The sequence below is a fragment of the Serinus canaria genome, chromosome 13 (assembly GCF_022539315.1).
Source record: "Serinus canaria isolate serCan28SL12 chromosome 13, serCan2020, whole genome shotgun sequence".
Lineage (NCBI taxonomy): Eukaryota > Metazoa > Chordata > Aves > Passeriformes > Fringillidae > Serinus > Serinus canaria.
The window spans coordinates 9,490,825-9,562,296 of record NC_066327.1 but is presented as its reverse complement, the minus strand read 5'-3'; the positions used below and the strand labels follow the sequence as shown (position 1 = coordinate 9,562,296).

At 46.8% G+C, this 71,472-nt stretch overlaps 1 protein-coding gene across 1 annotated transcript; it reads right to left on the bottom strand.

The window, feature by feature from the left end:
- Positions 1 to 26,148: 26,148 nt before the first annotated feature.
- Positions 26,149 to 47,956, bottom strand: TGFBI (transforming growth factor beta induced). Its single transcript, XM_050979754.1, has 17 exons — positions 47,791 to 47,956; positions 43,520 to 43,618; positions 36,978 to 37,042; positions 35,847 to 36,004; positions 34,761 to 34,925; positions 33,931 to 34,077; positions 33,098 to 33,239; positions 32,330 to 32,542; positions 32,054 to 32,191; positions 31,670 to 31,815; positions 31,370 to 31,506; positions 30,728 to 30,858; positions 28,735 to 28,859; positions 27,733 to 27,835; positions 27,455 to 27,534; positions 27,016 to 27,040; positions 26,149 to 26,849 (listed from the first exon to the last, which is right to left on the bottom strand). Exons 1-17 carry the CDS (start codon positions 47,898 to 47,900, stop codon positions 26,794 to 26,796), a joined length of 2,040 nt encoding a protein of 679 aa, XP_050835711.1. The 5' UTR covers positions 47,901 to 47,956; the 3' UTR covers positions 26,149 to 26,793.
- Between the last annotated feature and the right edge of the window lie 23,516 nt (positions 47,957 to 71,472).

Below are 71,472 nucleotides of genomic sequence, written 5' to 3'. Positions count from 1 at the left end.
TTGATCTCCTTAAAAGAGACTGTAACTAAAATAGCTACAGGGCGCTTGAAAATTAACCAGTTGTCGTGTGCAGTGGCCTTCCCATTATTTCCCCTCATGCTAAACCCAAACTCTCATCCCAGTATCTATGTCTGTATGTCCTTAGCCCCTCTCCCCAGCAGACAGGGCAGAGATGGGTATCCCTGCAGGGTGATTGCTAATTCCACAGAGGAGCTGGAGCACCACTGGCACTGGCAGCTGGAGCAGAAGAGCTGTTCCCAGCCTGCCTGGGCAGAGGGGTTCCCAACAGTGGGAGAGTTATTTGGGAGGCAGAGAAGAAGCCAACTGACACAAATTCCTCACCCAGACAAACAGTCAGGATTGCAAGTATCAGGAAGCAGGATTAGAATCACAATTTGTTGGCACAGGCGTTATTGGCTTAATATTGTTTGTGAAACCTAAAATGAATTGACTGGGGGGAAGGAGGGGAATCAACCACCCACCAAAAAAACCTTGCAAACAAAACAGTCTGTCCTTTGTAGGTTGGTATACAAACTCTCCCACACAGCCTGGGACCAAGTTTTGGATCAAGGCCTCAGCTTGGCTTTCATTTACTGGCCAAAAACAACGGAGTGGATTTGCGGGGGGGCAGGGCTGCCGATGCGAGGGAGGTTGTCATCTCCTTGTGCTGCCTGGGCTGGTTCATCTTTCCCTGTCTGCATCCCAGCTGCAGCAGCCTTTGCAAGGAGGAGGGAGAGGATTCCAGCTCACTTTAAAAAGATCCTCATTCCTGATGAGTGCTCAGAGCTGGGTAGGATTTAACCCCTAGCACCTACAACTGTTTGTCACCAAGAAGTGATGTCAAATCTGAAATGCCTGCGGTGATGGGGCACACCTTGGGCAGGAGAGCTGCTGAGGACAGGGAATGCCTGGGGAAACTCCAGAAAATTAGGTGCTGTCCCACACTGAGGCATCATCAGGATGTTTGTTCCAGCATCATAAAGATGATGATGTACTACCTGATGCAACAGCAGGTTTACCAAGTCTTTTAACTCAGGTCATTATTCACAAAAATCTTTGGTTCAGTCTTTTGTTTAGAAAAAAACCAGGAGGTTTTAATGGCCCTTTAAAGACATCACTACAAAGACAGCCAGATTAACTTGCCAAAACAGCATTATTGAGCTCCTGGAAATTCATGGCAAGGAAACGTGGCTTTAATGTACCTCATTTAACTCCTCTTATTCAGGAGTCAGCAGGTGTATTTCTGGGAAGCACTCGAGATGCTAATGGAGACAGCATGAAGTCAACAGCCTGTGCCTTGCTAGAACTGGAGTTACACAGTTGGAAGGAAAAATATTCTTTTTCTCTTCTCCCCAGAGGTCTCCAGAGGCAAAGGGATTTTTTCAGTCTCTCAAAATCCAGGCTTTTTATTCCTCTTCACTGCTTCAGTCAGAATTTATCCCCACCTCACTGTGCACTTCACACAGCTCAGATACCCCATTCCAGCAAACCTCCCTTGATGGACCAATGCCTAAATATAGAGGCACTTATTTATGTACTACTCTTGCAGTGTCAAAGTAAGTACTAAGTGATGTTCTGGAACACAGCTTGAATATCTGCCCCAAAGAGCTGATTATTGCTCTTGGAGCAAAGCAGCACAGCCTGGCTCAAGTGAACCAATGTCCACAGGAGCAAAATCAGGGCAATGTCACAGGTGAGACAGGACAGGTCTGTGTTTGAGGCACAGAAAAGCCTCACTGTCCTGCTCACTCACCTGCTTTAACCCCTCACCTGAAACACCACTGCACAGTTTCTGTACCTGCCCAAAGCTGTTGCAGTTGCCATGACCCAGCACAGCCTCTCCCATTTTCCTTCCTGCAGACCCAGCTCCCCACGAGGTGCAGTCACTGCCAGCCCCACACTCACACAGCACTCAGTGCTCCAGGCTGAATTCCTATTTTTTTCAAGAAGAAACTGAAAGCTTCCTCTTGCACTTCCCAAGAGAGTGAGTACTGACACTGACAGCAGACACTTGTGAGCCCACTGTTTTACCCCACAGATAAAGGTTCTCAAATAATTGAAGATTCACTGATCTGACAGCAGGATGCTATAGCACTGCTTATCCTGGCCTCAGGCAGAGTGCAAGTGGAACAGTTCTGGTCTTTGCTTCCAAAACTGCTCCATCTGATGGTGAATTGATGTAAAACATATCCATAAGCCTAGAAATGCCCTTTGCTCTAATCTTCTGCTCCTTTGGCAGCCTTGCAGCAGGGTGCCAATGCTCACACCCAGCTGTTCAAACACCTCTTAGCACAGAGGCTCAAGTGCTTAGGAGGGGGATGTTATCAAAGTGCCAAGCACAGTTACCTGTGGGAGGGACCCTCCTGATCACCAACTCCAGTCCAACACCCCCAGGGCACCAGCCTGGCACCTGTGTGAGGGTGTAAAGTGAGGTGATGTCTATCCCCTCCTCCCCAAGCCTGGCAGGGCTCCCAGATGCAGCCTGGCCCCCTCAGAGATGCTGCTGGTGAGTGTGCAGAGAGCAGCACCAGCCCCAGATTCTGCCCAAGGGACATCCTCCACTCCTGGGACCATAACAGCAAGGGAAGAGTGGCAGGAGAGCAAGAGGCAGATCTTTATTGCTTGCCTTCGTGCTCCCTAGGCAGAGCAGAGCTGGGGACCTCTCCCAGCTGGCCAGTGCTCACTCTCCCACTTGCTGCTGGTGCCAAGTGTGTGGCAGCAAAGATCATTGCAAACAATTGCTACTGGGCTGGGTGCATCCTAACACGAGACAGGAGACAGTTGGAGGAGATAAAGAGGGAATTATTCTGCTATTTCCCACAACAGAAGTCTAGATTGTGCTAATGAGAGATGAGGACGCCTTCTGCAAGCAGAGCAGTTTGAAGCAATGATGCTGTTTCCCTTGTTTCATTAGACCTTCCTGTCTGAAGAACACAGTCCTTCCTGATGTCCTGCATCTGCTTTGCTCCATATCCATGTTCCTTTTTCTCCACTTATTTTCCTTCCAATGCAGGTATTTGTAGAGCAGTGCAGGCAGCAGCTGATGGGCAAGAACTCCCCAGCCCCTCTGCCCTCCTTTTCCCTCAGTGCCATGGGTTTCTGGAAACAATGTCGGATTGCTCCTGCTTACTAAATCAGTCCTGGTTTTTACAGCACCATTTAAACTGCTTCCTCAGGAAATTTCACAGGCACACTGGCAGGCATTGATTTCAAGCAGAAAATATCCCAGGAGGAAACTTAAAAAGGAAAGATGTGCTGTAATTATATCTGTTCTGGGCTTGCAAGACAGAGGAAGACAAGATATAAACTAACACATGCACTGGAGCTATAAGGTGCAGTAATGCTGTCATTAATCCAATCAAAGCACTCCAGAGCACAATTCAGAGCACTGTTCTTGCAAACAGAGTTTTGAAGTGCACAGCTTTCTATGTGGTCACACACGTGATCCCAACAGCATCAATGCTAAATGGCACAGACCATCTCATCTGATCACTCCTCAGTCCAGTTAGATAGGCACAAACAGTTAAATAATCCTGACAGCTTCTGGTTCACAAAAAGAGTGGACATGCAAGTCCAGCCTTTCAGCCAATTTCTAGAAACAATAAATGTTTTAATAGAAGAAAGAAAATGGCACAATGAAAGGGGATAAAGACTCTGAGACATATGAAAGCACTTCACACTGTCACAACAACAGGCATTCATTTTACACAGCTTCTCTGAAACTGCCTTTTTCTCAGTCAGATTAGGATCTGCACACACAGCCTGCCCTTTACCTAACTGAAAATTTATCTTGGTGCATTTTTCCTTCAATGCATACATTATTTACAAAGTATGGATGGGTTTTAGGGTGATACTCACTTTCAAGTGAAATTCCCAAATGAAGATATGAGGGTTGGGGTAGGGGAAGGCTAGATTTACAACTTCTTTTCTTTCAATTACACTGATTTCAGGTCTGTTCTCTGAAAGGAAAACCCTACTAATCAAAAGGTATATCCTGCTCTGCTAGTGTCCCAAAGCCAACTTCCTGGGGTTGGACAGTCCAGAGCCACACAGTATCACATAAAGGTTTAGAGAGGGATTAACCCTGATAGACAAGATCATTGGGGATGAGATTGAAACCACAGACCTCATAGAACAGGCTGCAAGTGGGCACCAGGAGCCACTGAACAAGAATGTTTTCATTTTCAATGTCCTAGAACCTTCACTGGTGAAGACAGCTCCCTGCAGAGCCAGTCCTTCTCCAAAGCAGCAAAACCAATAACTTCACTCAAGAGATGAATACAGTGAGGATTTTGCTGAGGTTTAGCCATGCTATTGATAAATATATTAAATCACTATGTAATTCTTGTGTCTGAAAACCTGTCAAATAGAAACTTGATTTTTTTTTTCTGAACCTGATTTTGAAGTAACTCTGTAGTTTGTATTTGTGACATAAAAATATCACATTTATTTATAACAGGGGAAAACACATTAATTATTTTACATCTCTGCTCAGAGCAGATTTACCTCTTGCAGTTTGCGGGGGGGGGGGGGGGAATCTTATTAGTGGTACAAACAGGAAATTCGGGCATAACGTGATAACAATGTTTCATACATCTGCTTTGTGGACAGGGCATTCCTGGAGACGCTCCTTTCTCTCCTGGTGACTTGTTCCACTTTCCTCACTAGAGAGCTGAAGAAGAAATCAAGTTTGGATTTCCAGGCTGGGTTTTGCGTTGTTACAGCCCAGCTATTTATACTCGCTGGAACAATAGGTGACCTTGGCCCGGCACTTGCGCAGCCCGTGCTGCATTGTCCGCAGCATTCCCACCCCGCTCCTGCGCTCCCTGCCCTCCCAAGGCTGCCAAGCCCTTGGACGCAGGGTGGGGACATCACAGAAATCATAAACAAAGCCAGGCAAGCCACAACGCTCAAGGCTCGACCGACAGCGTGTCCAAAGGCGGGGAGAGGTGATTTCTCCCTCCCACGGCCAACAGGGATAAACTTCCCTGCTGACCTCTGTCATGGGATTGTTCCTGTGCTACCGACAGCTGCTTCTTCCAGTGCAAGCCAACCTCTCCCTGGTGGGTTTCTTCCTTTCTTCCTGGCAAACACGCCAGGTGTCCTGGTTTTCCTCCCGGGCTGTTTTTGCACTAAGGAAACTGCAGTTGGAGAGCTGCAAGGCGTACCCCGCTGCCCCCACCCTGCCGAGCGCCATGCCCTGCTCCTGTGCCGCAAGGGAGGGGATGCTGCCAGCCCCACCGCCCTCGGACGGAGCCCGGAGATGCCAGGAGAGCCTGGCAGGGCTCTGGGCACATCCCCGCTCTGTGAAGGCGGAGCCGCCATGTGCCACCCAGGCAGGGCCAGCGAGCGGCCCAAGGATCCGGGCAGGGAGGGCTGTCAGGAACCTTCCCGGAGCAGAGGATTCCCTTTCTGCCGTGGGGCCAGACGGACAAACCCGCTGCCCGTGGGGAGCCCAGGCCGAGCGGTGTCGGTGCTGCTCCGGGCGGGCTGTGGAGCAGAGATCCCCACCAGAGGGACCCATTGCCCAGGGCTGGGAGCGCCGGGCTCCGGCCGTGCCCCTGGGCAGGGCAGCATCCCCGTGCCCAGCGCTCCGGCCGTGCCCCTGGGCAGGGCAGCATCCCCCGTGCCCAGCGCTCCGGCCGTGCCCCTGGGCAGGGCAGCATCCCCCGTGCCCAGCTCTCCGCTCCGGCTGCCCAGAGGCGGCTCTGTGCTGTCCTGCTCCTCCCCGGGTCAATGCCTGGGTTCAGCTCTTCCAGAGGAGAGGCCAGGATTTCCTGGGTGGGATGGGAGGCTCATGCCGGTAGCGTCTCATCTCCCGCAGCACGGGGGAGAGGGCAGCTCCACCTGTGCTGAGCCCTCTCCCCACCAGGCCATCGGAGCTCCCCTAAACGTGACTGTTGGTTGAAGTCAAATTCCTGCAGTGATGGCAAGGAGCTGCAGCCCTCATTTTGAGCCCAAGCTCGGGTGAATATCTCTGGATACAACAGCCAAGCTCCAGGAGAGCAAAGCCCTGTTCTCATTTTCAAAGAAAAGACACATGCTCCTTGTTCCAGCATCAGCTGCCCACAGTGCAGCTGAGGAAGGAGGTGCAGGAGCCACAAGGTGCTTTTGGCCTCACAACTTGGCAAAGCTGCTGAGGAGCCACCACTGCAACAGCACAGGGTCTTAAACAAGTCAGCAACTTCTACCCTTCCACACCCATTCCAAACTAAACCTTGGTGAGCAAGAGAAAGTGCTCGTGCCCATGAGACAGACCAAAATCCAATAACCATTCACTGGGAATCACATTCCTTTTCTATCCCATTTAGACTAAAACCTTGGATTTGCAGTTTAAATCCAAGGAGAGAGAGAACATTTCACTCCCCACCATTTAATTCTGATTTTCAGACTTCCCAAGCAGAGTGGAATTGAATCAGTACATTTTCATACAAGGCTTTAAATAAATGGATTCTTCATCTCCCATTAAAACCCACTTTCTTGTGGGCTCTTCCCACCCACACCTTGGAGGAGAGATGGAACACCTGTTAATGCCCAAAATCAAGAAGTCAGATACAATTAACCCCTCAATGGAGGCTGAATGGACCAAGGGGACATTATCAGAGTGTCTGTTTAAGGCTGCACAATTTCCTCCTCCCTCTCCTAACAGGACCCTCAGCTGGCAGGGGGTCACCCATGGAAACAGTCCTGAATCCCAGCTGCTCTGATGGGAGATTTTTTTTCTCTCTAGCATGAATCTGAGTATAATGAGGCTCCCACAACAATTAGATTAGAGGTTAGATTGCCTCCCCAAATCCCCAGGAGAGCCACAGGAACAAGGAGAGGATATGGAGCTGCAGTTTGTGCCAGCACACACCTGCAGCAAACCCCGGGCAGCCTCACCAGCAGCACCTTGCAGGTCACGTAACAGGGCACGTGTGACCCAGGGACACCCACAGCAGCCACTGCCTCCCCCTCCCCAGAGCCTGGCTGAGAAAAGGCAGCCTCAGAGCAGGAAGGCTGGGATGGGCTTTAATGGCTGTTTGCAGAAGAGGTTCAGGGGTGAGTAGACACACACAAACATTTATGAGTAGAAGTCTGCAATTAGGCCCAGATTCCAGCTGGCTTCCTTGGAAAGGCTCTGAGGTTGCTGCTCTGTCACATGTGTGGTGCTACCAGGAATACCACTTCAAATCCTTTCTCTGGAAATGCTCAGAGCACAGAGGTTTCCTTCCAGACCCACATTCCCAGCACCACCTGGTGCCCCCATCCAAGCTGCATCTCCCAACCACATCACCAAATTTTAGAGAATTTAGCTTAAAAAGCCCTTTCTGCCTCCCATCATCACCAAAGAAATGACTGGGAGTTTCAGGTTTTATTTGTGCTGTTAAAACGTCCACCAGTTGTCAGGAGGTTTTTGCTCATATCTAATGGAACCACAGTTCAAACATGCTCTGAATCCACCACAAATCAGGTCTAGATTTTTAAATATAAAGATAATTTTGCTGTGGAACAATTTTCAGTGGTGATAGGAGTGGTAGTTCTAAATGCTAGTCACCCATATGCACAACTCCACCTGTTTAATAATAAACTTTGTACTGTTTAATAGCGAGATGGCAAAACTCCAATCTCAAAATTGCCCCCAGCCTTTGCAAACATCTTGTAATTTCTTGCCTGAATTATAAGGTCCAAAATGAGCAGCCTTTCCATGAGTGAGAAATAATGACTGCAAGCAAGAATCACCAGGGCTCTGCATTATGTGCAGATTAATTCTTGTATTGATGTTAAGGGGGTTTCCTTTCCTGATATGATAATTTCCTTTAACTGCTGAACTTGGACAGGAGCCATCCCTGTGCAGTTGGGCAGGGCTGCACTGTACAGGCCATGGAGATGGTGTTTTTGGAGTAGGGAGGGCTGCTCCCAGCTCTCTGCTCCCCAAGTTTCATAGTGTGGTGTCAGGGGGGGTCATCCCAGAAATTCCAGCAGTGAGCTCCAGCCAGGCTCTGCTGTCTGGCAGAGGAGGAAAGCCCCCAAGATCTCCCTTGGTTTGCTCTGTGAACACAGCAGGCTCTTGCCAAGTCCTGAATATTCCACTGAAAAGCTCAGGTGATGTTTAGTCTTAGTTTTCCCTGTTTGGGCAAAGGGTTTCTTCTCACCAACAGTGCCTGGTGTCCTCAAAGCACCCCAACCCTTCCTGGCCATTTGAGAGTTTAAAACCATTACCCTTTGACCTAAAAAAGGTCAGTTTAGGTTAGATGGAAGATTTTTACCATGAGGGTGATAAAACACTGGCACATGCTCTCCAGACACATGGTGGATGCCCCATCCCTGGAAACATTCAAGGTGAGGTTGGATGAGGCTCTGAGCAGTTTGGTCTAAAAGGTATCCTGGGTCATTACAGGGATGTTGCATAAGGTGACTTTTACAAGGTCCCTTCCAAGCCCAACCATTCTATGATTCTGGGACCTGTCACTTGTTGCCTGTTCCAGATTTTACCTCTCCTCCTTGGCACCCTCCAGGTCCCTCTCCAGCCCCACAGCTTTCACTCAATGGCACAGTGTGCAGATGTTGTTTTGATGGGTGATTGAGCAATGTCTCCCTGCAGCAATCTCCAGGCAGCCCTGCACCAACATCTGCTTCAAAGCCTGTTTCCTCAGTGCCCCAGATGTGATTTCAGCACAAAGTCATGTTTCATCAGTAGCTGAAGCAGTGATGCTCTAAGGATTATGTGTCTGCCTCATCACACTGAGTGCTGCCCATTAGCACTCCACTTGAAAGAAACAATTCAACAAAAACCAAAGATCTTCAAAGGGGAAAACATTCCCTACAGCCAAGTTGAACTCCCACTGAATTCCCTGTAAGTGTTTCCACTGACTCCAGGGTGAATTTGCTCCAGGCCAGTCGCTATCCAAGAGGCAACCTATAAATGGAGGATATTTCTGTGTGAGTCATCTATATGTACAGCCAAATTTAGCTTCTTTCTCCACTAGGTCTTTTGTCTTGTTGTTTCTGTTTATGTAAGGAGCTCTGTCCTTCTGTCACCTCAACACTTTAATGACCAGACACTTGGCATCACACACAGGGTGGTGACTGTGGGCTGCAGAACATGAAGCATCACCTCCCAACTTTCTGCTTGAACATGAATTTATTTCTTCCTTCATAGAATCATAGAATTGGTTTGGTTGGAAAATACATTTAAGTTCATCAAGTCCCACCCAACACTGCCAAGTTCACCACCTAAACCACATCCCCAAGTGGCACATGTCTTTTTAATCCCTGCGGGGATGGTGACTCCACCACTGCCCTGGACAGGCTGTTCCAGTGCTTGACAGCACTTTCAGTGAAGAATTTTTTCCTGATATCCAATCTAATCCTCCCCTAGCACAACTTGACACCATTTCCTCTCATCCTGTCACTTGTTACCTGGGAGAAGAGACCAACTCCCACCTGGCTACAGCTTCCTTTCAGGGACTTGTACAGAGCAATAGGTTCACCCTGATGTCATCATTTCCTTATGAGCATCACCTTCTACAGCAAAAATGTGCTCCCTCTATTTTGATATAGCACATTGCCACGAAGCAGGGTTTCAGAAGACCACAGTGGTTTATAAAGGCTTTGTTAGATGGCCCCAAAACAAGTGCTTGCCCAGACTCAGGTCCAGGGAGCTCACTCAGGAGGAGTGGGGCTCCCTGGCATCTGCAGCAGTGTACCAGCTGCAGTGGTTGCCAGCTAGCTGTTGCATCCTCCCTCACTGATAACTTTGTCTAACCAACAACATAAGAGCATGGAGTCTGGGAAAAGGTGTCTGGAATTCATGATGGGAAATGGCTTTGAAAGTCAGAACACAGCACTCAGCCATTACCTGAAATCTGATGAGCAGCAAGGGAGTAGGGAAGGAGCTACACCCCCAGCTTTGTAGGTCCAGACACAAGAAATTAAATTCTGTGGCTGGAGAGCTTCAAAATGTTTGAAAGAAATAAGCAGCCTTATCTGTTAAAAGGGTTTAAGCAAAGTGAGACCAAGACAGCTCTTCAAGAACACCCAGAAAAACAATCAAACATAGGAAATAAATCTCTGTCTGCTTCCCCAAATTACCACTCAAGTCAATTTGGAGTAATTCAGAAACACCTGATGTCTTCAGAGAGCAGATTGCTGAAGACACTGGCAGGGAGAAGTAACAGAGAGAGAAGGCATTGAGAAGTGATGAGACCTCCCTCAGACCTCGTGTTTGGGGCAGAGGAAGAAATGAAAGCTGTAATTACTCAAAGGAAACATTTCCAGAGCCAAGAATTATCCAATTAAAATAAAGGCAGATAAATACAGGACGAGCCTGAGGACAAGCAGCAACTCCATATTCCCAAACCAGCCCTCTATAAACAACATTTTCTTCCAGAAACTGGGCTTTCTGGAAACTCACAGCCAACCCCCACTTTGAGGGATTCTTCTGGGCAAACAATTTGTGCCCTGAAAACACGACATCTCATTTGCCAACCTGTGTACTGCTGACCTGTACCTCAAGCATATCACATCAAAGCCAAGGCTTTTACCAGCCACATCCCTCCCTGCAGGAGGACCCATGGCCTCAGAGACTCACAGTCCCAGTGCAGAATGGGATGTTGTCAGGGAGTGGCAGGGAATTTCACATTCAGAAAACAGAAGGAATGCAAAAGCTCCATCTCCTTAGTGGGTGTTTTCCTGCAGGAGCCAGGAGAGATGTGCTTGGCTGGCTGCTGTGCCTGAAGCACATCCCTGCCCATTTGGACCTGCCCAGACTTCACTGACTGCACTGCATTCCTGCATTACTTGGCTTAGAATCCTGGAATTGTTAAGGTTGGAAAAGACCTCCAAGATCATCAAGTCCAGTCTTTGACCTAATTCCTCTCTGCCACCTAAGCCATGTCACGCAGTGCCACGTCCAGTTGTTTCCTGAACACTCCTGGGGATGGTGACTCTGCCATTCCACTTAATGGCATGATTGGCCAAGTGTAATCCTAGAAGGTGTTGAACCCACATTTTTCATAGGCTACAGCCAGGGGCTCAATATAATGTCAGAGATGGCCAAAGTAACTTTTTTCAGGCTATGGAAACTGGGTGTGTAATGGCTGCTTCCTGTCACCCTCCTGGATCAGCTTCCCTACACACCTCAGTGCTTTTGTTCCACACCTCATTTCTTGGTGTTAGAAGTTAAGTTGTCCTCACCTTGAAAAACAAGATCTCAAATTTTCTCAGAGGGAGGAAAACATATTAAAATAGAAATATTAATGTAATATTACCTCTAAAAGAATAGTTGACTGACAGTTCATTTTTCCACCTTAAATGTAATTCTCAGCTTTGAAAAATTCCATTGAATTAAATTAAATTAATTTATAGCAACAAAATTAGAATCTAGATAGTTGGAGAGATTTCCTTTCATTTACAATTCTTCCCCTTTTTTATTTGCTTGGCTCAAAAGCAAGCAGAGCTTTTCTTATCAGTCTTACATGCTTATTGTTAATTTTCTTCTATAAACGAAACTCCAGACATCTTCCTTGTAAAAGCATGCCAGAATTTACAGTGGCACCAAACTCAAGCAATAATTCCTTCAGAAACTAAGCAGATTTCATTACTGTCAACATGTTTTTCACATCATAGGAAAAGGTTGGACAATTCAAATGTCATATAAGGTGGGATCATTTTACTAGAGGAGAAGACTGGAGGATCCCAGTCCCTTGATATTTTAACAGTTCTAATTCCTCCACAAGGCAGGGAACAGAACTATAGAAATACATAGAAACAAAATACTGAAACCTTGTAAAATACTTCTAATTTCAGCAGAATTTGGACCAGCACAGATATGCAGAAATAACCTTATTTGCATCTCTTTCAACTCTTGGAGAAGGTTTTGGCATCACTTTTAGCTGGAGAGGCTATTGCTGCATGAAATAAGCCTGCAAGGAGGTTTGTTAAACTGAGGAAGAAGCCAGAAGACCTTCAAGAGAGAAATCCATCCTGGAGGCCAATGTCTAAATTCATCTTTAATTTTCTATTCACCTTGTGCAGCCCCAGGAATTCCAAGAGTTCTGGGAGATTAGACATTTATCTTTACATCCTCTCAGCATCCCATTAATTTTATTTTTATTTTAAAGGAAGTCTCATTTGTCTCTCTCTCCTCACTTTCTCCTGCTGTAACCACTTGTTTGAAATTTTAGGGACTACAAGGGCAGGTCGTGCCAAGGGACAGCTCCTCAGTCAGTGTGGGAGAGTTCAGCAGAGGAGTAGCAAATGTCAAGAGTCCTTCTTTCTTGAACCCTGAAATTCTTTGTGATTTGGAGGATCTGCAGGGCAAAAAGCCCAAGAGGTTCTAGGAGAAACTGAGTGCACAGAGGAGAACACAGAAATAATTCTTCGACCATCCCACAAGAACAGAGACACTCTCAAGCTGTGATCACCAATGGCAGGACAGACAAGTTCAAGAACAGCCTTTAAAGCTAAAAGCCCATTGTTAAAATGTGAAAGGGTCCAGAGGAGAAACAGAAGCCCAAATTAAACCCCCAAAACTTGAGTAGCTTCATACTTTTTAGCTGTTTTCCACAAGAAGAGACAGAGAGGGTGATGCCCAGAGACCTACATCTGTCCACACTGGAGCTCAGTTTCTCCCCACAGTTTATTATGTACATGGTGCTGCTGAACTGGTGGCACAGGAAGGATTTAAAGGATTTAAGAGAATACTTTTTCCATTTACTAGCCCACACCCAGGTTGTTCCACTTTTCAGTGGAGTAACAGAAAATCCACCAAGTCCTGATACTGTTGAATAAATTGAAATAATCTTAATTACATGGCAACAGAGACATATTTCTGCTGATGTTTAACAGATGATAAAGAAATTGAAACTTGAGATTTGTAGTTGATTTTTGAATGATTTCTTGATGAGACTGCCAGTGCTGACTCCAGAACAGTTCAGCCCCAGAGAGACTGAGGCTCCAGTGTGCCTCAACATCACCACCAGTGATTGCTGGAAATGTTAAATCAGGAGCCAGCTGGTGGGTGCATGGCCCTTGCCTGGCTCTCCATCTGCACCAGCATCCCAGATTGCATAGTGGAATAACACAGCCACACAGAGAGCCACAGTCTTTGAAAACCACAGGGCCCAGGCAAAGACCTGAGCTTTTTGGTTGCAATAGAAACAAAATATTTTGTGAATAAAATCAGACTTAAATGCTTTCTTCAAGAACTTAGGGTCATGCTTAGAATTTAACATGTTGACTACAACCAAGGAAAAAAATGGCAATAGCCAAGAAAAAAGAGCAATAGCCAGGAGTCCTAATGGGTTTGGTACCTAGTGGCACTACCCTGGTTTTGAGCAAGAATTACTATTCAATTTATTTTTCTAACTAAAAATTAGCCACATCTGAAGGGAGGGAACTGACAGCTCTTGGGCAGAGGCTCAGTGAAATCAGTCCTGATTCTACAAGGCAAAGCAAAGGCACTTCTTGCTGTGGAACTTTGGTTAATAGTTGGTTAAAGTGGATCACAGTACAGTAGCATGTCTAAAACAACTTTGTGGATGGTGAGCTGGCTGCAAAGGAAAACCCTGGACACAAAATATTGTAGACAAAATGAAAGCTTGAAACAGCAATAAATTTAAGGAAAGGTTTTCTGAAATCCCTAGGCAGTCAATATACAGTCTGAATATATTAAATCTGCTGTGCTCTTTCCACAATAGTAATGCTTGACATGCTTGAAGGAACCCTATGTAAACAGGCAAAGAACTTGCTTGAATTTTCTTTAGCAAAACTGCCATTTTTGATGGCACTGGGCTGTGAGCATTGAGACAGCAAGTTGTTTTCATTTTCAGAACAGAAAAGAGGAACAGGTAGCATGAGAGACCATCCCAGGAAAACAACATAAAAATGTGCAAAACACCGTGACAAGAAACATTCTGCAACAGCTGCCTCCCCTGCCCTGCTCCTGTAGGAGACACTTCAATGTCTGGAAAGAACAGCCAGTGCAAAGCAATAGGCATTTCCAAGGAGAAACTCCAGTTTCTGTCATTAAAATTTTCACTTTTGTGTGCAGCCCTTTCTGACCTCCTTTTCCAAGTGCTTCAAAAGAACATTCTCTTTCCATTAGCTGCTCACCCTTTGCAGGAGATGCTTGCTTTGGAGAAACCAGCCAGAAGCTTATCCAAAAGGCTACAGTTTGGACATGAACAAGAGAAGGGAATAGCTTTCAGTATTAAAAAGACATTTTCCATTAAAATTTAGATGTCAAGTGAGTAATTCAGCATGTGGAAGGCTACTGCTGGGAAGAGATGTTCGTGTGGTAGTTAATGAGCAAAGGTCATCCATTCCTTACAGCCTCTGGAACAGCCTGGCTGTTGGAGACAAGACAAGAGGAGCTGGACTCAAAATCCCATGGCCTCAGCCCAGCCTCTGCTAATGAGTCATTCTGATCTGGGAACATTTCTTCAGCACAGCTGCCCTCAGATCTCAGCACTGACATGCTTGGTTGGAGTCTTCAGAGACACAGGAGAGTCAGACACTGTTTCCAACATCCCCTTCAGAAACGGGGAGTTCAAATGCTCCAGGCTCCACTTACAGACCCTTCTTACTCAAGTAGTACAAGTGCTGAAAGTGGACAAATCTTCTCTGCAAGTTTTTTCTCCTGAAAAACAGCCAGAGATGCAGAGCAGCAGATCAGCTGAGGGAATCCACAGAATCCCAGAGGAGCCACCTGGGCCAGCCTGTTTGTGGCTCTCTTGAGGGAGAGCAATCCCAGACACCTTTACTAGAGCCAGCTCTTTGCACCAGCAGCAGAAGGGAGGCTGAGGACCTGCTCCTAAGCAGCAAGAGACACCTGGAGACCAGCATGACCTGTTTTAAGAAAGTTTTGCAGCTACAAGAAGTTCTCAGCTGCCCTGTGGTAGACCAAGGCCTATTCTACCAAGTGTGACTTAAATAGCTTTACCTTTATTCCCATGATTTAATGAATCCAGGAGTAGCAGGAAAAACTCCAAGTAGCTCCTATATTCATCCAAATCTTCCATTTGCTTCTGACATTTCTTCTTTCCCTTCTCCTCCCTTGGCCTCCCAGGGCCAATAACATTTCCATGCCATAAGCTGGAAACAATTAAGGCAGAGACAACAGAAAAACATCCTTTACAGATTAGTTCACGTAAGTAATTGCATTAGCCTTTTCAGCAAACTGTGTTAAAGCCAAAAGGCTCCTGGCTTCAGTGACTGCAGGAGGTTCCAATTATAGTCACCCTTGAGCAAATAAAAACACAGGCTTGCTGCAAGTGACAGCAGTTCTGCTGCTACAGTAATGGTGTGACACAGTTGGGACATATCTAACTGCCAGAGACATGGATATCTATTCTCCAGAAACAAATTACTGGAACCAGAAGAATGTGGATGGAGATTAGAGTAAACATCATTACACTACAACCTTACACTCGTGGTAGGTTTTCTACATAAGGCTCATAAAATGCAAGGCATCTGTCTGTGCAAAATGTAGAGTGATGGAGGAAAAAAATCCTCATTAAAATCCAACAGATGAAACACAGAACAAATTCCAGAGTCTTTGCCAGACTGAGCTAGCAGCAATTGCAGCCCCTGGAGAACAAGAACAAGCCTTTATAGATGTCTGCATCCCATCAGCACATGGATGCAGAAGGATGGGGAATCATTCCCAAAGAGATCTTGTGCCATGTTTTGAAAGGCCACACTAATGTGAACGTGCCTTGTGTACATGGATGGAGCTGCCAGAGGCAGCAGTGGTATTACAGTACTGCATTATATACAGGTTATATGTCTATTATCTGTACAGTTATATACAGGTTATGTGTCTATTGTCTGTACAGTTATATACAGGTCATGTGTCTATTATCTGTACAGTTATATACAGATTATTTGTCTGTTATCTGTACAGTTATATACAGTTATATACAGTCAGTGTCATTATCTGTCAGTTATCGTACAGTTTATATACAGTTATATACAGTTATGTGTCTTTATCTGTACAGTTATATACAGGTTATGTGTCTATTATCTGTACAGTTATATACAGTTCATGTGTCTATTATCTGTACAGTTATATACAGTATGTCTGTATCTGTCTAGTTATCTGTACAGTTATATACAGGTATGTGTCTATTATCTGTACAGTATATACAGGTCATGTGTCTATTATCTGTACAGTTATATACAGGTCATGTGTCTATTATCTGTACAGTTATATACAGATTATGTGTCTGTTATCTGTACAGTTATATACAGTTTTATACAGGTTATGTGTCTATTGTCTGTACAGTTATATACAGGTTATCTGTCTGTTATCTGTACAGTTATACACAGGTTATTTGTCTATTATCTGTACAGTTATATACAGTTATACACAGGTTATGTGTTTATTATCTGTACAGTTATACAGATACAGTTTATTATCTATACAGTTATTATCTATACAGGTTATGAGTCTGTTATCTGTGCACAGATTATGGGTCTGTTTACCTAAAGTTTGTTTGAGTGGAGGGGCAGATTGCCCAGGGAAGCTGTGGATGCCCCATCCCTGGAGGCATTCAAGGGCAGCTTGGACAGGCTGTGAGCAGCCTGCTGTAGGGGAAGATGCCCAAGGGAGTTGCAACCAGGTGATCTTTAAGGTCTCTCCCAACCCAAATCATTCTGTGATTTGCTGGTCTGACAACAGTAGCCAAAGCACTTCCAGGGCTGAGCTGCTGCAGCACAGGGCTTGCACTGGGTGATCTTCAAAGGTTTCTTCCAGCCCAAATTCTTCTGTGATCCTTCCAGCACCCTGGAGCAGGGAGGGACCAGACCAGGAGTTGTCTCACAGCCACACAAGGCAGACAGGAAGGCACTGACCATGGAGAACCTGAGCAAGAGTCACAGGACAGCAGACAAAAGCTGCTGTCAGAGCAGGAGTCACAAGTCACAGGCCAGGCTGGGGCTGTTCCAGCAGTGCTGATGCACAGCAGCACCGAGCCAAGCTCAGCTCTGAGTTTCCTTGTTTTCGTGTGCAAGATCCACATCAAGGCTTTGACCAGCCCTTGGGTAAAGCCACTGGGAAGGATTATGAAAAGCCATACCTGGAGGGAAGGTAGGTGAGGAAGAGCAGCCAGCTGAGAGCCCAGACTGACACTGTTAGATCTGTAGCAGTACATCAAAGAGCTCAGGCACTTACAACTTACCCAAGGGCAGGGAAAATGCCTTGACTGCTTTTTCAGCCTCAATTGGTGACACTGGGTGCTCCTGGTTTCTTTGGGGGCTCCTAATGCTTAACTCCCAGTTAATTCCTGGTTAAGTATTAACTAGGAAAGAGACAAAACATTTCCCTTTGCCAAGAGATGCCCCTTCTGACTGCCTACACATCTGCAGAGGCTCAAAGCCACATTTCTTTTGCACTGTCTGGTTTGAATTAGACTCAGGAACTTGTTCCCAGTGCCAAAACATGGAGAACTCGTGACTCATGCTCCATCATGCCTGTCCTGGCCCTGGGGATCCTGGTCCTGTCAAGGAGGGAAAGGAAAACCCAGTGACACTTTAAAGGGTCTGGCAGGAGGGTACTGCAGATACAGGGAGCTGCTGAGCCAGGATTTGAGAGCTGGTGCAGGTGGTTTAAGGTCTAAAATGGATACATTCCACAGCAGGACAATTCCTGAGGGAAAAGTCACTCAGGCATGACAGACTACAGCTTGGCAAGCCTGTGCACTGAGAGATGCAGCATTCAAGGGAGCTTGAGGATTGGCTCTGTGCTGACAAAGAACTAGCAAGGTATCCTGTTAAAAAACCTTGTGACTGAGAACATTTATGGGGATAAGATCCAAAAGTCCTCACTTCTCCTGCTGATGAAAAAATCCACTTTGTTTCCTACATATTGTCTGGAGTGGCAGTGTTTAAAAGGAAGGGCAGTGAGAAGTTTTCTGTCCTGCATGGGGACAGAACAGACAGGATTTCTGCCAGGACCTCCTCCCTGGAAGGATGGAGACTGAGCCCTTCCTTTGGCCCTTTGTGCATCTCCCAGGGTGCTTGGGTACCACGTGAGGAGACCAAACCACAAAGGTGAAAGGAAAGTGGGATTTTGGAGATACAACTCCTGCAGTTTTCCCACACCATGAATTTCTGGATAGTGAGCTGGCAGTGCAGCTCACCACATTGCCAAGGAAGCTGGCAGGGACCTCTGAGCACCTGCAGTGTCTCTGACTGCTCACCAGCATCCCTCCCCTTCATCCCACACCAGGCTGAGACCCTCCTTTATCACAGCTTCACAATAAACTCCACTGCTCACAGGGCTGCCCCTGGGTGCTTCATTTCCCACCCAGAATTAAAACAGATCAATTCAAGTAGAAAAGCTATGAATAAATTTCCTGCTGAACTCCACACTTTAAACTGCAATAAAAGCTTCCTGAGATCTTACTGCCATTAGTCTCTAAAATTTACAAGATTTCTCAAAACTTCATTTCCTTGGACAATCTTTTCGCCTCTTAAGATGGATTCTGCTCATCAAAACCCACCCAGAGGGTGCAATGCAATTCAGTCTGTGCACTCTACAGCTCACCATGCACCACTGACCTCCTTCAAAGAAAATTAACTCACAAAGAGAAAGTGGATAAGGATTTGCTACCAACAGCCAGAAGTTAAAACCAAACAAACAAATTCTCAGCATCAGAGAGTTCTTCTCTTTCCACTTAGGTACTAGAGAGAACAGAATTAAATTGGAAAAAAGAGATGAAAAATATCTGTATATGGAGGTAATTGTGGGAATGGTATCATCTGAGTTATTTTGATAATTTATTCTTCAAAAGACTCAAAGTTTTTGATCTGCGCCTCATTTTGAAGATGTTCAAAGAATACAATTTCAGATTTTATTTGTGCACTGAGGATCTTTGCTTTATTCCATCTCTATTTCAATATCATTGACTAGGAAATGACATGAATCAGTTTTTAAAAGCCCAATAATGCTTTTTGCCTGAAGTTGTGTTCAATGAATTCATGAATGGCAGAAGTTGTTTAAAATACCTAATTCCAGGTAGATTTAGTGCTACATTTTTTCCATGTTTTAGTACTCAAAAGTATTGTTCCAATACCAAGTACTGAATGAGCAGAATAAGAAACTCCTAGAAAAGAACTGAAGAAGGGGGAAAGAGGAGAAAGCACAAAACATGAAGTGCAAAATAAAACAGGGCTCCATTCCCTCAGGTGGCCACTGCCCCCACCAGCCTGATCCCTGGCCCATTGGTTTTAAGTGGTGTATTCTTATTTTTTTCCCTTGAAATTACATTAACCACATCTGTGTTGAGAAATAACCTAATTTTCTTCTTTAAAGCCACCTCCTCTATCACTGTGCAGACACACACTGCTTACATGCAGATAGAAAATGGCCTGGCTGAAAGAACCAAGACTTCAAGAAATCATGAACTTCCCTCAGGATATGGAACACTGGAAGCCTGTTGCTATTTAGACTTTTTTTTTTCTTTTTTTTAAATACTGATCTTAGCAACAGTTTACTTTCCCCACTTAGAAACGTGGAAAAGTTTGTTCAGCTTAAAATTTCCTGTTTGGCATCAGCAGCTGCTGGCTATAATATTTATAAATATTTCAGCAGACATTTCTAGGGCAATCTGGTTGCAATTAAGCAGTGAGTGATGGGGCTGTGCAGCCCCTCAGTCCCAGGCAGCACCGAGGTGACCCCTGGGAGGAGAGGGGCTGCTGCTGGCTGAGCTGTGTGCTCTGCAAGGAGAGTGTTAGCAGCCAGCAGCCCGACTTCAGGGGGTCTGTTTTCAAACAGGAAAGTGAAATCACTTGCCTGTGGTGTCCAAATGTAGTAGCTCAGGAGGAACATTTGGTCAGCAGGCCTGGGACCACCTACTCTGAGCATTGCTCACTGTGCTTCCCTCCCCCAGTGCCCTCAGGCATCCCCAGGTTGTGCAGTGCAGAAACTTCTTCAAGCCAAGCAGCCCTCCCAGCCATCCCAGTGCCATCCTCTCCCTGGCACACCACCCTGGTGTCATCCTCTCCCTGGCACACCAACTTCAGTCTCCCCCAATTTTCAGTAATATGAGCTAAACATCAGCAAGGCAGGGGGGAGGGCAGAAGGAAGAGCCCAGATGAAGACAAGCCTTTGATTTCCCTGGCAGCTCTGGCCACGGCTTTCTGAAGCTTTCAGCTCTGCAGAAGGAAAGGCAGGTTAGGCAGCCACCACCTCCCTTCAAATTTCATCTCATCTTTTTTAAACAGCCTCCAGTATGATCTGAACTGATCTGGTCCTTAACAAAATAAAGCCTCCAAACACCTCAACATCTCCTTGGACTCAGAAGGGTTTTTTTGTGCAGTTGATGCACAGAATCCTGCATGGACACACTTTCAACCCTGGCTGCCCCAGTGCTCTGTGCTGGGCAGAGGGAGAACGTGGCTCCCCAGTGAGCCAGCTCACTCTGGGACTCAGCAAACCCAAAAAACAGTCAGTGGTGTTGCCTCAGAAACCACTAACCTGAAAGAGCAGCTCCTTTTTTACTGCCAAGGTGCTGAGCAAGGGGGAGGTCACTCAGAGGAGAGGCAGGTGGAGGGGACACACGTGACAGTGAGCTGCTTTCCCCTCTGCTCTGGTTGTCACCTCCCTGCTGCTACACCTACCCCAGGGCAGCCCAGAGCCTCTGCACTGTGTCCCAGTGACACCAGCCACATAGCCCGGGCCAGCTGGGGCCTCGTGGCAAGCAGAGCTTCCCATGGCCAAGCCCAGGCATCAGGTGTGAATGAGCATCATTCCTGCCCTGTCTGCAGGTGGAGGGCATCTCCCAGGTCTGCACCAGGAGCTCTACAGCACAGGCAGTGGTCCAGGCCATCCCACTGTGGCTCACAGATCAGTGCTGATCCTGATCACTGCCCCATCTTTTGGGTCCTTAACTCAAAGCCTCTGTAGCTTCAGAAAGCTTTAGAGCACAGGTCATTTTATTACAGTTTACCTAGCTTATTTTAGGAATGTAAGGCAGAGGCAGCCCAGAAGAAGAAAGTCCATAAAATAATTCTGCAGTAAAAAAAACTTTTATGGGAGAAGTGATTTTAAGTTCCTCATTTGCTGGTGTTACGTAAAAAGAGGCAAAATATGCTGAGCTAATAAAAGGCAGAGTGGCACAGCCTCAGCCCCAGCCTGTTTCCTGTCCTACACAGCAGCACCAGAGCTCCTTAAAGAGCAGCATTTCCTGAGCCTCAAGTGCTCCAGATGCTGCTGTCCTGGAGCACTTTCTGCTGATGCTCCTCAGTTCCCCTTGCCTTGCGTGACTGCCCTGCAGCTTGGCTTTGTTTATTCCACTTTTCCTGCTCTTTAGTTCCGAGCTACAGAAAGGAACCAGCCACTTTTGCTGCTCCAGTCCCTCCCTGGTGCCAGGCACGTCCGCGGGCAGTGGTGGGGGTGTCCCTGCCATTCACATGAGCCACGACTGCAAAATCTGCTCCCTCCAGCTTCCAGGGCAGGAATCACAGAGTCACACAATGGTTTGGGTTAGAAAGGACCTGAAAGATCATGCAGTTCCAAACCCCCTGCCATGGGCAGGGACAGCTCCCAGCAGGCCACGATGGATCTACCATCACCAGGGACAAGCCTGTCAATATTTCTGTCTGCAAACTTTGTGTTCTGGGTGATAAGAAGGGTGAGGATCTGTTGCCTGGTTATGATGAGGACCAGGTGGAGCCAGGCTTGGTCCAGCCACACATCCTGAACTTTGAGATGCCAGCTCCAAGCTGGAAGCCACATCACCACCTGAGCGTGTGTGGTGCCCAAACACATTGGTAGGGGACACACACTTGTGCTGAGCATGGGATTAGTGAATTTACAGCCAATGGATGTATCCTCAGGTCACTGTTATAAAACCAGCCCTAATTATAAATTCATGACTGCTGTCATGCTCATCATGATACTTGATCTTCCTACAGAGCAATCCTCTGGCTCTTCCCTGGTGGAGGTTGGTAACTTCCCAAGTGCTACATGTACAAAGATAGTATTGTAATACTTGGGGATTATCTGGGATCTCCACCTAAAGGTTCCTGAGAAAGGTTATTTATCCCAATTGCAAACTTTGAAACAAAGGGAGAAAGCTGGAAGACTATGCAGCAGCACTGGCAGAAATCCTGAAATCCAGGAATTTATCCTCCTGCCTCTGCAAAATTTAACAAATGCTCTGAGACAGCCTTCAGCTTCTGCACAATGATTTTCCAAACAGGAGAACTTGATTCTTCTCCCAGGAGGAGCAATTAAAATAGAATGAGTTTGGCATTTGCCAGCTAATAGGGCTTGATGCACAAGCTGCATGTGAAAGAAATGTGTGACTTCCAAATTCAGATGAAGCCCCCTTGGAAATGCTGAACAGAGAAAGAACAGACAGGTCAAAAGCCAGAGGCAGCCAAGCCCTATGAAAAGCTGCAGAAAAGTCAAGGGTAGGTGAAGCAGGACAGATGTGCATGGGTCAGCCCATGGCAATTCTGGGAAGAGCTCTTCAGCATCATGAATGGCATCATCCAGCAAACCAACCCTTCCTGTCACCTTCCTTTCCAGGAGGGGAAAACAAATCCTTAGAATATTCTCTCTTAGCAGGAGATGCCTTCACATGGCACAGTATGTGGTTCACCAGGCACTGCTACCCTCTGACTTCTCCTAGGAAAAGTGATGAGCTTTTGCAAAGTGATCATAAAAATCTTACAAAACAGTAAGGGATCATTCACTGTTGGAAAGAAACTCCCCCTAAATATTTTTCTTTGGAGAATTTACAGGTTTCTGAAAAATCTCTCAAATGTGTCTCCAAAAAGGACTCCAAAGAAAAACAAAATAATGCAAGAGTTGCCTGAGCCACAGCTGAATGCCTCTGATCCCAACTGCTCATTTGAGCTTGTCTTTCACCATTGTTTTTTCTCTTTGCCCCTCCTGGGACACCAGTTAACTTTCTCATAAATCACATGGAGAAGCAAGAATTTCCCTCCAGCACAAAAGCAGGAGTACAGTTTCCCAGTGACAGCCTATGGGTGGCTTCCCCCATCTCCAGGTGACCCCTTCCAGGGGTCAGCACATCTGGCTGAGCTGCCTTGGCTTCACTCAAGCCTCTGCCTGGCCTTTGACACAGGCAAAGCTTTTGCCTTTCCACTGCTCCCCCACGGAGGCAAGAGCTGCCTTCGCCCACCCTGCAGCCCTCCCAGCCTGGCTCCCCCACAGCACTGGGGCAGGTCAGCTCCAAACCTCCCTCATCAGCCAAGCACACAGAGCTCCCAGATCCCCCTGACACCGGGGGAACACGTGTTTTCCACTGCATGTGAGATCCCCCTTGGAACAAAGCTCAGCACTGCTTTTCCTCTTGCCTTAAATATCTTTGCAGAAGGCTGCCAGAGAGAAAAAAAAAAAAAATCTAGAAGAAAAGCACCTCTGGTTCATATCTCAAGATGTAAATGAGCAAAACCACAACATGAAGCTTCTCAAAACACAGCATTTTGCAGTCAACATTTGCTTTTCCAGCCCTTCAGAGCACCACTTTCTGTTCACTGCCCCAACCCTGGAGAGCACCGGGGCTCCTCTGCCACAGGAGCGACCCATGAGCAGCAGCCTGGCCATGCTGGCATCATTTTGGGACATGGGGCACACACTTAAAAGCTGTATTTTTCCTGAATGGATTTCTGCATGCATTTAATTACTTTGCTCAACTGGAACTGCTGCAAATGAAGGAGTCATTATTCTAAAAAATAAACAAGGGCAGCTGTACATCCCTGCAAATTTTCATTCGAAAAACACTGTTGACTCTTAAGGAGGGGACAGCAAGAATCTCCTCCAAAAGACTCTTATGTGGTCTCAGTTTGCTGGTTTTGCCCCAGTCCTGAAGGGAGTTCCCGTGGAGCACAGACGTGGTTCAAGGTCATGGTGACGTTCAACCACAGGCTGGGTTTGATGAGGAAATGCTCTGACAAGAGGGAGAGACCAAACCCCTGGTGGAGTATGGCTCTGTGCTGAGCACCCCAGAGCTGTGTGTCACTGAAGGCCCATCCCAAATGCTGCTCATCCCAAGGCCACCCTCACTCAGCAGTTTCTGAATCAGGCTTTGCTTCTCCCCTTCCCTCAGTGATGTTCTCTGAAGGCTCCTGCAGCTCTGGGAGGGGAGGGGTACCCATGGGGGTTCCAGCTCCTCCATCACACCACAGCCCTTGGCTGGGACATCCCTCAGGTTCCCACCCAGCTGGGCCCATGGGAGCTCTCTGCCCCTTGGCCAGCACTTCCCCAGGGAAGTTATGTTCTGCCTCAGCACCAGCAACTTCCTTCTTCCTTTCACTTCCACCTTTTATCATATTTAAAAAATATTAAAAAGATTTCTTTAGAAAATGACAGATAAGTTTTTATTCCCATCATTTCAGCACTCCTCATTTCCCCATCTTTCAGCTGCTGTCCTCTTGCTTCACCCCTGGGCACCCTTTGAAGGCTGAGGCATGAACATCTCACTCCCCTTGGTGGAATAATTGGCAGCACTCACCCTCACATCACTGGGTAAGGCACAGTGACAAATCCATGGGGAAAAATATCCCCAAAGTGTCACTGAATCAGAGCAAGGGGCACAGTCCCTACTGATCAACTCAGACAGCTCAGCCACTGACCAAATCCATCTGTGTATCCCTCCCTGAACACAGAGGGGTGAGAAATCAGTTTGGAACAGGGTGAGCATAAAGAACTTTCAAGAGTTTCCACCATGAGCTGCAATCTGGAGACACCCAAGCCCTGGGGAGCTGCCCAGCAGCCTGTGGGAAGGCACCAGCACCTTGTGATGGCTTCCCAGGTGGTAGGATCCCAGGGAAATGACAGAGCCAGCACAACAGGGAGAGCAGCCCCCACCCACGGCACTTGGGGGCTGCTGCTGGCACCCCCCAGCAGCTCAGAGGATGGAACAGGCAGCAGGAGTGAGGCAGGGAGCACTGCCAAAGGACCAGGGAGAATAAGCAACAGCAGAGAGCAAAAAGGGAATTGGATTGACAGGATAATGCACCTCTATCTACTGGAAACTGCCAGGACTCATAAACCTCCAAAAGCAAGCCTAGCAAAGCCAGGCTTTGCTAAAAAAGCCAAAAAACAAAAAACACAAAGGAGACCATCACCCCATCACCACACAGCCTAATACCTGCCCAGGAAGCATGGAGTGAAAAGCCAGGGCTGTGTTTCCAGGGGATGAAAACTGTTGTCTCAGCAGATGGGACTGCTCATGGTTATTAAGCTCATCTAAGCAGTTTTCCCTACTCTTGTCTACTCAATGAAACAATTAGTCACCAAGCCAGATTCCAAGAACCTATAAACAAGGGGCACTCACCTAGATGAGGAGCAGAGCTACTTTCCACCCTTTCAAGTTGTGAAGACTTTATATCTCTCAGTTATGAAGCATCAAGGAAGAGAAAATAAACCAGAGCAGATTTGTCATGCTTTGCCTCTTCCTCAGGCTTTGGAAGCAACAGTAATTAGTTTAACAAGAAGAAGCTGAGCCTCCCCCAAAATCCAATCCCCTGATGCAACTATTCTGCCTTGGGCTGCTGGGATTAGGTGGCTGGAAGTTCCTCCTCAGCCTGAAATACCAGGACTGTATCATGCCAGAAAAATAACAAAGAAAAATGAGGGAGGGTGGGACAAGGGGTAGTGAAGAAGAGAAGTAAAAGAGCTAAAAGAGGAGCTGGGTATTTTTCACACATTTGAGTTATGCAGATGACTCTGAGCATGTGGGATTTCAGTTTGGACTTTTAATAGAAGAACTATCAGGGTATTTCTCTGCCAGAGCAAGCAAAACAATCTTGAGTCTTTTGTGTTCTGCACTTGACACCCTTTTTCTCTTTCTTGCCTCCCACTCCTGGGTTTCACCAAGGTAATAACGACCAGGGAGTGAATCTGAAGCCACAGTGGGGAGTAAATGTGGCACTGAGCTCCAGCTGCCAGCAAAGGTGGCTGGAAGGATGTGCATGGCTGCCCTGTGCTCCTTGGACAGTGACAGTGGCTGCCCATGAAAGCACCAGCAAAAAATGATGCCAGTGCAGGATCAGAGAGGAGAAATGCTCTGCCCTTCCATTGTTGATCCAGCCAAACCTGATTCCCCTCCTTCCCAGTGCTCAGGTTTGATCACCTGCTGCCATCAGGCAATTCAAACCAAGCAAAAACCCAACCAAGCACCGTCATCACTTTTTATATTTATATTTTTGATTTTATTTTTAATTTTTATTAAAAAACATCCATTATTAAAAATGAATCATTTACTGGAAGGCTTCAACCAGGGAGAACTCTCATCTCATGAACAAAATGCAGCACAGTTATAACCCATAGGCACAAAAAAAAGACCCCAGTTAAAAAAAAAAGAATACTTCAAACCATAGCTTATAACTATGCAATTTTCTCAATGTCAATAGAGAGAATTTTGTTAAAAGCCTGCAGATCAGAATTTCATGGAAAACTTTTAAAATCCAAGGGAAGAAGGAAGGACATACTTGTTTAAAAAAATAAAAGGCCCTTGGATGTACCTATCAAGCCCAAAAACTTGAAAGTTGGTGAATAATTTTATTTAAAAAAGAAACAAAACAAAAATGAAACAAAACAAACAAAAACCCTTAAAAGGTTTCCTTGGTCTGGGAACTTCAAAGTCAAAACCAAATAAAAATGGTCTTAAAATATATACATATATATGGCTTTTCATTTTTCCTCTCCATTTCGTTGCAAACAAAAATAAATTTAAGGGTGGCATTTGGTTTTTAAAAATGGTTCTGTCCTTCTCTTCAGCTGTCAGCTGGAGTGGGTGGGATGGAGGCACTGATTTGCTCACGATGGGCTCAGAATCCCCCCGAGTTCTCCTTCATCCTCGCCAGTATCCGGGAGTAGACAGGGGCTGCCAAGGAGAAGAGCAGGTTGGGTGGGCAGACACAAAACATCCCCCTGCCCCTCTCCTCCCAGTCAGGCTACATCTTGCTCAGAGCAAGAGAAAGGAGAAACCTCCCTTTAAGGGGTAGGGGGACACAATGGAAATTAGAGATGAGCTGGAGAAGTTGTTTTACCTAGTCGAGGATTCCTCTGAGAAACCTGCATGGAAAGAAAGGTTTGCATGAATTCAACACATCTCCAAGAGCCATAAGAACAGTTTGAATGTCAATACAGTTATCCTTAGTCTCCAAAAGCTATGGATGGATGACTCTTCATTATTGGAAGCTGATATATAATAGTACCAAGGTTACATTCACAGTGTGTTGCAAACTGAAGCTTTGTGTTGCAAAATGTATCATTATTTCTTATAATTAAGAATTATATATATAATAATTAATTGTTATTTCTTCTAATTTCTTATTAAATCATGGAAGAAGAGAGGATGGATCATTCCATGGAACACATACCCTCGCTTTCCTTGGAAGTCAGCATATGAATGTGACATGATTTTCCAATAATTATCACCGAAATGTGATTTCAGCAGTTTCACAGGGAGGGGTTTTTCCCTTTTACCTTGGATAATGCAGATGCCTGTTTGAAGATTTCTAATGCGGGATCTGCAGGCTCGTCACCTCTTTCTTGTGGCCTTGAAGCTAAGGGTGGGACATTGAGAGCATTGAAATACTTGTCAGAGCATGCAGACTGCTTCCCTCCACTATCTTCTGCTGAAAATCCCACTACAGACTAATCTCTCCTCACCAAACTGGTGTAATTTCCCCATGTCCCCAGTCCCTCCCAAAGCAGTTTTACTGTAACAAGGTTGCTCTGGTCATTTCTCACCATGGACCTACCCTGTGGCTGTAAGACAGAATTCACAGCATAAATGACACCATTTGTGGCCATGATATCGCTTTCAGCAACAGGCTCCTTGTTGATATGTATCACGTTGTTCTTCTGTTCAGTAAAAGAAAAAATTAAAATGTAGAAGATGAGAATCTTCTGTCATTTCCAATGTTATTAAAAAACTCCTTCACTTTGCATTCATTCATTTACTGGATGGTTGAAGGCATTTTCATTCCTCTTGCCAATTAAGGAGAATATAAAGACAAATTATAGCCTGAGGAGTTTGTCCTGGAATGGCTGGCAGGCTTTGGATTTCCTCAGTGCAACTGGCTGGGAATGCTGTCCCGTGGCAGCAGAGCACATCCACCAGCACCCTGCCAGGGGGAAGGCTGTGGAGATGGGATCAGGAGAGGGCAGGGCAGGACTGGACATGGGAAGAGTCCAGGAAGCATGATGGCCAATTCAATGCACCTGGAAACACAGTCATTTCCATTTTTTTTCCCCATTGTGTTTTCTTATGCATAGAGTGGGCCATGATTGCTTATTTTCTGAAATGATTTTTTTCCTCAATAGAGGATCCTACATTCCCTTATGTAGTGTAGAGTTTTTGAAATGAAATTACATATCTAAATAAACTGTGCTGCGCTAAGGGAGCCCCTGCAGAGATCATTTTCATTACACAAAAAGATATGTTAGCTGAACAAGCTATTCATTTCATTTATTTATGTTATTCCCCCCATGACTCAGGGTTAAATTTATAGCAGCTCCTGGAAATCATTTACAACTGGTCTTCTGGGGAGAAAGCTGAAGCAAACCACATTTCATTCTTCCAGCTTGTTAAACTGAACAATGGCAACAGTCCCTCCAGTGCAGCCCAGAAAACACTGGTGGGACCATGGAGGTGCTCCCACACCATCCAAATGAGCACAGACATGAGCTCTGGTCCATGACATGGACAACCAGGCACTGGGCAGCCCTGCTGAGCACAGAAGCCCATCTGAGGTACTCACCATGCTGACTTCCAGCTTGTCTCCCTGCATGGATTTCAGCCTCACCAGGGCAGTGACCGCGCCGCTCACCAGGATCTCGTCAGCCACGTGGAACTTGAGGATGTTGGCAAGCTCCTTGGCATTACCTGGGGGAAGGAAACCTTTACATCTGCAAACCAGCACCAGCACTTGCTTCCCATATTTCACGTGCTGGAAAGGAATTATTTGGAAAACACCATAATTCCCTAGAAGGGCGAAGAAGCAATGTAAAATTGAAAAAATAAACCAAAACCAAAAAGCAGGCAGAAGGACCTGCTTAGGGCACTGAGGCTGTTCCTTCCTGAGCAGGTCAGGTTCCCAAATCCAGAAGGACACTCTCCCAATGTCCTTGGGACCTACCAAGCCTGCTCTACACATGAATTCTCTCTCTCTTGGGTTTTCATCCCTCATTGTCTCACTGTGCCAAGTGAGAACCTGCTTCTCGGAATGAACCTGCTTCTCTTGCTGCTTTCACTTCCCAAGGAAGTCTGGGATGGGGTGGGGAAAGACCCGTGTGAAATAAGGAAGCAGACAGGGCATTCTGGTATTTCCAAATGTCACCAAGGCCAGTGTGACTTGGCAACAATCCTCACAGCTGGGTAGGAAGGGGAAAAGTGCAGGAGAAGTGACACCAATGTCTCATGGACTGATACCACCCCACTGAGTCTCTACTCATACTTTGAAACAGATTTAGGAAGATGAGGTGCTTTCCCTGCACCATCTATTTTCCAGAAGAGGTGGTGATGTGCACAGCTCGGGCCAGTGGCACTTCTCCATCTTCTCCTTCAGAGGACACAGGGTCACTGACAAGCCCCACAGACAGACAGAGTCAGACAAGCCCCACAGACAGACAGACAGACAGAGTCACTGACAGCTAGTGCAAAGGTGGCCTCCATCCACAGAGCAGCTCCCTCAGCAAGGGGGACTTTCTCTTTCAATGCTTTCAAAGTCTGTATGTGAGCTTTTTTCCATTCTGGTTTTCCTAGGGTGGCCACAGTTCACTCTGCACACCCTCACCAGCACAATCCACCTCTTCATCAGAGGCATAAGCTAAACATTTGTGTGAGAAAAGAACATCTCAAGTGTCTGCATCTGGGAATCTTCATTCCTGCAGCCATTTACAATATTTATAATATTTATATATTAAGCATAAGACTAGACTGATATTACTGGTTCCTCATCCCTGCACTTAAAAGGATAACCAGCTACCATGGGCAGATGCTTCCCAAATTATGATGTCAGTGTTTGGCTGGGTTTTATGACAAGACATTACATTCAAATACCTGACATTGTTTCCAGCCACAACCAGTTTTCAACATGAACAAAATAAAAGATCATGCTGCTTATCCAGAAGGGAGTTTTTAAACATTCCCGTGCTTTTTTCCACACCCAGCCTGCATGCCTTTGCTTTTCAGGATACTGGTCTTTGTCTGAGCTAGAATGGTACATTGTTGGTTTCCCAGGATTGGACTGGATCTCCTGCTTTGTCCATGAACATGGAGAAGGAGAAACAGCCCCAGCCTTTTATTACTTAAATTTCATACAGTGTAACTTGAAGCTGTATGTGGATTATGTCTTCTCTTTGCAAAACTTAGTGCAGACACCCTGATCCTGTGTTGTCAAGAGTCACATTCTCACTTCTTTCACCCTTGAAAAAGGCAGAGGTTCTTTTAGAAATATCTGGGAGTTATGTCACTTACACCACCAGTACAGCCAAATCAGAAGTCACAGTGAGTTTGTGACACACAGTACAAACATTTCTTCCTAGAACACAGGCAGTATAAACCCCACCTGGGGAATTCAGTGCCACTCTCTGCATCCTCAGCTTCTGCTCATACAACTCTTCTGGGTAGGAAGCTCATGCTTCCAACAGACAGAGCCAAAGAATGAGATACACCAGAGAAACCTGGCCATTCCTCCTGGTATCACAGCAGCCCCACACAGCAGCTCACCCAGATGTTCTGGAGATGCTCACCCAGCAGTTTGTTGAGCTCCCCCTGGGGCATGGCTTGGAATGCTTCGTTTGTGGGAGCGAACACCGTGAAGGTTCCCGGCCTGTTGAGGTTCTCTGTCAGCCCTGCAGACTGGATTGCAGCCACCAAGGTACTGCAAAGCAAACATGCATCAAATGCTTCACTGCAAAACACTTCCCTGGTCAGCTGCATGCTGGGCTCAAGAGAGAGCTGGGGAGTTACAATGTGAAATCCTGCTGGGGTGCAGCAAATCAAATAGCCAAGAGGGTGATTAGGGAGGAAATGAGCCTGTGGGGTCCAACCAGAACATCTGAGAGGTGGCAAAGCAACCTGGGAGTGCTGACTCCATGGGGACCAGATGCTTTGGGGAGTCAGAGAGGTCTGGCTGCAGTGGATCTGATGGGCAGAGATGGCTTCAGAGCCAGATTCTTGTGGTATTAGGGGAACCACTTACTCTTGGCTCACAGTTGATTGAGGGTTATTTGAAATTTCACTCCCTATAATTTAGAGAGACCATGGTTTTGGATGATCTTTCTATGCTAAAAAAACATATACATTGTCATGACTACGACCCATAATAAATAGAAACTGCTTTGGCAGCTCTGCTGATTCTAACTGGCTCTTGGGAAGAGCAGAAAGGTCACCTGAAGCGATGGTCTGCCTTGAGAACATCCATCACTGAGCCACTCGGAGGGGTCAACATTTTGTCCACACTAAAGAGGGTCCCAAACCTTCCCCTCTTGTCATGGGCAGCAATGCAGGCGTTTTCAATGCAAAGGTTCTGCAAACACAAGCACAGAAAAGAAGGCCTCATTAGAATATGCTTCAAAAGAGAGATGTTGGTGCTTTCCACAGTGCTCATTTCCCCTTTTTACATGACAGCTGCAGCATCAGAACACTGAGCATCACCCAGCCCAAGGAGCACAGCACACAGGAGGACTCACATTGCGGTACACAAAAACTCTCAGCTCTTTGTCCCCCAGAGTCTGCAGCTTCTGTCCATGATACAGATATTTAGAGGAGAGCTGGTCTTTAACAATGTGGTTCAGAAGCAAGTTTCTCATGTTGCTGTCAATAACGGGGAGTCCATCTGCAGCAAAAAGTGTGGAAAGAACCAGTGATTCACTTAAAATGGCTATTGAGACACTAAATCCACTTAAATACAGAGCATTATCCACATCAGTTCTATATAGTAAACCTGATTGCCACTGCCTCGGGGCATTTGAGAGAGGATTTGTATACTTGTGCACTGAAATTTGTCTGAAAAGTGTTTGAAGAAGATCTGTGGCCCAAACTGATGGAAAAAAGGGATTTAATCCCTGGTTTACCTTTGAACACATTATTCACTGGGGCAAGGAGGGTCACTCGCTCACTGCCAGTTAGATGAGAACTGAGCCCAGCTTGTCTGAAAAGATCTGTAGACTTGGAAACTTCAGATTCTTGTGCCAACTCAAACACAGTCTTAGCTGAAAAGAAAAGCAACACATGGTAACCTTGCATTTAAGGTTATCCACTCATCACCACGCCCTCTAAATCCAGGATTTCCTTGGCAAAATAGACAGAAGAAAGGCAGCAGAAAGAACACTGCAGAGAGGCCCCAGTACCTGAGTCTGGGATCAGCAGCTCATTAACGAAATGTACAACGCCGTTGGTTGCCAGGACATCCTTGTTGGCAATGATGGGCTTCCCGTTGAGGGTCAGCTCTTCCCCACTGCAGCCCACGTCCAAGGTGGCTCCTTCCAGGGTCTCCATGGTCAGGCCAGCAATGATGGCCTCAGCACACATGGCTGACTTCAGGATGTGGTGGTTCAGCAGGTCTGTGAGAGAGGAGAGTGCCTTAGTGAGCTGCAAAACCAGCTGTGAAAGTGTTGCAGCTTTCAGGGATCCTGGTCAGTGGCCAGGGTGTACTCCATAAAATGCAATCATTTTAAATTGAGCTGATTTCAGTTCCACAGCCTGTGAAATAAAATGCCTAAAATAGAGTAACTTTTTATACACCTTTGCCAATTTCAAAAGGCTTCATGTGGGTACTTGACTCACTTGTCAGGGGAAGTTACATTGATTAGATTTTACTTTTGCATCTTGCTGGATCAATAGAAATCACCACTGCAAAAAGTGCCAGAAGAAAACTCAGAAAAGGGCCTGCTTCAGCTCGCTCATCCATATCTGGATGCCACTCCTACCATGTCTCCACATCTACAACCAAAGGGAGCTGGGCTGTCCAGTTAGAAAAGATGGACTCTGTCACATCTGTTTACTGCAGCTATTGTCAGAGTGAATCAAGGAGCTGTTGACTTGTGCTTGAGAAAAAATTTAGGAAGAACTGAAAAATACCTTCAGCCTCTCAATAGCCTCAGTGAACAAGGACTTACCCCTCAGGGCTTCTGGGTCTCCCAGGATCCTGTTCAGTGTTTCTCGTGGGATCTTCTCAAAGGCCTCGTTGGTGGGAGCCAGGAGTGTGTACTGGCCTTCGCTCTCCAGCAAGCTGCTGAGGTCAGATGCAGCCACAGCAGTCTTCACAGAAACAAGGGGAGAGGGAAAAACACATTCAGCCAGAATACAAAGGTCAGAAACTTTGTCCAGGGACACACTAAGGGCCAGACTTATTAAGGCTTTTATAATTTAAGAGGACTTACAAAAAATCCTGAATAGCTTCATTCAGCACTTTGGTCCCTTTAAACATCTGACCCAGCCCCATGGTTCTCTGGTGTTCCAGAAATTTGAGTACAAGAGCCCTTTTTTTTGGCAAGACTGAGAGCTAGTTTGAATACCCAGATATGCCTGGAAAGGCTCACAGTACTTCCAGTGAATAATTCCAATCAGAACCCACATCTGGCTAAATGCAAATCCCCTGTGCATTTTCCTTAATTTGGCAAATACCAAGGCAAATAAATCAGGACACATCAAATTGGAACAGTTAATATCTCCTAAGGCTAAGATTCCCTTACAAGAGTGAGAGGACAGACTCAGTCTTTGTTTTCTGAGCAGCCATAGAAGGGTGACAATTATTGTCAGAAAACCCTACTTGCACTGATAGCAAACACTTCTCTTCCCAAATCAAAAGGAGCTGCATTGGTGCAAGGATTTCATCAGCAGGTCCAGGGTCACAGCCCAAGACACTGGCAGAGCTCTGCAGGACAATTCATGAGGGGTGGGATGCCTGAGCATCTTTAAGAGGAGTGGGAGCAGCCAGGTGTTGACTGACCCGCAGGGTTTCCAGGCTGTCCTCAGTCTCAATGATCTGCTGGATGGTGTTGGTGGTGGTGGCAATGACCTTGTCGATGACATGAACCACTCCGTTGGTGGCGTGGTGGTCAGCTTTCAACAGCCTGGCACAGTTCACTGTCACAATCTGCACAGGGAGAGACCCACAGGTGTTACACATGCACTAAAACCAGAAGGTAAAGTGCTGCTTTTCTATTTCTGTTTCAAACGCAGCAAGCACTTTATTGAGTCACCAAGAGCAGGAGCTGTATTTCCTTAAAATATTCTACCTTATCTTCTTTAAATTTTCCTTAAAATCTTCCACCAAAAGTGAGGATGTTCTATCAAGAATGTTTAAAATATTTCAAGGTTAAAGAGCTTTGAAAATCATCAGTGCTTTTTTCTACCTTCAAGAATAAGAAAACAAGCCAGAACCAATACTTGGGCAAGCAGAGTTACACAGCAGCATGGGCTGCAACAGCATTGAGGAAACCATCTGTTTAAAAACATCATTTTCAAACTCTTTCATGGTATGTATCTTAGTAGCTGTCAACCTAAGCATTACAGAGTCCTGGAGGTCCCAGGGCAGTGTAGGAGCTGCAAGGCAGCTGGAAAGCAAGCCTGCTATGGGCAGGTTTAATATGAGGAAGAATTTCTTCCCTGCAGGTGAGCATGCACTGGAACAGGTTATCCTGAGAGGATGTGGAGTGTCCCTCACTGGAAACATCCAGAGCCACGTGGACACAATCTTGTGCCATGTGCTCTGGGACGACCCTGCTTGGGCAGGGAGGCTGGGCCAGGTGAGCCACGGTGGGTCTGTGAGTGCCTTACCCCGTTGGGATAGTGGTGGATCTGGATGGGCAGGTTCTGGTACATGGAGCTGAGGGTGGTGCCGTGTTTCAGGTCATCCGTGAGGACCCGTTTGTCCACCATGTGGTAGCGGAGGGCATTGAGCAGCTCAATGTTAACATTGCTCACTAAGGAGTCCAGAGTCTCCTGAAAAGCAGAAAAATCAATTTTTCAGTGCTGAGTGCAATTAGGCATCTGCTAGAGAGTACCAGGAGGTCTGGCTGCTCCCAGGGGCTCCCAAGGTGGAGGTGTGGGCATGAATATTAAGTGATTCATTCAGCCTCATGCCATTTGTGTAAATTAAGAGCTCAGCTTTCTCAAATCTTTATCTTTTGCCTTACAAAAGCAGCCAAGAGCTCTGACACCCAGTCCTTGGCAGACAAAGAGATGACTGCAGCTCCAGAGTGGGATCATTGCATTGAAATGAGCAGTAAGGCAAAAGGGCCACTGACAAATACACTAAAAGACCTTTTCCAATAGCATCATCCCTGCAAGGGGCTCTGCTGGGGCATTTGGGACACAGGCTTGGCAGTAGTGAGACCAATAAATATCCCCTCTCCCTGCCCTAGTAGTTGTTCTTGCTCACAGGGATGCTCAGCTGGGATGGGAGCAGCAGCAGGACAGCAGAGACCACTACAGGAATGGAAATATCACAAGACATGGAAAGAGAAAATCAAAATGAATGTAAAGGAAATGTATACCTAACTGAGCATGGGACATGCTCATGTGGGAATTACTGAGGCTCCAGTCTGGCTATCTGTACAAATTAAGAGCAACCAGAATGGCAATGTAAGGGTCAACAAGAAAACTGGCAAGGGATGGGAAGGTCCTTGCTGCAGGTCTTAGTTCAATCTCTAATGGTAACAGGCAGGGAAAACTGAATGAGGAGATTTCTGCATCCACATCTCTCTGGTGATGGGATCCTTCAGAAGCAAAGCTCTGGAGCTGATGGACCAGTACAATAAAAACCCTCCTGGAAATCCACAGTCCTTCCTCTATTTATGTCTATCCTGCAAGACCCCTGCAGAGCTGGATCTCCACTAGGAAAAATCAGAGGAATTATCTTACAGCAGACAAGGATGCCCAGGCCTCATTACTGGGAGCAAAAATTGTAAAACTTCCAGGTCCTTCGATTTCCGGCCTTAGGTTGGAGCGGTCGGAGTAGAGCTGTGTGGTGGCAGACCCAACTACTCCCAGGGTTTCATAGATGTTGGAAAGTGGCAGAGCTGAAAGAAGAGAAGGTTAAGTTCCCAAAAACATCATCCTCCTTCTGGCTGAATTAAAGCATAGCTGGTGAGAACGCTGGGAAATGAAACACAGCAGGGGATTGGTGTCTGTTCAATAATTAGACAATAATCAATCATAGCCTGACACTTCACCCTCAGTTACAGCAGTGTAATCCAGGATATACTGTATTCTGGCAAGTTTGAATGGACTTATTCTGGGTTTATACAAATGGGATTTAGACAAGCAAAGATATTGATTGCTTTCACCCAATCCTGTTTGTATTCAAGCTTTTGGGATTTGTTTTTGGACACTGCTGGTCTCAGTGTCCACTGACCATGTGCACCAGCCCATGTGGTAACTTCTGTGGAAGGGAGTGCTCCAAAAGCAAAAACAGAATATGGCCTTCTTCAATAAACTCAGTTTATTCCCCCCCAATATCAACTGTATTTTCTCCTAAATAAAAGTTTGCTCACCCTATGCTTGCCAAAATGTTTAAGGCCAGTTTGGACAGAGCTTGGAGTAACTTGGTCTAGTGGAAGATGTCCCTACCCATGGCAGGAGGTTGGAACCAGATGATCTTTAAGGTTCCTTCCAGTACAAACCACTCTATGAATCTATGAAAATGAAAATGAGCAGAGATTGGCAGAGCTCTCTCTTACCCTGTCATTCCTCTGAATTGAATTTCCAATACAGATATATTACTTGCTGGAATAAGTAGCTCTCTTTGGCCTTCCCATGCTCGATTAAGTTCAATTACATCCAAGGTTCTAAGCTGTCTGGAACATTTAGCATGCTTTGGAGCTGATCTGACTCTTGGCTGGTGCTCCACCAAGTCCATTTTGGACTTGTTCGTGGCAATGTTGTGCAGAAATTGCAAAAATCAAATCCACTTTGAGCAATTTTCTAACATTTCCCTTTACTAGGCAGCTGTATAATTTTAAGAAGTGTAAAAAATGTCAAACATTTTTTTACCAGCTGGGCAGCCTTTTTCTCCAGGAACTTTTTCATATCCAGGACAGCACTCGTAACTGATTACTCTGGAATAAGAGATGGATACAGCAGATTAACCAGCAGTGTCTCACAGCTTTTTCTCTATTTGATATTATTCTGGGTCCATCCATATTGGGGATGTTTCCAAGCAAACTCTTCATTAGAAATACAGACTTCAACAAAAGACTAACCACACTTTTTTCTCTTTCAGGGCTGCATGTTGCCAATTTCTGCACAGAACCAAAGCAGACACTATTTCTTTTCAAAAATACCCTTTCCAGGAGACTTTATACAAACAGTGGATGGAAACTGATCCCACAGTCCCAACAGGACTGCCAGTGCTGGTTCATCTGGGCACATTTCCCATGGGATTTGGGATCTCCTCAGCTGAGTGCTGCTGTCACATCTCATCACTGCTCAGGCAACACCCGCAGCTCCACCGTGGCTGTTTGACCAAACCAGCCAAGCACTTCCCTCTCATTTCACCCTCTTTCTGTCCACCACCAGAAATTATTTTCTTACTTATGGCAAAATCCACAAGACAGACTGGAGAGAAAGGAGAACCCTGTTCTCAGATATGTGCATTGGCACAGGGACTTGGGAAAAGCCCTGCAAGGAGAAATTCCACCTTGGAAATTCTGCCTTGAAGTGGTGGGATGTACATGCACAGGCAGCCTGGGCAGTACCACAGCCCAGCTGAGTCCCTGTGAGCAGCCTCAGAGCAGCATTCCCTTCTGGCTGGCAGCACTTTCCCCCTGTCAAACCAAAGGGGTCAGAGGCACCATCCCAGGCTGTCCTGAGGATTTGCAGACCCTAAATAAGCAAGAGCTGCCTGAAAACTGCATCCATCATCTGCAGCTCAACGGGAAACAGTCATCTGATTCTCAAAGGTGGCCATCTGAGGGAACATGGCTTGATATTAAGAGGGAGAAGAAAAATAAAGAAAAAATGAAAAGGGAAAAAGAATCAATCTAGAAGTTGCCTGCTTATTTTTCCCAGGGGATTCTTTCACCTCCTGCTCTATACTGGGTGTGAAAGTAACAAGGCCACCTGATTGATGGGCTGAGAGAGCTAGGGAATAGGTGTTCCTCCCAAAGACAAGCATTTCTTCTCTGCTCCCAGCTGAATTTGAGACAAGTAGGATGCAGTATTGCTGAGGGTCAGCACACTCACTCAAAGAGAGAGGAAAATCCTCCAGCTTCAGATATTTGTCATCATTTTAACAAACAGTAGAAATGCCTGAGGTTTAATAGGGAATTCTTCAGGGTAATTAAGAGCCAGAAAGTGAAACAAATACCTGCTTTTGTGTGACAGAAGCAAATAAATTCTGTGTCATGGTTTCCTAAGAGAATTACAAACCAAACCCAGACTGATTGTCTAGACATTATATATTCCATGTGGGAAAGAGTTTGCCTAAAGCAATCCCTTCCTTTGACTACTGGAGATCTTAACACCCTGCTGCTCTGCTTTCCCAGCCCCCCTGTCTCATGTTCATTGGAAACACACACTTTCTTCCCCCACCACTTCCCTCCCCTACCTCCAATTTTTCTTTTTTTCACCCTAGAAACTAAATCCAGTCTAGACAGCTCCCTTGGTTCAGACCTGTAATCAAAGATGAAGAGCTGATTAAAGAGAAATCATTCCAGAGTGCTGACGAAGGCTTTAAAAGCCTAACTTAGAGATCAATTGGAGATTAATGAGCTGCTCCACAGGGGCAGGACAGGGATGCACACTGGCTCAGAGCTGCCCCTGGTGCCTTCCAGGAGGGGAGGGCACTGGGAAGGGATGCAGACACCTGGACAAATGTCCCTGCCCATGGTAGGGGGGTGGAACTGGGTGGTGCTTGAAGCCCCTTCCCAGCCAAACCATTCTGTGATTCCATGACTGCACCTCCTGCTTTCACTGGGTTTGTGGGCATCCCCAGCAGCAAAAGAAGTTCATGGCAAGAAGCACCAGGGCAGAAACAGGGCCAGCTCCACTTGGGCAGGGCCTCCCTCAAGTCTCCTGTCTCACTCTCCCACTGCAGGTGGCTTTCAGCATCCCCTGGTGTGTGTCTGGAATCACCATTCTGAGCTCTGGCCAACTGCTGCAGGGGGCCAGGTGAGCACAGAGGTGCTCAGCCAAGGGCTGGCACCTACAAGGAGCCAGAGATGAGGGCTATAAAACACACCTTCAGCTTCAGGCATTTGGCCTCCCATGGCTGGTGGAGCAGGTGGAAACAAAAGCCCACCCAGCCTACCCAAAGGCTCCACTGAAGGGGTTGCTCAGGGGTGACCCCAGGGCATGTCCCCAGCTGGTCCTGCAGCCACCTCCAGCCCTCAGAGAGGAGCAGCAGAGCCGTGGCTGAAGGATGCTCAGTGCTGCCTTCCCCCCACATCCATGGGGCAGGGAGGCTGCTCTTGGCACATCCTGCTCCAGCTGGGTCAGAGAACTTCCCTTGGGCACCTCCCAGGCACTGCTCCACACAGTGGGCTCTGCACAGAAGCCTTTGGAACTGCCCAATTCCCCTGCTGCTGCTGCCTGCTCCTGGCCCAGCCCTGCATGGACACGGTGATGCAGCGCTCTGGGCTCCCCTGGCACTGCCCTGACACAGACAGCATCTGCCACCCACTCTGCAACGCCTCAGCCACAAGTTCCTGACCTCCCCAGTGAGTCATTTCAAGTCAAATCTATAGTTTTTTAGCCTCTGGTTTTGAAACACTATTTCTTTAATGTCTATTTGTGTCTGCCTGCAGAAGCAAGCTCCTTTAGTTTGGGATTTTATTAGTCATTGTTCCACTGCTGCTGCATTCTTAGGAGCTGAAATTAAATCTAAAGTGCATTTCTCAAGGTAATAAAAATAAGCTTAGGCATATATTGTGAAAAAAAAAAGATCCATTTGTAATAATTTCTTGTAATAAAGTCCATATGTTTTGTTTTTGTAAAATAAGTGCCAGTAATTTTTTTCTAAACTGAGGTTGTCTTGATTCTCAAGACAAAACAGTGTGTGGGGATGTGTTCCATTGCAACCCCAATTCTGGAAGAATCAGTCCACTGCACAAGGGAAGGAGAAAAATATAGAATAGACAGGCAAAATGATGACAATATACTCTGAATGAACTACTTCTTTGACTTTGGAATAACCAACAGTGGAAAGTTACCTAACTACCAAAACACTTCTGTCTCAGGGCTCCTTGAAATCAAAGCAGTGTCAGACTTCTTGCCAACTATCTTATCTCACTTCATCAGCAAAGATAAAAACTCTACATAAATCCTCTACCTAATTTCTCTGTAACTGTGTGAGTCAATACTTCAGCAGAGAAAAATAAATTAAAAAAAAAGCAGATAATGAGGTAGAAATCCTCTTCTGATGCATGGATTAAAATTTCCATTGTGCACAAACAGTGGAGTTACAAGCCCCAGAGTATTACTCCACCTCTGTGGGCCAGAAAATGCCTCCCAAGCATCAAATCCACAAAGCCCCCAGTCTCCCCAGTGAGGTGTAAGCCCTTTGTTTGTGCCAGCAGCCACGGAGGAGCCCAGCACAGCACCTGCTGCTCCCCAATGGCTGAGCCCTGCCAGCCTGGAGCAGCACCCAAAGGTGAGGCACACCCAAAGGTGAGCCAAGACTACAGACCAAGCCCATCTGTGGTGCTCAGGCTGGCTTTCCTTGCTGCTCCAGTCACTCTAGGCCTCCCAGTGCAGGATGTGATCCTTCCACAAGGAGTGGAGTTATGCTGCAGGAGTGCAGCAACTGTTCTGCCTTCCTTGCTGAGGGATGAGTTTCTCTGCTGAGCCAGCTCTGCAGGAGCTCAGCTTTGCTCCTCGGCAGTTCCTGCTCTCTCACTGACCTCCCTCCCACCACCTGTCTGAAAAGGAGCTCAGAGCAGGAAAAGGAAAGCAACCAAAGCAGTCACACCCAAGGTCCAGGAGCCAGGCATTTTTACCTGCAACACACAAACAGCTTGAGGCACCAGAGACCCTTTAAGCAAATACAGAAGAAAACAGCCAGGTCAAATGTGAGGTAGATGAGATGGCCCAAGTGCCTCCTCCCCAGGACTGCTGCTCTCAGGTGGGAAGAACCTTTCAGGAGGAGGAGAAAGTGACCATGCTGACCATGCTGATGCAGCTCCACCATCCCCCCAGGGCTGATCCTCCTGCCTGTGAGAGGAGCACCCACACAGCTTTAGGAGGGGACTACTGACCCCAGATCCCAAGCAAAGGCTGGATCCACCCTCTTATAAATGTGTCAAATCCTGACTCCTTCCTAGGATTTAAGGGTATTCTCAAAACCTCTGATGGACCAGCTCAGTCCAACAGGAAGGGCCAGTTTGGAGGTTCATGCTGAGCATATCAGCTGTGCCCACCTGATCTCCTGGGCTCTGACACCTGAGCATGCCACAGCATCAGACTCCTGACACTGCTGTAGGAATTTGACTGCTACAGCATAATGCATCCTGTCCTTTATAGCCCAAATGACTCCTGATTGCTTCCATATGCCAGGCACACCACGTCCAGTGGGAGCCATCACAAGCAAACATTTGTAATCAGAGCTGTCCCAGGGTCCCCTGGAAAATCTGAGTCAAGGCACGTGTCTTTTGTTCTGCACCAGCACTGCTAAAGGAGAGAGCAGGGCCCAGGCTCAGGAATGACTGGGAGGAGAGAAGACAATAACACCCATTGTGGAGGTGATGTAAAGCAAAGAATAGTGAGCAAATTCTGTGGATAATGGAAAGATTACCTCATAGGTTAACAGGCAGGTTAATGGTCTGTGTGCTTTTCTCTCAGTGATGCATCACTGGGTGAGACACTTGGGGAAAAGCAGAGAAAATGAGGTAGAAGAGTTCACCCCAAATGAAAGAGTTCTCCTCAAATGAAATAATGAAATGCTGCCAGATGCCAGTTATTCCACCTCCTCCTCGAGATAAGTGGATGAGTTTGTCTGTGCCAAATACAGCTGCACACTTGGTTTATTTAAGGTTAGTTTCTCACTTGCTTCAGAGCTAAAGAAATCCATGGCTGGACTGCTTTGCCTTTCAGTGACCACAGCAGCAAAATTCTCCCACATCCACAGCTGAGTTGTGTTTTCTTTGGAGACACACTGAGCTACTCTGTTATCAGAAAAGGCAATGATGAGACACGATTGCTTTGCCATAACCTTGTCCATGTCATGTCAAGAAGCACCATTATTCAGCCAAGATGACAGCCTGAACTCTGATCACCCAAGCTAAGCCTTCCCAACATTTTGTTTGTAGAATTAAAGGGAGGGGATCTGGTTGCTTGTTTTTACAATATTGCCTCTCCTTTTTTTTTTTTTTTTTTTTTTTTTTTTTTTTTTTTTTTTTTCTGAAAAGAAATTGGACGCAAGGAAAACAATGGCACATGCACATTACATGGTACAGGCATAAGGAAACAATGGCACATGCACACTTCATGGTACAGGCAGCAATACATCCTCCTGAAGTACAGAATTTTCCTCCTTAGGGCAAATTCATGTGAAGTACAATGACAGGCCAAAAGCTGTGCACAGCCATGACTCCTGGTTTGCTTCCCTCCTCCCCACACCAACAGCACACATGAATCCTGACAGCCAGGTGTCACAGCTAAACCAACGATGGCAACCCAAACCTGCAGTGAAGAGCAGCATGTTGCTATAGACCTAATTACAATTTACACTGAGCCATAAGGGAAACAAATGAGATGATTTTCTTCTCTCTGTTCTTGACCCTGCAGACCTGGCCCAGAGCTCTGATCCCACAGCCAGGACTGCTCAGGAAATCTTTGCACTGGCCCTGGGTGTGGTGATGGTCCATGCTGTGGGCCAGAAAGGGAGCCCAAAAGCCCAGCCTGGACTACAGCAAGGAAAAAGATTCTCTGCTTCTGCTCTACTGCCTGGCAGATAGTCAAGCATGCATAGCCTTAATTATCTGCTGACTGCATCTTTCAAAAGAATGTCCCGAGGCTGCTCACACAGATTCTTCATGCAACAGCTACTTGAATATTATTGTTTGCAATGTTAGACGTGGAATTGGCCTGCAAGTCTGATTAACTTTCCTGGTGGAGACAGAGAGTGTTGGCTAAAGCTGACACCCCTTCCCTTCTATTTGTTTTCCCTTCCAAAGCAAACAGATGGAGATGAATTTTACATTCTCTCCAATGTCCATCAGCTCTGGGCTGCCTTTTTTTCCCCTTTTTATTTCTCAAATCTAGGCAGCATTGAGCCTATCATGGAGACAGTACTAGAAAACATCTGGCCCACACTTCATTACAGCACAGAGAGCTATATAAGTATATATAGAAATGCAATTAGAATAAACCATCAGGGTTTATGTTTACATGGCACTTTTCATTCTTAACATCAAAGTGTTTTAGAAAAACAAATATTTCTTACGGGGCAAAAAGCTAAAACAATTTTTAACACGGACACACGTGACACACACACCACAGGCTCTGCCATCCCACATCTGCCATCTGCTTCTGCCACCCAGCACCCACCTCCACAAGGGGGGCTTTGGGGAGACCCTGTCTGGCACCCAGGGACTTACGTGGACTTCCCACAGATCTTCCTCTGGTACCACTGCTTGCAGTTGGTGAAATATTTCCTGTTGGTGCCGATCAGCTTCTGCACCGCGCACACGTTGGGGCTGCAGGGAACAGAGCACAAGAGGGTCCTGTCAGCCTCCCTCCTGCCAATGCTGACCCCCAACACGGAGCCAGACAGAGCCTGAAATGCCCTGCTGGGATGGCAAGGGAGGAAACCTTGAGAGCTGCAAGTCAACTCGTTCAGTTTAGTCCTACAGTGACTATCACAAAGTGGAGGAAGCAGAGAAAGAGATCTCTCCTGACTCTGACAGAGCATCTCTTTCTTCACTGAGTACAAATTCTTGACTCTTTTCCATGTTCCACCTCTCACCAAAATATAAAGAAATCAAGTAAAAACCCTTTGGTCAGAATTTCCATGGTGAACAGCTACTTAAAATTCAAAACTCAGCTAAAAGCTAGGAAATTATGCAATAGTATAAATCTTTGCAAAAGAAACCATTATTTTATTGCCTAGGACATTAAAAAAAAAAAAAAACCAACAGATATTTATCAGCCTACAGACTTGCATCAAACCCAGAACTTTGGCTGTATGATAGACTCAGCAAATTGTGGACATGGATGCTGAGCTGAATGAGGGGAAAAGGAGCAGTGGCACTGCCCTCCCCTGCTTCAACACACCAGCTATGACAGCACAGATCAAGAGGGGCTGTACCAGCCCATAAGGTACCAAGAGATCCTCCTCAGCCAAAAAACGTGGAGGTTGGTGCTCCATGTGTGAGTAACCCTGCTGAGAGCCAGCTGCAGCCCTGCAGCTTTCTAAGAAGTGGTATCACCGTGAGCAGAGATGTGGTCAAACTGGAGCTGGGAGTTCCTTTGCTGCTGGTTTGGCCAGCACAGCATTTCCCTGCTCTGCCTGGCTCACCCTCTCTGTGGTTTGTGGCCAGCAGCCCTGGCCACGTGTGTAGGCAAAACATGGTCAGCACAAAAGCTGTGATTTATGGATCTGGGTTGCAAGGCCATCTGGGCTTGACCAGAGGTGTAGCAAATGCTCAAGCAAGCTGAGGATGCTTAGCTCAGTTGAGGCTGGATTCCCAACACCACCACCATGTCCCAGTTGCAGCAGCATCACTAAAAGTATGCACAGTATTGGCTGCCAAGCAGATGAAGGGAAAACAAATAATTAGGCAAAACACGTAAATCATCACTTCAGCCTGTCAGAAGTGCTCTGTGCTGTCCAAGGTGGATTTTTCATTTTCACAAACGGATCTCTGAATGGGGCCTGGAGATGCTCTTGTGAAGGTCCCGTTGCTGTGCTGAGGAGAGCAGGCAGCAGCCTGTGTCCTGCTGTGTCTGACCGAGGCACTGCCCGCCTGCCCCCCAAAAGGAACAAAGGCAGAGTTTGCAGCCCAACCACCAAGTCCTCCTGCGGCCGTGCTTGCTTTTCAGCGGCATCCCAGAAGGGGCCAGCCTGCCATCATTAGCATGAATTAACCTGAGGGTCTCCTATAGCTGGCTGACTGCAGTGCCAACCTCCGCGGGAGCCTGGCTTGCCTTCAATGAGCCTTTGTTGCTGCGGCTGCTGCAGGGCCCTGCGGAGGCAGCATCCGACCCTGCGTGTCCCAGGCACCTTCCTCCTGCCCCGAGGGGAAAGAGAGGACCTGGAGAGACTCAGCTCATCGTTTCCCTCCTTGCTGCCACATCCAGTAATGGTAGTTTGTTTCTTCATGAAAGGATTTCATTCAGTTTCTGTATATAAGGCAGGGAACAAGGAGGGAGAACCTACTGAAAAAAAGTTAGGAATCACAAAACCAAACTTTCAGCTGGTGCAAACTGGCCCAGACTCAGCAACTTCCAAGCCAAATCATCACTTAGAGAGACGTCTGTGCTCTCTGACTCAGCCCACCTTGGCCACCCGGCCCTGCCGTGCCGAAATATGGTTCCAATTACATCGAAATTCCAAACCTTGCCTCGCGTTTAGCATCTGGCTGACGGCAGTGGACAATCCCTCTAATATTCATCTTGACAAGCCTGGCTACTGAAGGACTTGTTTGATCACTTCCCCCACATCCCCAGGAGCAGCCTGCCAAGAAAACCCTTGTGCCTCCAGGACAGTACTTAACTGCCTTGCTCCCTCCTCCCTGCCTGGGACTGCAGCTCTGTGGGGCTGCTCCTCCCTCCCTGACTTATGGGGGAAACTTCTTCCCAGTTTTTGCTCAGAGTGGAAAAGCCCCCTCTCGGGGCTGTGTTATCAATGATTCCTGCAGGCACGCTGTAGTAGCGGCTCCCCGCATTGCATGTCCTGGTTCCTTGCCCAGTCTGGCTTAAAATGAATTTGTCAACACTCTTCCCTCTCCTCGTTGGAGTTCATCACCTCTGCCATGCCGTTCCCAGCCAGCCACGCTGACTCCAGGATAAAACTGCCTATTGTTCCCCTTCAGCCAAAGCCTTTAGCTTGGCAGCAGCAGCTGGGAGCTGCTGGAACAGGGGCTGCCCTTGGGAAGAGGCTGAGAAAAGCAGGACTTGATGCACAGCCCCAGATACCTGCAGTTGCTGTGGCCACGGCGCTCCCCAGCATCACTTTGTGCCCACAAGGCTGGCTGGCTTTGGGAAGACCACTCCTACATTTTCATCTCCCAATGTTATCGTTCCTTATGCACTTTTCAGCTCCTCTCACTGACTTGAGCTGGTTCATTTTAAAAAAAGTTAATTAAGACGTACAAGTTTTGCTGCAGAGCCAAGCTCTGCCTCCCAGCTCGCTCTCGGCTCAATAGGGGCATTGATGGTGTGGGGGATGCTCACAGCAAAGGGTGGCAGTCCTGCTTGCACATCCCTCTGGAGCTGGCTCCTGCAAGCAGCACAACACAGCCCACCCCAGCATGTTTGTGGCTGGTTTTGTGCTGCTGTATCTCTTTGGCACATCATTAATCATTGCTCAGAATTCCGTGTATGTTCAAAAGTTAGCTTGGTAAAAATCACCCTCTCCATCACAATGGGAGCAGTGAGCAAGGAGCTGTGGGCAGCTGCACTGGGTTTATCTCAACTCAGATGGAAGTTCTGGCATTCCAGCTCCTTGTGTCTTCCAAGGCACCAGAGTGGACCAGAGTCACATCTTACCCAGTGCCTTTGATAATTGTGCAGGGTAACAAGCTTCTCTCTGCAAAGATGAGTGCACTGCTTTACACCAGGACTGCCCTAACTCATTCAGCCTCAGCAAACTTCAGTCTCAGGGCTATCAGCAGAACTATTTACTTAGTTTCATATCACACAGAGATGGTGAACAAGATTCACTGTATTTCTACGTAAATCACTGCAATTCTGGCATTATTGACCTATTACAAATAAATATCAGCTCAGAATTTGCCAGTTGGATTGTGTCCCTGGTCAGGCATACAAACAGCACATCCCTTGTCATAAATCCTGACCTAGATCCCTGCCAGAGAATGTATCAAATTGCAATATTTAAATCTTGGGAGTTTTTTTTTTTATTTAAAGCATTTCATGACCCTGCTTCCAGCAATGCACTTAAACAGAAGCTTCAACTCAATCACTGTCACCATCCTGAGAGATGGAAGCCAGCTGAAAGGTCTTTCATCCTTTCACCATTCCTAATTCTTAATACACTTTAAAAACAGTAGGAACAACTATTAACATTGGGTTAGTTTTCTGCCTACTAATGAAGACTCGAAGTACTCACTCTATAACAGGCTGTGTATCAAGCAAGAGGGGTCTTCATGCATTTTTCCATAGGCCTTATCTTGTAAGGTTTATGAATAAATTAGTGATTATTTTTGTCAAGAAAACTTCCAAGACTAACTGAGGTTTCCAGTCAAAGATTAAGTTGGTGCTGACTCCACAGAGTCATTGAAGGGTTTTTTTCTTACAAATTCATAAAAATGAGAATTCTTTCCACAAAATCTTTAATGGCTCAAAATCTAGGGACTTTGATCCCCTTTTTCCTTAAGAGGAATAAACTGATAAAGAAGCATTGGAAGGTCCGAACTGACATCTGCAACACTAAGTTTCGTGATGCAAAGGGGGAAAGTTACCGAAAGAAAAAAAGGTTACCAGGGGATGAAAGAGAAGGAAATGAAAGCAGCGGCTAACGAGAGAGCTCCCCACGGTGCCCGCACGGCCCCGGCCCGGCGCCGCCTCCGCGCCCGCACAAAGACCCCGGGGCGAGACCGCACCGGCCGCATCATCCCCCGCGGGCCGGGCAAACGATGGGGGAAAAAGGGTTTAAGAGAGGTTTTCCCCCCTCCCTGCCTCCCCTTACCCGTGCTGCCGGCCGCGGAGCCGGCTGTGCTGCAGGACCTGCTGGTACGGGGACTTGGCGGCGGCGGCGAGCCCGAGCGCCAGCAGCAGCAGCGGCAGCGGGCGAGCCATGGCCGGGCAGCGGGACGGGACCGGACCGGCACGGCTCGGCACGGTACAGCACGGCACGGCACAGCACGGCTCGGCTCGGCTCGGCACGGCACGGCTCGGCTCGGCTCGGCTCGGCTCGGCACGGCACGGCACGGCACGGCGGCAGCTCGCCCCGTTAAATGCGGCGGCGGAGCGGGGGCGGGAGCGGCCCCGCGGGGGGAGCGGAGCCGCCCGGCCCGGCCCGGCCCGGCGGGAGGGAGGGGAGAGGGGAGAGGGGCCGCCCCCCGCCAGGGACATCCATCCGTCCCTCCGTCCGCCCAGCCGCCCTTCCATCCTCCGTCTTCCCGCACTTCGCTCCGTCCGTGCCCCGCAGACCTGCCGCATGGGGGGAAGCAGACAGGGATGTGTTATATTCCCCTTCCCAGAGCAGCGTTTCATCTTCAATTTCTCCTTCATCCGGACTTTTCCTCTCCATCCTGCCCCAGTCGGGACTCAGAGCGGGTGGGTGCTCTGCCCCCGCCGGGATCCCCCTGCCCGGGGGCTCTCCTGCTTTCAGCCCAGCCCTGCCCACGCCGCGGCACTGTCACCCGTGCTGCTCCCCAGGTCCCCGCAGTGCCTCCTGGTGCTGACCCGCTCCCAGCCATTGGCAGGGGTCACCCTTGGCGAGAAGTTTCTTGTTGCTTTTGTACCAAACCAAATGAAAGCAGAAGGTCTTAGGCCGAGAAAGTTGGGGGTGTTCAGTCTGGAGAGGAGAAGCTTCAGGGAGATCTTAGAGACTCTAACAGGACCTAAACGAGGCTTACAAAAAGGAAAGAGAGCAACTTTTCATATGGGTAGATAGTGTTAGGACAAAGGAGAATGGTTTTAAACTAAAAGGGGAGAGATTTAGATTTGATATTAGGAAGAAATTATTCACTGTGAGGTTTCCCAGAGAAGCTGTGGCTGCCCCATCCCTGGAAGTGTTCAAGGCCAGGCTGGACAGGGCTTGGAGGAACCTGGGATAGTGGAAGGCATCCCTGCCCATGGCAGGAGGTTGGAACAAGATGAGCTTGTGAGTTCTTTCCAAACCAAACCTTTGTGTGATTCTATGATTCACTGCAGCATCCCAGTGTTTGTAAAGGATTTGCTCTGATTGGACTGACATCAAAGTCAAAGGGCTCTTTCCTCCCTAAATCCGCCTGGGAAGCAAAAGGGGTCCTTTGGGGCCACTTGCCCTAAGGGAAAGATCTGTGCAAAATCCTCCTGTGGCTTTGCAGACTGGGCAGTGGTCAGCAAGGGCAGCTGCTCAGCAAAGGATGGGAACTGAAATGTGTCCAGCAAGCAGCCACTGAGCCAAAGAGAAAAAGTCTTTAGCAATATCAAGCACTTTAAATTTGCAAAGATTTTTTTTCCCCCCACAGTAAATAAATCTGATCTGCATAAAACCTATTAATTGCTTCTTGGAAACAAATCACTAAACCATTCCTCAGTCAGATTTCCTCTCCCCAGGGAGTGTTTCATTACTTCCTCCATCTAAGTAGGTAAATAATGAAATCTTACCTGCAAAGGCTCATGTCTCCAGCATAAAAGATAAGAACCAGAGGTCTCAGGTCTTTCTGAGGAAAAAGTGATGTTTTAAACCCTCTTGAGCATTGCCTGAGAGCCTCAGCTGCACCTCTGTAAAATGGAGGCAATTTTATGAGCCTCCTGTTCTCTGTTTAAAGAGAGCAGTGATCTATGCCCTGCCTAGAGAGGGGTGACTTGGTTCCCTGGCTCTGGGCAAAGATTTTCAGTTGTGAAGCCTGATCTGATGGTTGTGCATTTTCCCAGGTCACAGTTAGACCCCTTGGTCTAACTCCTCCTCCACAAGCTATTGCAATTTTTTTCTGCCAGGGGAAGGCTTAAAACTCTTAAAAACAGAGTGACAAGAGGAGGGAAATCAAGCAAAGGCATTGCCAACTGCTGAGGCCTATGAAAACAGCAGCCAATTGCAATTTCTCTGAAAAGAACATCAAAGATCCCACATGGTGGCAGAGCCAAGCCATGGGTGTAGGCTCCTGCCTTGCCCCCACGTGCTAGACTGCTGTTTTGGGAGTCACAAGGTCCCTTTCACTCACAAAGCTGTTTAAGATGTATGAGCTCCTCTCCCAGACACCCCCAGGAGCAGGAACCCCAGGTCCTCAGAAGAGCATCTTTCCCCAGGATTACAGGGCTGCCTGTCCTGGGATGAGCCACCAGGACCCCTGTGTTCCTATCACAACCTTCCAGGACAAGGGTCAATGTCTTTGAGACACCAAACCCCACACTGCATCCAGCAGAAGTTTGTTGAACCCAAAATGTTGGAAGTTAACTCGACAAAGATTTTTCCCAGTGAAATGTTTCCCTGGAGGTTGAGCCAACAGGGAGTGAGGAGGGGCAGCCAGCTGTGAGGGGTCAGGGAGGGATGGGACAGCCCCACTGCCATGCTGTGCCAGCACTGACAGGTTCTGGCTCCCCCAGCCACATGCAGGCAAATCCACTGGCTTTATCTACCACTGCTGCTTTGCTCCCTCCCCATCCCTCCCTCCCAGTCCAGCTGCCTCCTCGTTCTTCTTCAGTGCCTCTTTATTCATTATTCCTCTCCAACAGGACTTTCTGTACTAACTAAGCTTTCAATTAGCTTCTAGAATCTGTTTGAGAGCAGTTCAAGTGTTGCAAAGAAATATTTAAATCTACTGGGCTATCAGACTGTGACAAACCTATTTGTGAATAACCAGTGCTTTGATTTGCACTTGTTTTAACCTCTGCCTCCAGACGGATGTTTAGTTTGAAATGAAATCCACGGGCAGTGGACTCTCTGCATACTCAAACAAATACTCTAAAATCAATCATGTAGAAAATTGCACTTACACAAATAGACCCTTCTGTACACATTTCAGACATAACAGCTGTTCCACCAAAAGGGAGGAACCCAAAGACATACCCCAAGCCAAACGAAGAAATCTTCAGCAATAATAAACATCTATTATTTAAAAAGCTTTTCCTGTATAAACAAAACTGGAGGTTGAAATTACTGAATCATTAAGACCATAAATATTTTTCATGTTGTTCTGTGAGCTGCACAGAAAGGCCAGAGAGCTTTTGGAGAAAAATCACCTTTCCACCTCTCTAGCAGTAGTTTCAAGGTAAATAACCAACAACATAAAATTAAAAGTAGTGTCTTTGTGTGCCATCCTCAGAAAAATCTCTAATTCCCCAAATAAAAAGTCCTACTGATGTTTGATAACCCTCACATTCCTTCAACAGGCTGAATCTCCATTTCATTCAGAGCTCTTCTTAATGGTGATATCAAGTTGAGTTTCTTTTCCCCCAAAGCAGCCTCTGCTCGTTTTCACAATGAAAAAAAGCACTGAAAATAGCTCTGAGCATCTTTGTTGTGCTATTGTTTGAAGCTGGGCAGAATTTATTTGGAAGAATAAGAAGGTGAGGTTCATTCAGTTCACCCCAGTGTGTTTCTGCAATGCCAGGCAGGGAGGTGGAGGCACAGTCCTGCGAGGGACACGGCAGGGTCAGAGCAGCTCCTGGAGCAAACAACCAACGGCCCAGAGAGGGGATTCAGAATGTCACAGAGCAATATTCCCTGATCACAGCCAGTGGCTCATGGCTGCCTTGGGCTGGGAATTCAGGGAAATGACAGTAACCACAAGCCATCCATACGCTGGAGTGAAATACTTCCCACCTCATCCCACACGCTCACTTTGTTCCCTCCTTGCACTGTCCATACTGACATCAGGGGGATATATTTCCCTCCTGTGTCTTTCTAGTTCTTTGGAACAACTTCTTCACCCCAAATGCTCCCGCATTTGCCTTTTGGGGCTGCTTTCCACCTCCGATGTTAACGATGTGGCAGATGGTCCTTCACACGTGCTCTTGCTTTCACACATCAGTCTTTTAAAAAGATCCCGATAAAGATCACATCATTCTCTTCGTTTCCCTTTGCAGACAGCTCCATTTGATGTGTCCAGAGCGTGCTGGAAAAGGAAGAGAGCTAATCCCACTTGCCTCTACCACACACGGCAGGAATTAATGGGATTTATGTTCCAGCTCCACTCCAAACTGTGTCCAAAAGGCCCTCTATATATTTGAAGTGTTATTATTATGTACAGTAACTTACTAATAACATAGTAAAATAAAAATATGTACAGTAACATGCAGTAAAGTACATAAAAGGCCAGGTTGGAGGGAGCTCTGAGCAGCCTGGTGTAGTGGAAGGTGTCCCTGCCCATGGCAGGTTGGTTGAACAAGAAGATCACCCCTTGTCCTGTCCTCAGGGGCCTCAGGAGAGCTGGCCAAAAAGGCAATTACACACAATATTCTGCTTCCTATTAATATATCATTATGATGGATGAAAAATGTGCTTTATCTTCCCTTATATAAACAAGACAATTCTCTTACTTCATCCTATAAGCTTGTAAGTATCTTCCCACATTAGATACTCTGAGAAAAGTCTTTTTAAGAACACCTCTCTGTTGCTGTTGCTCTCTCATTTGCTGACAGGCACACACACAAAACAAACCCACAGAATCTCAGGAGCAGAGCTATGGGCCAGGCTGGTATCTCATCACCTGTTTTCTATTTTCCCCTCCTTCCCACTGCCCAGTATTGTAGATATATGATACAGTAGATTTACAGAGTCACAAGAAGCAGCAATTCAACTTTCAGAGAATAATTCAGTGTCACTTATTCATATCATTCATGTATATTAAAAATAAAAGAGAGAGAAAACATCTCCCACAAGGCATTTCTAGTTCTTGCATGTTCTCATTTTATTCCTTATCCTGCAATTTATCTTCTTACTTTCAGCAAGCCAGCAATGAAGTAGAAAACCCCTAAGAAATTTTATTCTGACATATCTTTCTGGGGAATATTCATTTCTATGCATAGCTGCATAAGCCATGGAGAAGTCTGTGGTATCACTGGAGAGCAAACCACTTGACAAGCAGAGTCTGCAGACCTTAAAATGGATAAAAGCAAGTTTTTTCTGGCCTGCTCCATCTGATTTCAAGGCCTGATAGACGCCCAGCATCAGCATAATAATCTGCTGAGGTTGGCCCCAGGCCATGCTGTAATGCAGGAAGAGAGCAAACCTTGGAGCATCCTGAGCCAAATTACAACTGACTGTTATTTTGGGATGCTAAGCTTTGAAATCTGAATTCATTTAGTTTATTATGATATATTGGAACTTCCTTAAAAAAAAAAAAAAAAGAAAGGGAAGAAACCAAACAAAACCCAAGGTAGTCATTAATTCTGGTTAAATAGAACAGGCAGAAGAAGGCATTGCCTGCCAAAAAGATACACAAACTCCATTATGTCAATAGACCATCTCATAACTGGAGCTGTGTAGCCAGAAGGCTGCTCCTGTTGGCCTGCAGACTCTGGATGAAGTTCAGCTCCCTGAAAACATGACAAAACTCTGGCTTCAAGGCCAGCCTCAAAAAGTCCTTATGTGGCTCAGAACAATAATTTCAGATTTTCACGTTTTACTATGCCACACCCAACATGGCAAGGTGGGCATTGCTCACAGAGCATGAGGTCTCTGCACAGGAATCTCTCCATGCACTGCATGTGTTATGGAAGAGAAAAAAAAAGAGCCTTAAAGCACAAAAGGGCCAGCATGTTCCCTACTGTGCATTTTCCAACATATTATCCATACTTCTGAAGTAATCCCAAAGGTTTATCCAAGCCCCGTGGGTTCTTGCAGTTAGGAGCATATTAAAAATATTTAGAATCATTAAGTTCTGGGAAGGCAAGAAACTGGAGAACAACAGAGTGTTTCTCAGGGCTGCCTTGCCTTGTTTGAGTCACACCTGAAGGAGAGATGCTGCATCTAAGAGGAGAAATAGAGCTTGAAATAATAATGAAAATTAAAAAATGATTGGTATCTGTTACAAGTTGTATTTGCACCTCCCTGATATCCCAGTTCTGCAGAGTTATACAAGAAAAGTGCTGATGTGGCCCTGTGACACTTAGGGACATGGTTTAGTGGAGGGCTTGGCAGCACTGGGGTAATATTTGGAAGCGATGGTCTTAAAGGTCTTTTCCAACCTTAATGATTCTGTTTGATACAGACCTGACACTGGAGAGGCCCTGTACAGCTGGGAGGGAGAAAACTGACAGATCTCTCCTCTTGGTTCCTGTAACAGCTTGGAAAGATGTCACTGGCCACCTCCCACTGATACCCACAGGGCTGGACTGTGTGGGCACAAGAGTAAAACAACCTCATGTGCTCTCCTGCCTGGCATCACACCATTGGCAGCAAAACACCTCCTCAGGCTTTCCTTCAGCTTTGACACCACACTCTGAAGGTGATTCTGTACCTCACCAGCTCCTTCATGTCTGGATTTCACCTTGTCCTTCTGCTTCCTCAGACAGAGATGCCATTCACCACTGTCTGCTTTGGGGCTGCATGCCCAAAAAGCAGTCCTTTCCCCCAGCCCATGATGCACATGCACCTAGAAACCCCAAAACCATAGGGACCCATACTTCTCAAAGAGATATTGCAAGTCCATCATCACCATGAGGAATTTTGGGGGACTTACCCCTTAATTGAGTTGCAGTGATTTTCTTGTTACAGCTGAGCAGATAACATGACAAGGTTAGTGATTGCTTCTAGGAGGGAATGATTTAATAATATGATCTGCAGTGCTTGCAGAAGCTCCTTGATAAAGGGCCAGGCAGAGCTGGAGGGGTTTGGATCCATTTCCTCACCACTGCTGAGAACCAGCATTGCAATATGTGTCAGGAGGGTTGAATAGAAAATAATTTCCTTCATTGTGCAAGTTCAATGTACAGACATATGTTCCTGGATAAAACACTTTTACAGCCAGCCAGGGCCGTGTCGCTTATTGTCCATAAAATATGAGGAGCAGTGTTTTCTACAGGTTTCTGTCAAGTATTTGAAGCAGGCACATGCTGATTTGTCCTGCAAAGCACACACACACACATTTCTGAGCTCACATGCATGTAGGTTTATGGCTTTTTACAGGAGATGCACGTGTGGGAATAGGTCTTGTAGAGGATGTCTGAACATGCACCGGGACTTTGGCATAGCCAAGGCAGTGAGAAACTGGAGACGTGGATTTTATAGGAGACATAGCACGTTGTAAAGCAAGACATCTTGGGCTAAAATCCAGTTCCTCTTCTTTAGGTGAACTGAGCTCTGGATTTTGGTGGGGCTTCTCACTCAGAAAGAATCAACAAGCTCAGCTTTGGGCACTGACGGGAAGAATCAGAGAAGTGATTTCTTTGGTGTGATGCAATAGGAGTTTGTATTCCCACTAGCCCCAAGTGCCTGGAAATCTGGAATTCAAATGAAGCAAAACCTCACTACAAATAAAGATTTTCTTAAAGCCAAAGTAGTTTCCACCAGTACTTTTAAAAAGCAGAGTTGCCAGCTACTGAGAAAGTGAGTAAGTGATGCTCTGGCCTGGGAGGATTCCAGCAGGATTAGTCTGGCAGTTCTAACACAACCAAGACGGACTAATTTCTTCATTATTAGTTTTTGGTTCTTCTAAGTCTGCTTTTCACAATGGTTTGGCACTGTCCCCACTCATCACTCTCCAGCTCTGAAGCTGGCAAGTGGACACATTTGCTGCTTTGATTGCAGCACAGGGATGGGCTGATTTACACCGGGAGCCCAGCGTGCCGGCAGAGCCAGGAGAAGCAGGAGGACAACATTCCCTCCTCCAGCTGCTGCAGGAGAGATGCTTCATCCATGAGCAGGAACAAATATTTATCAGATGGGCTTTCCAGTCATATGGTCCTAATCCTTGCAGTAATGTGAAACTCCCTGGATGAGGTCATGCTTGTTGAATCCCAGACTCTCCTGTTTTTCTAGAGGCCAGGTCAGGTAGGTGGAAGATGGAGCACACTTATCCCTGCCTGGGGCTGGCCAGGAAAAAAACCACAGGGGTTTAGGGACATGATGTGCAAACACACACCTATGAACACACACAAGGACTTACTCCAGAGCACGTCAGGGCTGCCAGCACTGAATTTCCAGCACCAACTCTGGGCACCTGTTGCTCTAACTTTCCAGAACTTGGCAAAATCCAATTGTCAAGCTCCCTGAAAGCTCTTTTAAGCAAAAGCCCTTTTCAAAAGTGAAGAGTATGATAAAACATTTTTTTTAAAGTCATTTAAAGGCTCTCTGAGCTGATTACTGCTGGGAATATTTGTTTAGCTGGCTAAAGTATCTTTGACTTGCTCATTAGCTTTCACTGGACTTTGGTGATTTACACTTTAAACTGAAGAACCAGGGAATTCCCTGACCATTTTCCTCCAGTGACTGTTTGAATCCAGAATTGTCCAAATTAGGAATTGTATGTGAATCCTACTGAGGTCTGAGCTCATGGGTCCTGGACAGACCCTTATTATTTTAGCCCAGATGGTACTAAAAAAAGACCATCTCAAAACCATGAGACATCCAATGGTATATTTTTGGAATGCCATGCTTAAGAGAATCGTCCAAATAATGTGTCATACTCCTAGAAACAACTTCAAATATGTTGCTCATCAGTACACAATGTATAGCAGCACCATGTCTAGGCATGAGGTTATCTTGAGCAGGACTGAACCAAGGGAAAGAACACAACCAACTTATTGTGGGTGGCATTTGCAGCTGGAAGGTTTCCCAAACCTCAGTCAAGATGAAATTTGAGTCACTCAGAAGAACCTGACAACCAGGTAGTCAATGAGATTGAAAAGGCAGATCATGGCCCTTATTTTGAATCAGACTTTAGCTGTGCATTTTTCTGTAAGACTGGGTGATTTCTGAGCATGACTGACCCAGAGCAGCCCCTTTACCTGCAGCCAAGCACAGGGCTCCCACAGACAAGGTGTATCCCAACCACCAGCCCCCAGATTTGACTTTGGGAAATCTCTCTGCCAGTTCTTGCCATAACTCTTCTTTCTTACATCACAGGAAGATGAAACCAACAGCTAAAACCTCTGTGTTCCATTGTCTCTCCCCCAGGTCTGCAGCAGTGGGAGGACTCCCACATTTGTCTCAGGTCAGGAATGGGATCTGTGGGGGTCATCCTGCACAAAGGCAGGGTCACAGGCTGAGCCTCAAAAGGATTCACAAAACCTGGGGGAGAGTTTGTAGCAGGAGGTGGTCTGGGGTGTAGCTCAAGCTCGGCTCACCACCTCTGTAGGGAAACATCACTGAGCCCCAAACACTCCATCCAGGAGGGGAAGGTGGCTGGGGAGTCAGAGAGGGGAGAGTCCCTGAGCTCCAGAAACCCACACCCTGTGGGTCTGAGTCTGTTTTGCTTTTGGCACACGGTAGGTAACTCCAATAAGTAACTGGAGAGTGGAAAAGCAAGAGAAAGTGGTTGATGCTGCAGGATGCTGTTGTTTACCCTCTTTCCTGAGCAGGTCCTTTATTTATTTCACATGTGGGAAGAATCAGCTCTTGGATCTTCAGTTTTCTCCTTCTACCTCATTCCCTTCAATCCATCAGGCAGGGAGATTAGCAGTGTCACAGGATCCAGACCTTTCTGCTAAATCCCTTCCAGATGTCCAGAGCCACAAACATGTCAGTCACTGACAAGAGCCTAATGACAAGTGGCTCCCTGTTCATTAGGGATGGCTACTGTTTCCTGGCAGGAAAGAATTTTTTTTGCCTCCAAAAGCAGGGAGGGGTTTGCAGGGTTATTTTTTCCTTCCTTCCCCAGAAACAGGGCTGTTGTCTGATGGGTCATGAGGAGATCCCCATCCCAGCTGGTCTTGAGACCTGCCCCAGAGTTGCTGCTGGAGTGCTGGCACAGGGCACCACATTGCACAGGCATTTTAGGATCTGTAGAGAGGAAACAAGTAGCAGGTGTGTCTCCAGCCAGTGGGGTTTGACAGCCCCAGGCTGTGAGGTTCTCCTAAAGTTTGGTGGCATTAGACTTCTGTGTTGGTAATGCCAGCCCCAGGGAGCCAGGTGGGAACTCAAGCAGGCACTGAGGTCAGGATGGCTTTGGAGAAAAGGAGCAGGAGGGAGGGCTGGCTGGGAGCAGTTCAGGTTAGAAGAGAGTGAAATCTTCTGACTGTTCCTTCCACACAAGCAAGGAGAGCCCTGTGGTGGGGTTCTTGTCTTACTCATGGAGAAGGCTGTGACTCTGTGACAAGGGGCTCTCTCAGGCACAGAACACAACAGGATTTTGGTTCCGAGCCTGCTTGCCAGGTCCTTTTCTTTGCCCAAAGACATGTCCTGGTTTTCTTGACCTGTTGCAATACATCAAATTTCATCCCTTTCTTCAATTTCATTTTGATCAGTTTGTGTTTGCTGTGTTGGATTTGTCTTATCCCTCCATCTCCACACCAGCTCAAGAGGTGCTCTGTCAAGCTAAATTATCCTCAAAAAAATCAATACTCTCCATGGTGGAGATTTCTGAAGGTTATATTTTCCCCTCTTTCATTGCAGCTAATGGACAGAATTTTTGAATTACAGCTGGACAGGAAAGACTGTTTCTTCCATGGAAAGTGCCAGCCTCCTTACTGGGATGGGCAGGCAGGCAGGTCTGATGCAACATCCTTTGCCATGCTCCCAACCACAGCACCACAAGGAAATGTAATTCAGCAGCCCAGCCCACCTTGGCACAGAGACTGCAGTGAGATGCCAAGCCAGAACTTGGGCTGAAGTCTCTGAGAACTGTTCCTTCAGTGCAGCTGCTTATTAACATGACCCTTCTTGGGGAGATTTCTTCCTTTATCCTTTGAATTACAAAAACCATTCCAAAACTTGATCCCCATGAAGACTGGGCATTGTGTCAGCTCTAAGAAGCTGAAAATAGTGATGGGTTCCTTGCAGTGAACAGAAAAACCCACTTGGAGTCTGTCATTTGGATTTATGGATATAAAGTCTGCTCTTTTGACATAATCTTCTTGATTTAAGCTTGTGGTTTCTGCACACAGTTTCCATTAAAATTAATGTAAGTCATCTGAGCAAATCTCTCCCAGGTTGACAGGATGAAATGCTCAACTCCTGGAGATTTATTCCTTGTCCATGGGTTTCAACACTGACCCAGGACAGTGGGCAGGACCCAGCCCACAGCCTGTGTTGGAGCTCAACAGGACCCTCAGTGAGGGGTACAAGGTGCCCAATGTGGGCACACAAAGCACCAGGGAAGGTTGGCAAACACCTCTGAGTGTGTGAAACTGAGTGCAGCCCCAGAACAAGCACCAGACATTTGCTAGATAAACCAAGAAGTCAGGCCTTGCTTATCTCTGTGCTGCAGAGATCTTATGGGCTGAGGTGTTCTGCCTGGTGTGAAACCACCTTCACCACCAGCATCACTTCCACAGCCAGGTACCACAAATGGGTGAAGCAGAAAATAGAGCAGCTCAGCAAAAATCCCAAACAACGAGGTTTGCTTGCAAAACAGGAAAACCACGTGCTGTAAAAGAACACAGATACCTCCTCAGAGACATCCTTAGTGCCTCATTTTAACTCAAATCCACTAATTTTGCAGAGGATAGCTCACATCACATCCATTTGAAAAGCAGCTGGAGGCTGAGCCCTGCCCAGATTGACATCAGCCAGGGGAGCCCAGCATGGCCAGCACTGCTTGGAACCAGTCCTCCAGATTTCCTGACATAAAACCACGAGAAGATGTGTCTGTGGGACACTGAGCCCACAAGTGCTGACTCAGCTCACTGCCTCTCACACAGTTCCCAGTGATGATTTTTTTCCCTTTTCCTCCACTGCTATCAGATCCTTGGTCCTAGGAGAGGACCACTGGCTCTCTCCAAAACAAGATCTCAGAAGTTGGATGCTTCAGGTTTTCTCTGAGGAAATTTGGGGAAACCTGTCTCCCAGAGCCCTGTCCCTCCTCTCCCCACCCTGAAGGTTTGCTTTCCATCCCCCCACCCTTTCCCATGCTCCCTGCTCCCTTCTCCAATGCCCTGGGGAGCTGCCTCATAGAAATTGTCCCTTAAATGAAATGGAAATAAAGGAAATCTCACCAAAACCCCAGAAACCTGCAAAATTGGGGTCTCCTGTGCTAAATAACAGCAAGCCTCCTTTCCCTGGAGCCCTGTGCATCCCGAAGCCTGCACCCAGCAGACCTGCCAGCACCTCACTCCTGCCCACCTCAGGCTGCCTCCACCTCCTCCCACAGCTCATCTCAGTGATGGAGACCTTGGAGCCTGAGTGCAGCTCTCCTGAGGTGCAGACAGGATGGTGGAAAGCACAAGTGTCACCTTATTCCTCCCCCATGAAGGACAAAACCAGGCTCTTCTTTTCCAGTGAGTGACAGGGTTGGTCCAGAACACCCAGGAACCCCCAGGCACTGGCTCCAGCCTGGGAAGCAAAGTGGGATGGAAACAGAGATTTTGAGGGAAAAAGGAGATGGGTGAAAGTGGGGAGCAAAGCAAATGTTTGGTTCTGACACTTGTAACAGTGGTTATTCCTTTTCCAGTAAGTCCACACAGCTCTCAGCCAAAATAGTCATTGCAAATAAATGGCATTATGAGCCCTGGAGGATTTATGTGTAGTGTTTATGGCAGAGCACTCATGTGTGGAGTGTCCTGCAGTGGCTGTGATTGCTCCATGGCCTGGGGACAGCCTGCAGATAGGGACACTGCCACCAGGAATGCCAGCCCTGGCCACAGCCCCTGATTTGCACCTCTGAAAACAGGGCTGGTAACCTCCACCAGGCAAAGGTGAGCATTGCTTGGCTGTGTAAGAAGAGCCTGATATTCCTATATATCCTGAGCAGTGGGTTAATGAACACCTGCATTCAATTATTATTTCTTAACAATTATTTATTTAATATTTTTTTCTACCTAAAGTTTGGAAGGCTCTAAGTAGCCTAAAGGAAGAAAGGAGGATATGGGGCAATACTGATTTTCGTAGGAGGAGAGGTCCAGTGCTACCTAAGTACAGCATTTAAACCAAAAATCAGAGAAGGAAGCAGGCTCCATACCTGCCATGGGCTATTTAGTTCTCATTGCTCTGGTTTCCCTGCTGTCCTTCACTCCCTTGGCTTTTACAGAGCACACACTGCACTACTGTCCTATAGAAGCCTTAGTTCAGCAAATGAGAAATGGGCTGCAGAGTCTGACATTACCACAGGCCATGATCCACCCCATCCTGCTACCTGTGGAGGGCTCCTTGCTGCCCTTGGGGCTCCTTTGTGCTCCCAGCTGCCTGCAGAGGGGACCTGGGGTCACCTGTGGGAGGATGAACCCACCAGCAGGAGCAGTGAGAGGGGCCAGGGCAAAACAGCACAGCTGCTCATTGCTGTGCCACATCTGGAACTAACCTGTCACAACAAGCTGTCACCTGCAAGCCCTGAGCTCCCCGTGCTCCCCAGAGTGCAAATCCTGGTGTGATCCCAGCACCAGGGAGCCAGGGATGTCTCACTGCTGCTCACAGATCCACACCAGTGGCAGCTGAGTACCTGGCCCATGCACTGCTTTAAGCCCTTGGGAATCTTCACTGAGGGTTTTTCATATTTTTCAAGTTAGAATTCGACTTTGCTGTTTTGTCTGCCCACAGGGAAAGGTCTGGCACTAACGTTAGTCCCCAGTCCTATTGCCTCATGTTCTGCTCAGTCTGTAAAAAGCAGAAAAGAAGGAAGAAAAGGTCCTTCCTAATTAAAGGAAAGAAAAGAAAAAGAAAAGAAAGGCAGAGTGGGAAGAAGAAAACACAAAAGCATTGAAATAGTGAAATCTAGTCTGTAAAAAAGCCATCAAGAAAATTTCCTGCCAAGTCATAGCTCCAATTTCTGTTTATCCAGGAAAAAACCCTGTTTCTCTTCCTTCCAAAGGCTATCACATTTTTTTTCAGAATAAAAAGCAAATAAAGAGCCTAATGTGAGGAATCTGAGCTAATGTTATAAACCCTGTAAGCAGTTAAATAATTAGAGACCCTCACTGGTATTACATGAGGATAAATGATTCCATACAGTCCAAAGCTGAACCCTACTCCTGCTAAGTACCTTAGTCTTAACTGCAGGAACATAGGAATGCCATATATAAATCTCTCCATCATCTTTTCATGTGGAAAAATGAAGTGCAGTTGGTTTTGAAGATCAATGGAGTTGCTGTTTTCATTTTAGTTTATTATGCAAGCATGCCACGTGGGAATTTTGGCAGCAAGTGATCCGAGAAGCCTAAAAATACATTTGTTGGCATTAGAGTAGCAAGCAGGATTTTTGATCAGTGATAAGGTATTGCTTGTTCATATATACCCACACATGCATCTGCACATTTAATTTCAGCATGTTGCCATGAATCATGTGAAAACACAGAGCAGATGTGCCGTGCTCGTGGGGCTGTCGTGCCTTGGTTGTGCTTTCCTGGGAGCTGACCCACAGCAGGCTCAGCAGAACATGCCTGGTGGATAAAGTAATGGTGCTACTGGAAAAGAACATTTACCCATGGGCTAACCTGGTTTTGAAACAGGAGAGGTGGCTGGTCTGCCTGGTCAGCTCCTGGATGAGTCAGGCTGTAGGCAGATGGTGTCCTTAGAGGAGTGTTTTCCAGTAAGTGGTCATTTGTAATGGTCTGTACATCCAGAGGACAGCCTTCCTCAGACATTTCCTGGCCCAGGCAGGGGCATGCAGCAAAGCATGGTCGTGTTTGAAGCACTGCTGGACCCAAAAGATGAGAAGTCAGAACAGAACGAGTTAAAAATGACTGGTCAGAAAAACTGTTTAGAGATGGTAAAGTCTTGAGGTTTCCATCTTTCCTTCTCATGGGGAGCTGGAAACTGGTTGTATTTATCTCCACTGTGTCCAAGCCAAAGGATTTGTGTATCCACATCCCAAATATGCAGCCTGAGGCAAGATCTAAATAACTGTTATTTCTGAATAAACTGTTTAAATTCTGCTTGGCTCACTGCCCATATTTCTGAGTGACTGCTGCAGAGATACACGGCTTTGCCATCCCTGTTTCCCTACACCAGAGGTTGTTGGGACTAAAATAATAATCCTCTCTACAGATACATGGCAATTTATTAGAAACTGAGGATTAATGCAGCAAAATCCTCAGCAGCAGCAAACAAAATACAGAAACAAATGCACCTTTGAGCAGCAGGACTGTAGCACAAAGCAATTCCAGAAGTATAGATACCTTATAATACACATTTCTTAGATTTTCCCAGTCTAATTGCCAACACAGCTTCCATGTTGGAAAAAACCATCAAAAAACCACCTTAACTGGGTGTTTGTGAGGTCTGGGCACAACAGGAGACCAACAGAGAGGTCCAGCACAAAGATTTATGTATAGAAAGAGAGGTGGTGGGCAAATGAATGGATCACACAGGGCCAGGTTAGCTCTTGGTAACCTTTCCAGCAATGTTTGCCACATTTCTAGGAACCTTCCCTCGGGACATGTGACCCTGGGGATGTCAAGAGCAGGGTGGAGGGGGCAGAGGCACACCTCACCCCAGGGGCACTCAGGGAGAGGCCAACCCAGCAAGGTGGGCAGGACCACGAGAGAAATGTGGCAGGATTTGCAATGCTCCTGCAAGTATTTTCCACTTCTCAGAGCAGGAAGTCAGCAGTGAATGAAAAACTAGAAACCCAAACCCACCAGTTTCTGCGCTGTGCTTGCCAAGGGGCAGCTCTAATTCATCCCCTTGGCCATCTCTGCTGAGTTTTCCTCTCTACAATTTGCTAAACAGTGAGATTTCCATGGCTACCACGGCTTGCTGTGGACAGGACTCGACACACAGTGCGTTTTTGCTGGGGGCAGACACCCAGAGCAGGGGGTGCAGCTGAGACCCAGTGAGCCCTGCTGAGGGCACAGAGGGGCTGGCAGGCACTAACCCAGGCCAGAGGTGATGGGGAGAAGCTGCTCTGCCCCTGCTTCTCCTCGCTCTGGGCTAGAGACATGGTGTGGCCACTTGCTGTGGCTTTAAACATTTGGGTTGACCCTCAGGTCCCTGCTCTGGGATTACCCCTTGAACATGCACCAGCACCTCCAGCTCAGGCATCAGCTCAGCTCAGGGTGGCCCACTGCCAGCATCCAAATATTTTTCCCCATCCTTTTTTTTTTTTTGGCATATGCATACATAAACAAACACAGACATATTGCATCAGTGGAGGGTTCATAGGAGGGAATTGCTACGCTAAATTCAAATATTTTTTTTAAAAAACCAAACCAGTGCAATAATTATTTTCCACCAAGATCATATATTTTCCTACTTTTGATGTCTAATAAGCTAATTTCAATCAAGAGGTGGTATAATTCCCTGCTTTTGAAGTCTAATGAGTAAATTGCATGGAAACCTCCATAAAACAGAGAACTCATTAATAAATGTATAGTCTCTTTGTCCAAGACTTCCAACTTTAAATCAAATGCACAACAACCAGATGTTTTTCACATTACTGCATTTCAGGATTTTACTGGAAGTGATCTCATCATACATACTTAATGTAGGTATCCAACTGTGCATGTTATTTGTATCACGAATCAGACCTTGCAGCTTTAGGACACTGTGTGGCAAACACAGCTATTGTTTAAAGTGGATAAAATTTATGCTAAGCTTGCCACAGGGAGATGAAGGAGCCCATACTGGATGCAATATGCTGATTTTGATGAGTGTCAGAAGTGAGGAAATTGTATCACTCAAATGTTTGAACTTATTTTTAGGAAACACTGAGCCACTGTTTCTGGAAAAGATATTGAATTTAGACAATCTAGTAAATCAAAGACTTTTCTGTTTTTCTTTGAAGTAGGAAATTAACTGCAAACGCAAAAAAATTGAGACCAGGACAAAGCTGAAACAAGATGTATTTTTTTTCAAGGAGAGTGAAAATGAAGTCTCACTTGAAGGGGGAGGGGAGGTAGAATAACTTTTCAGTAGGAAAATACTGCTTCATCAGTTCTGAAGGACATATATACAGCTAGGTTAGGATCTGAACATTTTGCCAGGAAGCATGTCAGGCTGGGGGGACAAAGTTTCCTTCCCTGAAGGGGTGCAGAGCACAGGAGGCAGCTCAGCTTGCACACCATGGCTTCAGCTTGCTTGGGTCATTAGGGAAACACCCTAATGGAGCAGGGAACTCAATGCCCTCTTGGAAACACCCACCATGGAATCATATTAATTGGTCACCTCTTAATTGCCAGCAAGAGCTGGCTGAAAGCTTTCCAGGCTGTTTATCAGCAGAGCAGGGCTGTGGGCAGCCCTTTGCTCAGGGCAAGCTCACAAGCCCTGCTCACTGCAGAAGAGCCTCAGCAACTCCCCTTCTGTTCCCCCTAAGACCAGGTAAGACTTTGACTTAACTCAAGAGTTTAAGAAATGCCACAGGAAGGTGTCTCAGGGGACTTAATATTCTGGTTTTGTTCCTTTTTTCCCACTGGAAATCTGCTGAAGCAGAGTAGCTGAGTCCCCCCCCCCCCACCATGTCTCCACCCTGGACCAAGGGGCTGCTGCAGACAAGCAAGAAGGAAGACAAGGAGGAATAGCTTTAAACTGCCAGAGGGGAGGGTTAGATCAGATGTGAGGAAGCAATTCCTCCCTGTGAGGGTGGGGAGGCCCTGGCACAGGTTTCTCAGAGAAGCTGTGGCTGCCCCATCCCTGGAAATGTTCAAGGTCAGGTTGGATGGCTTGGATCAACCTGATCTAGTGGAAGGTGTCCCTGCCTTTGCAGGGATGTTAGAACAAGATGATCTTCAAGGTCTCTTCTAACCCAAACCATTCCATGATTTCATTTGAGAAATATGTGAAAGGATCCCATCTTGCCCTCCAAATCAATCCATCCCAGCCTGCACTGACACCACCCTCCTGCAGAGATCTCTTCTGCTCTGCTACTGCATTCCTCAACAGCAAATGGGGGGGTCTCAGCCCTTCCACAGAGAAATTACCTCCAGAAATGAAAATGCTGACCTTCACACAGGTCAGCTTTGACCCCCAGCACAAGTTATGGGGAAACTGGAATACTGACCAGCATCTGGCTGGTTTCCTCTTTGACAGATGTGGGAAGTTTACCCAATTTCTCAGATCATACACATGGGGAATTTCTCATTTTCTCTTTCTACCAGGAGAACAGCAACAAGGAGCTGCTGAATTTGTGCCTCTTACCTGCAGCTGAATCCTCTGACCCCACCACATCTGAGCAGGTTCAGTGGAAACTTTCCAAGCCTGGTGTAAAAACAAGGATCATTTTGGCACTTAGAAACACAAAGAAATGCCACATTTAAATGAGGGAAATTAGAGAAATAATAGGCTTTTCATACAAATTAGCAAGCCCTTCAGTGATGCCTAGAGACAGCTCAGAATAAAGAGATCAATCAAACACCCATAAGCAGGAGAGCACGAGGTCCCAGGCTGTACCCAGACCTGAGCTGAGCTGTCCATGGCAGCAGCAAGTCTGGGTAAGGAAGCTGAAGTGCTCAGTGTGGCTCCTGCAGGAATTAGATCACTCTTGGGCCCTCATTAGATCAGTGGCCATGGCTGCTGCAGCTGCCAGGCAGCCAGGGGGGCTCTGCCTGGGTGCACCAGCACACGCAGCATTGGCCAGGTCTTGGCTCTCCCTGCCCTTGCAGGAGGAATAAATCTCCTTTATCCAATGTGTGCACTGCTCACAACACACACACTGATATCCCATCAATAATCTTTGTAAGATCTGTAGCTCATTATGAGGAGAACATGGACTTCAATTAGGAGGCTGAATCCAATTAGGCTGCGTTGAGTTGCCATGTTCCAGGTCTCAAAGAGACCACAGAACCCCACCCCACTGGAGATGTACAGTTTACATGCTGGGTGTTCAAAGAGCAGACTTTGCAAACCCACTGATCATTTCTGCAGCAGTCCTCATTATCCCCATGCCAATTCCTGTCAATCATAGCTGGCTCTGTGAAATAAATAAACCCCCAGACCGCTGCAAAGAGGTTGGGAACCTTCTGGAGACTTGGCACTCCTGTCACCCTGCTCACCACTGGGGGAACTTGGCACAGAAGCTCCTTGCTATGAGAATATCAAGGCCATGATCAACACAGCCTGCAGCATCAGATCAGGTCTGTAATCTAGGGAAATGATCCTCTGCCCCTCTCGCCAGGCACAGCACACAGAGCCCACAGCCTGCCTGGCCAGCTCCCAGCTCTCACCCCAGCTGTTCCTGCCTCACCTGGGCCAAAAGGCCTTCAGGCTCTTTGGAGGACCAGTGCTTGGGGATTTTTGTTCCTTTTTTTTCAATTTAAAAAAGCATGAGACCAGACTTTGCTGACCAAAATTGACCCCCAGCAGTTCTCTGGCACAGCTTGGCTGATCCTTGTTGGCAGAGGAATTATTCACAGCTGGTTGATATCAGGATCATAACCAAGCTGATGCCTTGGAGTGGCTGCCTAGAACAGAGGCTAGACAAGGTTAAGAGAATAAAGTGGGTATTTATTAAAGGCCTTCAATAGGTACACCTTGGGCAGTCAGGAGCCTTCCAGATGGACAATGGTCATGAGTTTTTCAGACAAATAAAAGTTTGGTCTATTTGCATATCAGGGGTTAATCCTCCAATTAAAGCTTCAGGTGATGAAGTTATATTCCCCCAGTTCACTCCCCCCTAATTCACTTTTGTTTACACTTTTCAGGGCCTGAGGCTGTCCTTGAGCTTCAGGCCTGGAGGAATTATTTTGTCTGCCCAAAATGTGAAGACAGTGGCTAACTCTAACACTCTCTGTGGAGTTTAGAGTTAGGCACTAGTGCAGTGCAGGATTTGAAAAATATAAAGGCTAAAATCTTAAGGCATCAAAGTGACTTCTGAACCCAGCACCACAAGGGAGGGCTTCATCCCTGTGGCATCAGGCTCCTCTGCCCAGCTGTGCACAGTGCATGGACACCTTCCAAAACTTGCTATTCTGAGGGGAAAAGCTCACATCAGTCTATAGAGTCACTGGAAGGAGCAGCCTTTGAGCACTGGGAAAGGTTTAATTCTTGCTGTAAAGGAAGGAAAGCTAATTTTGCACAGGATTTTCATTTTGGAAGCAAGGGTCTAAAGTTCAGATGATGCACCAGGTAATGCTCTCCTGTGGCATCTGTGATACTGGAACTGGTAACATGAGGAAAGAAATACCCTGCCCTCACTACAGACACTGATCAGCACATCCCAAAAAGTACTACAAAATTCTAACAGCTGCAACACAATTTGATAAAGGCTTCATTAAAAAATGTAAGATTTATATAAAAGGACTCATAAACCTCCCATCTGTTGCCCATTGACAAAAGTTTCAGACAGCTGGATGTCAGAGTGTTTGCTGAATGGACTATAACACTGCTATATTTTTCTCTAAGATTAAGTAGAGATTGTTTTTGTTATGGGCATTAAACAATTTCAGTTTTCAGGAAGCAAAAAGGCCTGTCTTTTTGAAGACAAGAAAGCTTGTCTTCCCTCCCTTCTCTTTATCATTTTTTGTTTGATTTTTTTTGCAATCAAACAAAAAATGATAAAGAGAAGGGAGGGAAGACAAGCTTTCCTAAAAGCTGGCTCAGACAGAAAAAGCCACTGCACCCTCTGCTGGAGCCTGGAGAGGGGACTCCTCGAGACTGACTTCAGGCAAGCTGAACTACAATTATGTGATGTCCTGTACAAGAGAAATCATGTTTTTCTGACTGTGTCTTTCCAGTTGTAAAGCAGAGATGAAAGCACAGCATGGCTTTCATCCCAACTGGACATGAACAGTGGTGCAAATTGAGCTCTAGATAACAGGAATTATAAATTCAGTGTCAGCCACACCTGCAAGGTGATAGGGCAGCAAACAAGTTTGTTTCCAGCAGTAATTAAAATTAAACCTCTTTTTAGCCCAAGTAACTGCTCAGGGACAGACTTGCAGCAGCATCCAGGAGCAGATGGGGGAGATCCAACACTACTGGTTTGAGAATGCCTGGGTCAGAAAGGCTGGAGAAGGGCCAGGCACCCCTTGCTGCTGGGGTGAAAAGCACCCACAAATCAGCTGAAACAGCCCAGGGCAAACTCCAAACCCGAGGAGGTTTTGGGGATCCTCAGCCCCATGTGAGCCCCTGATCACATCCCACAGCTCTTGGAGGGGCACAGCCAAGTTCTGAGGGGAAACAGAACAGAACAGGGGCATTATCGAGCCCCAGAGCTGGACAGCCCTGGCCTGAGATAGAGCACTCCTAGTTTCCATAACAAGCCATTAGTCCATGAGGTTTTCTAGAGCCACAGGGCTTCCCCATTTCACAATATGATCAATTATTCCAAAGCTGTGAGTCCAAGAAGGACCTTCCAAAAAAAGTAGGAATTTCTTATGAGAGATGCAGGAGCATGCAGACTACCTGGAGACAACTGATTATTTTTTAAAAGGGAAAAAACCCTGACCTATCCCTCATTGCAGCAAAGCACCAAATCCTAGGGATGTTTTAATTAATCCTCACCCACCAGTGAAGGAAACTCTTAGCAGGAAATACTGTTTGTCATAGAGAAAAGTTATCAGCACAAAGGTAGTAAAACCACAGGGAATGATCAGTGGATTCAATGGCACAAGAAGGAGTTATTTACAAACCCTCTGTTAATAGTGAAATGTGGTTATCAAACCTGGAGCACTGCTCAGCAGCAGGGTGCTGATACCACTGGAAGTGGCATTTAAGGTATCACAAAGCAGCTGTGACCCCTCAAATGCATCAAGGGAGACCCTGCTCATGGCCTCCACTCTGAGGGATTGTTGCCCACAAGGAAGACTTGCTGCTGGATACTCATTGGCAGGTTAAAATTAAAGGGAATGTATTTTCTAGAATTTATTTATAATTAAACTAGAACTTGAATGATTTCAATATTGCACTCTGGCCCCAGCATTTGTGGCTCTGCTGTAGAATGTCTCCTCACTCAGAGGAGCCCAGGCTCATTTTCTGGCTTGTCAGCACAACCACATCCTCCTCTCTCTCCATGGCTCCCCTTTTGTGTCAAACACATTGATTCATCTTCATCTCACAGCTCCTCAGCTCATCCCAGCCCTGGTCCTCTCCCACGTGCTGTCAAACCATCAACACCCACTGCAATCTGCCAGCCCCACTCACCTCCACTGCCAAAGGCAAACTCCAGCCAGTCCCCTGCTTGGCTGCCTGCAGGAGAGCTCCTTTCCATCCTCCAGCTCTTCTCCTCATGCAGGAGAGCTCTTCTCTGTGCAAACCCAGGGCACTGGGAATGTTTCTCTGTCTGCTCTGGGGTGCCCTCACCCCCAGGGCAGCACTGACTCTAACCCTCATCCATGGAGAAAGTTTCCTGGACTCCAAGATAGACTGGAACCTACAAAAGCGTGAAATAGATTATAGAGAGCAGTGTAGGTGTGTCACTTGGTGGGAAATTGAGGGTTTGGGATTTTTAGTGTGTTGTGGATGGAAGCAAAATGGAGAGCACAGGGTGTCATCCTGGGTTTCTTCTTCATGTTGCTTCTTCCTTTTTCTCTATGGGTTTGGGTGGCATTTTGTAATTGGGCAGAAAAGTCCCATTGTGGACTCAGTGGGATCAGTTATTGGGTAAAAAGGGAAAATAATCCAGGTGTCAGCTCTTAACTGGATAGTTCAGTCTTAAAGGACCTTGTACCAAGAGATTGTGGCCATTTTGTGCCTTCTAATGAAAAGGTGCAGAACTCACAGCAGTGAGACTCTTTTACTGGTAAGAAATAGCCAACACCTGAGTCCAAACACAAATTACTGTCCCAAGTACCTTCAACCCAGACTGAGGGAAACCCACAACTGGGACCCCCACACTTCTCCACCAGCCAGAAACCCTCCTCAGCTGTCCCCTGGAAGTTCCCTCCTGCATGGAAAAGCCAGCTGAGCCCTTCCCCCAGTGCTGGCCACTGTGGTGTCCCTCTGCTCTGTCCCTCCTGTGGTTCAGCCCTGTGAGTCCCCTCTCAGTGTGGCTCCCACACATCCCTGCCAGAGGGAGCAGGGGGACCCCTGGGGACATCAGCCATGGGGCAGTGAGTCACTGGACACACAGACAGCCCCACAAATCCATGCAAGGCTCCAGCTTCTGGCTCTTGTCTTTGCAGGCTGAGTGACAGCTCAGCAATGCCTTCCCTTCACTGCCTTACCAAGAGACTCCCTGTGAAACAAACAAAGCCCAGCTCTGGAGCCAGCTGTGCTGCACAGCTGGATTCCTGAGCCCCAGACAGCCTCAGGCACTTTATATGGAGACTGCTTGCCTCCACTCTGGGGAAATCCAGCACAGCAGTGGAAATAGGTAAGAGAAATGACATTTAGACAGAGATCTACATTTGAGCAGTATCTGACTTTTCTACTTTGAATGTCAGTGTTAGCTGTTTTTTTTCTTCATGCCTGCAATCCAGACCCAGTCCCCTCCCATGGGAAGGCTGGGGCAGGGGCAAGGAGAGAGGCTTCACTAGAACAAACATTTAACCAAATCCTCCCTGAATCAGGACCACAGACCTTGGCAAGGAGTACTTGACCTGGAGTCAGCAACTTTCTCCACCAGCACTAAAAATACCCCTGAATGAGCTGTGGAAATGTGATAGCTCAAACATTTAGCAGGACTGCAGGCTAGACAGTGGTTTATAATGATATGGTTTCTGTTCAGAGACCTGCCAGGAGGCCATGCCCACTCAGTTTGTATTTTAGTGGGACAGGGCTCTGCCAGCCTGAAGGTGGGGGGAGAGGTGGTAC

Excerpts from the sequence above, each read along its gene's own strand:
- TGFBI (XM_050979754.1), bottom strand. The coding sequence starts at position 47,900 with ATGGCTCGCCCGCTGCCGCTGCTGCTGCTGGCGCTCGGGCTCGCCGCC. Across the intron at positions 28,860-30,727 it reads GGAGCTCAACAAACTGCTGG|GTAATGCCAAGGAGCTTGCC; the intron begins GTGAGCATCTCC and ends TCCTTCCCCCAG. Across the intron at positions 26,850-27,015 it reads TCAGAGGAATCCTCGACTAG|CCCCTGTCTACTCCCGGATA; the intron begins GTAAAACAACTT and ends TCTCCTTGGCAG.